This window comes from Podarcis melisellensis (genome assembly GCF_964234715.1).
Source record: "Podarcis melisellensis genome assembly, chromosome: 8".
Classification (NCBI taxonomy): Eukaryota; Metazoa; Chordata; class Lepidosauria; order Squamata; family Lacertidae; genus Podarcis; species Podarcis melisellensis.
The window spans coordinates 26698086-26768176 of record NC_138540.1 but is presented as its reverse complement, the minus strand read 5'-3'; the positions used below and the strand labels follow the sequence as shown (position 1 = coordinate 26768176).

The window sequence follows — 70091 nt, the reverse complement described above, 5'->3', positions numbered from 1 at the left end:
TTTGCTCCTGTGCCCCTTAGAGAGCCAGTGTGGTGTAGTGGTTAAGAGTGGTGGACTCATAATCTGGTGAACCGGGTTCGCTTCCCCGCTCCTCCACATGCAGCAGCTGGGTGACCTTAGGCCAGTCACACTTCTCTGTAGTTTCTCAGCCCCACTCACCTCACAGAGTGTTTGTTGTGGGGGAGGAAGGGAAAGGAGAATGTTAGCCGCTTTGAGACTCCTTTGGGTAGTGATAAAGCGGGATATCAAATCCAAACTCTTCTTCTTGGTTCAAACCAGCACTTTAAAATGGGCTCAGAAACAGACTGTGATCCCATCCGTTTTGCTGGTTATGCAGAAGAGCAGAGCAAGTTTTGCAAAGGTTCTTCTGACTCTTTCATCAAATTCAGTCTGCTTCTGTAGTGGGTGGTGAGACGGGGCAAGGAAGGAGCTATAAAGGCCCAGAGGGAAATCTGACAGCTGGAAAATTGACAACCCCCACCTCCCCACAACCTCCAGCTTCTGGGATCTCAGCAATCATTAGGCAATAGCCAGGCAGCTTCAGTCTTTATGGCATCCATGAAGGCTAGAATATTGATATGAGGGGGTGGGGACGGCTGCTGGTGTTTTGGAAAAAGAATCCTGTGCCCTTGGTGACCTCCAAGTGGGAAGCTTGAGAGGAGAGCAAGCGCTTGATACTTTTGACTGGCCTGATTCAAAGTTGAATTAATATGTGAAACACAAGTTTGGATATGACTCTGCTAAGCTATCATCAGAGAATCATGACTCCTCTAGCTATTGCGTTCCACAGCAATCCTCTGTTTCCCCTGCTCCTCCTCCCCAAGTTCGCTTTTTTATATTCTTTATTGAAAAATAAAAAAAATACAAAATTACAAGGGGACAGAGTAAGATAAGACACAAAAAGGAAGAAACAGGAAATAGTACCCATGCAGAAAACAAAACAAAGATATTTTGTACATTACAGTGGTACCTTGGGTACAAACACCTCAGGTTACAAGCACTTCGGGTTACATACTCCGCTAACCCAGAAGTAGTACCTCGGGTTAAGAACAGTTTCAGGTTAAGAACGGACCTCTGGAACAAATTAAGTACGTAACCAGAGGTACCACCGTACAAAAAAGGCGGCAGTGGGGGAATTGTTATTGTAAGTTAACCAGGCCTTAAACAAATATGGCATGTATATTTTTTTTAAAAAAATCTTTTTTGGCATGAGGTCCTGGGACCTTCTGCATGCTCTCCCCATGGGCTGAAGCCCTTTCTAGGATTTCGCTTCCAGCAAGGGATCTGAGAGGTTTTGCACTGTGGAAGCCTGAGAACAGCGCTAGACATGGAATATGCCAGGAAGGGCCTTGGAGGAATTGCTTTGAGGTCAGCAGATTTTAATCTGTTATTTGTTACAACACTGGAGCTTTAGCAAGCTTAGCCAGTGTGTCTTATTTATATTGGCAGCTCCAAAGATAACAGAAGGGTGAGGAAACTGTGAACAAGGCATCTGCAAAGAAACTCCACCCCGTACCATGAAATGGACATTTTATCAGTTCTCAGAAGTTCCCTGCTCAGGTAAGGGACAGGAACCTTGAATCACCCCCTCCAGCACTGTGTGTGTGTGTGTTTACTGCACATGAGTTTACTCTGTGTGTGGCCTATAAGCAGATAATGCACCTTCACCACTGCCGCCCCCCCCCCCGCCACCCCCAGGAAGCAATTATGCAAGAGCCTTCTGCAGGGTAAACTCTCAAATGAAATCCACTAATGTGCACCTGTCATTACATAAGCTCTCGCCCATTCAAGATGTGTGACTCATTATCCCCTAATTAAAAACAATCAGGTTCCTTCATTTTCATTCCCCCTCATAAGTAAATTTAAGTGAAGTACATGTCTTCTGTGGCTAACCCAAAAGAGAGAGGGAGAGAGCTGTAATTAGCAGGGCGCCATTGGAGGCACCTGAGCTCTTTGAATTGAGTTTGGTGCTGGAAGAGGTGATGAGCCAGCCTTGCTGCCACGGCTGCCGCCTCCACGCGGCGTGGACCTCTCTGAGCCTTGAAGTTGGCAGCAGCCTCTTTCCAAGGGCGGAAGCACACTTTGCTTTTTTAAATGCTGCCTTTGAAGGAACTCCAGTGCGGATTATTATCAGGCAATCCTCAAGGGCTGACGAATGCTGGCTCCTTCTAGAAGGTGGCTCCTTGCCCAGTGAGACACCATGGCATTTAGGGGAACGGCTGCTGTTGTGAATAAAGAGGGACTGGATACCATTTTAATTATATTTAGGCGTTCTATCTTGAGAGCCCAATGCAGGCAGAATGGTGAGACAATAATAATAATCTCAACTGATTTAAACTGGGCTGCAGGTCTGCGGGTCTCAAAGCAAAACGGGGTGCTGATCAAAGGGAGTCCCATGTAGAGTGCATTGCAGCAGTCCAAGTGGGAGATAACCAGAGCATGCACTACTCTGGCGAGACAGTCTGTGGGCAGGCAGGGTCTCAGCCAGTGTATCAGATGGAGCTGGTAGACAGCTGCCCTGGACACAGAATTGACCTGTGCTTTTAAGCCAGGCATGTCCAAAGTCCGGCCCGGGGCCTAATCCAGCCATCCCACTTTCTGATGTGATCCTGGAATGTCCCACTTTTCCTTAGGATTGTCCCTATTTTCACTGGGGAAATGTTGGAGGGAATGGAGTTATGCGACTCCCGAGTCGTCTGAAGGCAATGTGGTATTGGGAAGTGTTTTGTTTTTGTTCTTTTTAAAAAGTTTAATGTTTTATTATGTTTTTATATATGTTGGAAGCTGCCCAGAGTGGCTGGAGCAACCCAGTAAGATGTGTGGGGTATAAATAGTAAAAGTATCCTTATGGAATGGGACATTCCTATTTTCATTGGAGAATTGTTGGAGGGTATGTTGTTGGAAGCTGCAGTTCTACTGAACTGGCAAAAAACTAACAGCAAAAGTAAGAAACCAACATGACAGACTATTTATGAAAAAATGGAAGGACCTTTTGGAGTATCTGAAAAAAATATCATAACCAGATGAAATAGCAAGCAGGATTTTAAATATGAGCAGCGGAAGAAAAATGATAATATTTGAAATAAAAGAATATGTGTTAGGTGAAATGCAGTATGTAGACAGGATGGGATTAATAACAGCAGGGAAGGGAAGGCAGGAAGTCAAAGTTTAAAGAGAGATGTATGACAAATTTAAAAGCTGTGTGTGTGTATGTGTGGGGTTGTGCAAAAGGCAAAAATAACTTCGTAATCTCCGAAAAGAACACAGAAAACATCAATGCACAGCCAAGCTCAGACCCTGACTATTCAAATCCTTAAGCTTCAAAAGGCAACAGCACCCAGAAAACTGCATGCATGTAATTGCAAAATGCTCAGATGACTTTTTGCTTATTTCCAAAAATTGCTAGTCAACCTCTCTGCAGACATTTCCACAGCTGCTTTAATCTACTTGCAGAGGAAGAAACTGCAAAAGCACACTTTCCACAATGTCAAAGCCCTTCTCCCTTTCATGTGCCCTCGCCTCAAATAAATTCTAATATTGTGCTCTGAGTACTAGGAAAATGTCATTTTTGGTAACAGCTCTGCAGGTATGTTGTGCAAAGCATATTCATGTCAAAGTGAGAAATGGATCCTGCAGACAGCATCCTTCATTTTAAACTTGCACGTACAATATCCGTGCAAAGGAAGAAACGTTTAGAGCTCAGCAAAGAGTTAAGGCAAACTCCACCAACCCGTCTGTTTAGGTGTCTCATGCAATCTCTAGGCCAGGTGAGGCATGAATACAAGGAAAGGGGTGGGGGGAGAGGGGGAGGGAGCTCTGGGATCTGAAAACACTTTCAGCTCCCAGCCAGCGTAGGCCCGTGTGACAAGATGTTCAAGAAACAGAGACCACGTGATCAAACAGAGCACACAAACAGCATATCATTAGCGAACAAAAGGCAGGGTGTTCAGTACACAGCCCCACCCGTGATCAGTGACCTGTGCAATTGGCTGGGGGGGGGGGGAAGGATGGAGCAAATGGTTTTATATCCATCGACACAACAGATAAAACAATGTTGCTTTGACTGTGATCAAGATCCCAGACTGCTCCCTTGACCAGGGCTCCTAGGGAAGGAGGACGAGAAAATTACCACTGTCCAGGGCATGTCACTGATGGAAAACACAGGGGGAAAAAGAAAGAAACCTCCACACCAGTTTCCAGTGCATGTGGACCCTTCAGGGGGAAAAATTCATCTGATTCCCAGCCCTTGAAAGCCAGTGAAGGAAGTTGATGAAGCCAGGACTCTTCAAGAGCACTCCTTGCCCCCAAACTTGCCCTGAACCCACACTCCTTGACACTAGCATCCCAAACGCAGGGCAGTGTGGCGGATGCAGCAGCAGGAAGCAGGGCATCACTTGGTTAGGCATCTCTGGACCACAGCTCAGAATGGCCAGTTTGTGGGAGACATCAGGGAGAGTTAGTTAGGAATGTCTTTGAGGACACCCCTTTTACGCCAGCTCTTTAGAGGACACAAACATCTCCTAGGTTTAGCGACAGGTAGGAGGATTGACGGCGATAGTGTTGCATCCTTTTGCTCTAAGGCTTTTCCTGGTCCTCCCTCTCCCTCCCACCTACCAGACACCCTTCCCAAATCACGCCAACAACCTTTCTTCGGGCCCTGCCAGCGTAGGAAGCCAGTAGGGTCAGGGCTGTGGAAACAGCTTCAGTGACCAGGCAAGAGGCTCTGACCTTGGATCTCCAAGCTCTCTAAATCTGGGGAGAGAGATCTAGTATATTTCATGGCTCCTAGGATGCCCTCCCAGGTGGCCACAGGATTGGAGCCAAAGGTTGCTTCCAGACAACCTGTTAATTTAGCATGCATCCTGATTTGTTTGCACAAGTTTATGAGGAGCTGCTTATGGAACTTTCACCCTGTTTTGGTTGCAAAGACGTAACATGAGGTTGTGTCTGTTGTGAGAAAGAAACGGATGGGGAATGGCCTGATTTCTTTCTCTCCCTTTTGCTGAGCTGCAGAATGGCTGGCTGCCCCAAGCGGTTTTAAACCCGGGCAGTGGCAGTGAGGCCTGAATTGCATCCACCTTTTTAACATGTGTTCCCTCCACAAAAAGCTTATGCTTAAAAAATGAACTGCATAAAGAAGTAAAGGACGTTATACTCAAAACATCGGAAGTCCCAGAAATGAGGCTTTTTAAACATATCTCTCCATCCAGTCGGCAGAACAATTCAAAATGGAGGTTCCAAAAGAGAAAATAATTACCTTATTTTTTTGCTCCATAAGATGCACCTGACCATAAGACGCACCTAGTTTTTAGAAGGGAAATGCAAGGGGAAAAAAACTTTAAAGGGAGTGCTGAGCAGAGCCTGTATGCATCCCAGGCTCTGCTCAGCACTCCGTTTCACAAGCTGTGAGGAGTGTGTGTGCGGCGCTTGAAGGCTTTTCCCTAAAGAGGGAAAAGCCCCCAAGAGCCGCACACACGCTCTTGTGGGCTTTTCCGGGAGGTGGGGGAAGGAACAGAGGGCAGTCCCTTCCCCCACCTCCTGCAAAAGCCTGGGATAGCTGTGCGAAGCCTCCTCAGGGCAGTGGGATGAAGGCTCCCTGTGCCCTGAAGAGGCTTCACGCGGCTAAGCCAGAAGCTAAAACAGCAAGAGAGAGTGCTGTGCAGCAATCCCTCTTGCTGTTCTGGCTTCTGGGATAGCCGCACAGCCTGCATTCACTCCATAAGACACACACACATTTCCCCTTACTTTTTAGTAGGGAAAAAGTGTGTCTTATAGAGCGAAAAATACGGTAAATTTAAACTCAGGAACAAAAGGTGAAATATTCGTGCTAATGAAAGAAAAGCAGGCTGGGTGAGTCTTCCAGCTGGGAAGATTTGCCATGTGGAAAGCCCACAGCACCTGCTCCTAAATCTTAATTCTTCCACAAAGAAGCAGGCTAACCTGAAAGAAACAAAGAATGCAAAGTGCTTTAAGTCTCTCCCAGGGGAATGAGTTCATAACTAGGGGGCTTACTGGATCTGCTTGCTTAGCTTAACCCTTTAATGCATGCAAGAGGCAGAAACTATCTCACAGTGTCAAGCGCTTTCCACTGCATTTCCACCCCAAACCCCATCACTTTTCTTATTGCAAAAAGTCACACTTTGGGAGGGAAATGGGCTTGTTGCACAAGAGCTCCAAATCAACTTTCATTGCGCAATCTCAGTTTGCCTGTGTGTGTGGTGGAATCTTACCTGGAAGTAGCAATAGCTTGGAAGAAGAAGCCCTGGAGACAGATTTCCATGAAAGGAAATGACTTGAAGAGATTCAAACCACAAAAGCCTTGACATTACGTTACAAACTGACAGTGAGTTATTGTTGGTGCTTTGCAGATTGTTTGCATATATGTTAGAAATATATTATCAAGAAACGTTGGGTTCTGTCGAACAAATAACTTGTTGCAAAATCCCTGCTTCTCCTTTCTTAATTGCAGCTGAACTGTCCAGGAAAAGAGATGACTGACTCAGAAATGGTTCTAAGCCTGGCAACGGCTGCCAAAATGACTACTGGAAGACAAAGGCTTTGTCTTGATTGGCATCCTCACGCTTGGCCAGTGCCCACTTCGCACCCTCCCTTCTTCTTGTCCCGTTAAAATCCACATTTAGCTTTTATCTCATCCCTGGGATACTTTATAGAGGGCAAATCCAATATTTGCAACACTTGCCTTTTAAGTTAGATAATGAATGGTGGTGTTTGGATTTGTGGGTTGTGTGTACGGTGCATTTAAAAACTTTTGAAGTTTTCAGGAAAGAGTTCAGGGTTCTGTGGCTCACCAGGGTCTCGGGTCTGAGCTTTATGAGCCCCTCTCAAATTGCCTTGGGGGGCCCTTCGAGGAAAATGGGAACTGACCCCTCTCTCCAGTTCTGTGGCTCCCAGGGGCTGGTGGATAGCAAAGGCTTTCCTCCACCACAGACCAAGTTGGACAGCCACTTCCCAATGCCACCCAGGTGCTCCAGAAGCCTGGCTGACTATAAATGAGCCACCCTCCTGTGAAAAATGGACATCGTGTCCTCACATGAGCATGTCAACAGAAGAGGCCTGGCTGACTGTATGCAAACTCCAAGGCTGCCCTACCTGATGTAACAAGCATTCTGGGTTGCAGATGCTCCTTTTCCTTGGAAACCCTCGACCGGCTGAATAACTGCAACGCTTGGCTCCCAGCCACAGCAAATTGCCAGAGCGACTGGCTGCTGCTGGGGAGGAAGTGATTCAAAGGACACTCATACAGCTCTCCTGGTTTTGCAACCGGTGAGTCACTTGACTCCCTCACTTGCTCTCCCCTCCCAACCCTTTCTCCTTCCTTTTTCTCTTTCAGTTTTCCCTGTTCTGTTTGGGTAACTCCATGGTGCCTCATTCACTGGCAGACCCGCACTGTGAGCAGTGTTCTGGGAGAAGAGGTGCCCTCTCTGCCTGCCTGCCTGTGGTTTGCCCTGGCAAGGGTCTCCTAGGTAGGATGCTGGTTCTCTACCTGGTGGGGATAAGGTGCAAACACAACCTTATTTCTCTAGTTTTGAAACGGCTAGATTAAAAACCCATTTGGCCCACTCTGAAATATAGGTTGGCTTGGGTGTAAGTTCACTATTGTGTTAATCTATTATTATTATTATTATTATTATTATTATTATTATTATTAAAGTTGCATGTCCACAGGTGAACAAATACCATCTTATGTGCTCGCAATAAACCTCAGGTTTGCAGTTACACTTAAACTTGTAGGCCTTCTCAAGAGTAGACACACCAAAGTTAATGGACATGGCTAATTTGGGTGTGTTCATTTCAGTGGGTCTCACTGAATACTCTTGAGAGCGCTTGTGTAGATGAAAGCCTGCAGAGAAAAATGGAATCTGTGCAATGCTCCCACAGCCATACACAGCTCCAGTCCCAGGTGGATCGCCTCTACCTGTGACAACTCTCCCTGCCCTAGGAGAGCACCTTTGCTCAAGTGACAGCCAGAGTTGGATGTTGAGAATTATGTCATCTAATTTCACGAGTTGTTCATCAGCCAGGGAGGTGCTCACGCCCTCCTGGGTAAACAGCTTCTGCCCCATTCCTTGAGGTTGCATCATTCAGCCCATGCGGAAGGACCAGTGATGTCATGCTCTGGAGCAGGAGCCTTTGAGACACAGGCAAGAAATTGTGTCAGGCTCTGTTGTCGTTTCTCTTTGTCTCTCTCTCTTTTTTATATTTTCACTTGAACAAATATTCTGATATCTGTCATCAGTTCAAATCTAATCTCCCATCCTGGTTGGTAAACAGGTCACGCAGAGGTTGTGTTTGCAGGGTGTTGTGAAATGCCTCTGGATTTCTTGCGGTGCCTCAGCTGACTGCTGCCAACACCACCCCTCCAGGTCCTGTGCAGTCCTAGGACTCCTCCTATGGGTGGGTGAGCAGAGGGAAAGGGACAAAGAATCTCTGCAGAAAATCTCACACTGGACTAACCTTGAGAAACACAGAGTTGAGCTCCTGAAACGTGGCTGTGCTGTGGGGACCTCCCAGGCTGACCTGGAAGTTCTTTGCAGATTCCCCATATTTGTTCAGATTACAGCTATCTTCTGAATTTCAACTCTGCTCCTTCAGTCAGCAGGGACAAAGAGGAAGCCTGAGCTCTGGTACATAATCAAAACAAAAAAAAATTCCTTCCAGTAGCACCTTAAAGACCAACTAAGTTAGTTCTTGGTATGAGCTTTCGTGTGCATGCACACTTCTTCAGATACGTATGCTCACGAAAGCTCATACCAAGAACTAACTTAGTTGGTCTTTAAGGTGCTACTGGAAGGAATTTTTTTTGTTTTGACTATGGCAGACCAACACGGCTACCTATCTGTCTCTGGTACATAAATTATCCTTTTCTTCCCATCTCCACTTAGAATTTTTGGCACCAGCCATTTTTAAACTGTGCTTTGCGATGCCCACAAACCACAACCAGAGCAAAAGATGAGGAAAGGACAGGTGGGTTGATGTCCTCAAACGAGTAAGGCATCATCAGTGTAACTGCAGAAGAGGAGAGAGGCAGCTCCCCATTTTCCGGTTTTGCCCATTTATCTAAAAGAAAACATGCCCAAGGCAACCTACCCGGTCTAGGCATGACCAGAGTCTTCCTGCAAGCATGACATCTGCTGAATTGCAGCATAGGATGCTCAATGCATTGTGGCCAAAAGAATGAGGACCCTCCCACAGCATGTGCTAAGCACGTGCCAGCTTATCTCTTCATTTATATACATTATATACATTTATCAACTGTCCCAAACAGGGATCAAACCTGCAACCTTGATGTTATCAGCACCACGCTCTAACCAACTGAGCTATCCAGTTCTCCTGAGGATCATGATATAATAATTTATTTATTTTTATACCCTACCCATGTGACTGGGTTAACCCAGCCTCTCTGGGTGGCTTCCAACAAAATAACAAAGGAACAAAATGAAACATCAAACATTATGAGCAGTGGCGTAGTGTGGGGGGTGCAGGGGGGGCTGGCCGCACCGGGCGCAACATCTGGGGGTTAGGGTTAGGGGGTGCAAATCCATGGGTTAGGGGGCAGAAATCCACGGGTTACGGGGTGCAAATTACTTGCCTTGCCCCGGGTGCTGACAACCCACGCTACGCCACTGATTATGAGTGAAGGGAGTCATGTTGCCTCCGCTGCGCTATGTTCAGCTTTGGGGCATCCCAGAAAAGACATCTGCTTAGCCGCTGTGAGCCTGCTTTGGCACGATCACTTTAACCGAGAGAAAGATGATTCTTATTAGATGACAGAAGCAGTGACTTGCAGCGCAGATTCCGTTGCCCTTTTAAGACACAGCGAAGGGAATGGATGCTTGAGTCAGCAGCAGCAGCGGCAGCGGCAGCAGCGCAGCAGCAGTAGGAACTGGTGGCTCAACTTTCACGAGCTGCTACACCCCCACAGTGTGACGCTGCAGGTCAGACTGGGCAGCGAAAAGCATGAATCAGTGGAAATCCACGCAAGGAGCCTTTTCGACAGAAAGAGAGAGAGAGACTGAGCGGCACAGCATGTTCCTGGGCTCAGGTTTCCATCAGGACTCTCTGCCCGGTCTGTGTGTCAGATTTATTTTTACACATTCTCCCATATATTTGTTCAGGTCTGCACTTGTTCCTTCGACAAGGAGCGTTTTCATGAGTCCGCTGTGGTCTGGGGAGCACTTCTCCAGCTTACTTACGACCCCACAAGTATTTATAGCTTGCGCTCCTCCTGTAAAGTCATCTTGCCCCAGAAATAAAATAAAACTAGACTAAACGAATGGAGATTACAGCCTGACCCCAACCGCCTTTAGGGCAGCGGATGTGGCTTGCCCCCACCCTTGAATGCACTTTTGGAACTGCTGGATTGGGGGGGGGGCAGGGAGTGGCTCAGATTCTGCTGCACAGAGGGGTATCCCCCAGCACACATGGGGCATTGAGCACAGGATCAGTACCTAAGGGGAAAATGGGGCCCACTGCCTCCTCCATGGGGGGAAAAATTCTACCCAGTGCCTCTGTGTGCATGTGCTTGTGTGTCACACATCCCACACATGTTCATGGTGAGTTCCAGTACCTTCTTTTTCTGGAAAAAAATAGCACTGTAATCACATCCCTGTTTGAGGTGGTTGCCCAACTTCTCTATGAGAAGTGGCTGGGGAAACTCAGCCAGATGGGCGGGGTATAAATAATAAATTATTATTATTATTATTATTATTATTATTATTATTATTATTATTATTATTATTATTATCAAGGTCCCCAGCCCTCTCCACAGTCCACTGTGAGCATTTAAGGAGGTAAAGGGGATAACTTATAGGCAGTTTTTATGGTATTTGCTTGCCAAGAGCTCCTTCCGCGGTTCTGACAGGCTGGGCTCAGCGAGAGAGCAGCTCGCACGTCGCTTAGGCAACTGTAACCACAAGAGACCAGAAACAGGTTATAAAAAGAGTTTATTATAATAAAGAATCATCCCCGATACAAAAACAGAATGCCAAAGGTTAGAGGCAATAGGTCAAACAAGTGCGCTGTAGAGTAATAACAAACAAAGCAGAAAAACGACAAGTGCTCTCTGGATAATGGGCATTCAACCCTGGGAGAGGTCGTTCTGGAGTGGAGAAAACATTCTCTTGGCTCCTTTTATCCACTAAAAATTGTCAACGCCACCCCTTCAGAAATATGTAAGTTGTGATGCAAAGTCTCCAGCGTCTTTGAATAGATGGGCAGCAGGCTTCCCCACAAGGGGTGCTACCTATTTCTGATACAGTGGTACCTCGGGTTAAGTACTTAATTCGTTCCGGAGGTCCGTTCTTAACCTGAAACTGTTCTTAACCTGAAGCACCACTTTAGCTAATGGGGCCTCCCACTGCCGCCACGCCATGGGAGCACAATTTCTGTTCTCATTCTGAAGCAAAGTTCTTAACCAGAGGTACTATTTCTGGGTTAGCGGAGTCTGTAAGCTGAAGTGTATGTAACCCGAGGTACCACTGTATTTGCAAAGGCTACACAAAAGTGAGCAAGATTCTCTTTCCTCACATCCTGATATGTTAACTCATCTCCTGTCCTGTCCTGTTTTGTTTTGTTCACCCGAAACAGGTGCTTGTCCTGTCTAACGAAACCATGTCTGACCGCAACTCTTAGTAATCCGCCCCTCCCCCGCTGTACTGTGTTCCTTGTGTACTGGTTTCAGTTTCTCCCTTCTGCTGGACACCTGAGGTGTCATCCTGTTTTCCCAAAACAGTACTAGGCTGTACTGTACCTGCATCTTCATATCAACTCAGTAGTTTTCCAGCATCCCAGACTTGCCCTTTTGCCCGGATTCCTCTGTCCTGATAACCACTTCCTCTGTTCTAGCTAAGTCCATCAACTAGCTTGCATGTTGTTCCTTCTCTTCATGGTGAAATGAAGCCTGTCCTTGCAGAAAGCACCTTTAAAAGCAGAGTGTTGTTGTTGTTTAGTCGTTTAGTCGTGTCCGACTCTTCGTGACCCCATGGACCAGAGCACGCCAGGCCCTCCTGTCTTCCACTGCCTCCCGCAATTTGGTAAAGCTCATGCTGGTAGCTTTGAAGACACTGTCCAACCATCTCGTCCTCTGTCGTCCCCTTCTCCTTATGCCCTCAATCTTTCCCAACATCAGGGTCTTTTCCAGGGAGTCTTCTCTTCTCATGAGGTGGCCAAAGTATTGGAGCCTCAGCTTCATGATCTGACCATCCAATGAGCACTCAGGGCTGATTTCCTTCAGAATGGATACGTTTGATCTTCTTGCAGTCCATGGGACTCTCAAGAATCTCCTCCAGCACCATAATTCAAAAGCATCAATTCTTCGGCAATCAGCCTTCTTTATGGTCCAGCTCTGACTTCCATACATCACTACTGGGAAAATCGTAGCTTTAACTATACGGACCTTTGTTGGCAAGGTGATGCCTCTGCTTTTTAAGATGCTGTCTAGGTTTGTCTAAAAGCAGAGTATCACAATATAAACGTAGCTTATCTGAATGCATTGGGTTTTTTAGGGTCCTACACCACCACCCCATGGTCCATGGTTCTTGCCTACCCTTCAGCAGAAATCTACCTCATGCCAGGATGCTCAAAGCCAGTTTAAAGAATAATAGAAGGGACCGGGAGGATCATGTAGTCCAGCACCTGTATTGCAGGAATCTTTTGCCCAATATGGGTCTCGAACCCAGAATCCTGAGACTCTCATGCTCTACTGACTGAGGTTCCCCAGAACAAGTGACTTATTTGCAACATTGTGGTTTCCATTGATCGTGGATGCAGACAAGAAGTCATCACTGCATCTCCAGTTAAGTTCTGGAAAAATGCTTTTTTAAATAAAAAAGTAAAACCACCAACATATTCCAAACCACTTTAACACGCAGAAGTCTTCTGCCAGATTCAGGAAAACAGAAAGCTATTTTCCTTTTGTACATTTGTCTTATAATTTCAAAACTTCCAATAAAAATGATATGAATGAATGCATGAATGAATGAATGAATGCCCTGCCAGACTCAAACCGGTTAGGACCTTAACCCTTTCTGCGCTTGCAATGTGGTTATAATGCCCAGCACTCAAGCAGGGCTAATTGAGCAATTAAGTTCGAAATGGGATGGAAAGGAAGGAGGAAGGGAGACACCCAACTAAGTGGATGTTGCTGCTCATTATCTTTCATTTCATTATGTAACCTGCCAGGAGGATGGAGTTGGCAGAGCTCAGCAGAAAGTTGCTGTCAGCTTCTGGAATGACTGAGGAGCTACACGAGGAATGGGTAACCTCTCCGGTCCAGAGTGGCTGAATAAGCCCCTCCACCTGCTGCCCCCTCCACACGCTCTGCCCAGGCAAAGCTCTTCCCAAGGCCAGGCCCATTTTGCCATTGGAAAGAGTATTCAGGTAGCAGCTTCAGGAGCCAGTGTGATGTAGTGTTTAAGAGCGGTGGACCCATAATCTGGTGAACCGGGTTTGCTTCCCCGCTCCTCCACATGCAGCTGCTGGGTGACCTTGGGCCAGTCATACTTCTCTGAAATCTCTTAGCCCCACTCACATTACAGAGTGTTTGTTGTGGGGGAGGAAGGGAAAAGGAGATTGTTAGCTGCTTTGAGACTCCTTAAGGTAAAGGGACCCCTGACTATTAGGTCCAGTTGTGACCGACTCTGGGGTTGTGGCACTCATCTCGCTTTATTGGCCGAGGGAGCTGGCGTACAGCTTCTGGGTCATGTGGCCAGCATGACTAAGTCGCTTTTGGCGAACCAGAGCAGCTCATGGAAATGCCGTTTACCTTCCCGCCGGAGCAGTACCTATTTATCTACTTGCACTTTGACGTACTTTCGAACTGCTAGGTTGGCAGGAGCAGGGACTGAGCAACTGGAGCTCACCCCATCGCGGGGATTCGAACTGCCGAACTTCTGATCAGCAAGTCCTAGGCTTTATGGTTTAACCCACAGCACCACCCGCGTCCCTTTTGAGACTCCTTAGGGTAGTGATAAAGCGGGATATCAAATCCAAACTACTACTACTACTACTCCTCCTCCTCCTCCTCCTCCTCCACTTCTTCTTCTTCTTCTTCTTCTTCTTCTTCTTCTTCTTCTTCTTCTTCTTCTTCTTCTTCTTCTTCTTCTTCTTCTTCTTCTTCTTCTTCTTCTTCTTTTCTCTCTCTCTCTCTCTCTCTCTCTCTCTCTCTCTCTCTCTCTCTCTCTCTCTCTCTCTCAGCTGCTGTCAGCTGCCCAGTCACATGCACAGCACCTTCTTAGGCACCTCAGGGCTGGCAGCCCATCCTGGGACTCCTGCCAATCACAGCACCACCTAGGGCAGTGGTTCTCAAAAGGTGTGGCACACCACACTGGTGTGGCAGGAAAATTCAAGGACAAAGAAGCATTTAAGCATTTCAGTGTAGCAGAGTACCAAGATCAGAAAGGATAAAGGCTTCTTTGTGTTGATGAGACGAGAGTTTGTTTGCCTCATATTAGACCTAATGTAAATGAGATTACCTGGCAAAAGCAAACTCACACATCTCATTGAGTTAGTATGCATACTTAATGTAAGAGGATCCTTCATAAATATATTTTGGGAATGATACTTTCTGGATGCCCCGTGATCACATTATAAAGTAGTTGTGTTTTATGTTATAAAATCAAGCACTGCTAGGAGTCGTTCCTCTTTGTTTTCCAATGTATTTCTTATAAAAAATAATAATAATAATAATGATGTGGCACAAGTGAATTTTAATTCTGAAAGTGTGGCCCAAAGAAAAAAAGTTTGAGAATGGTTGACCTAGGGGCAGCCACATGGTCTCTAGTCCAACCGGGATCTGAGCACCAGTTTCATTGCAAAATTCAGAGACGTGCAGATTTTGAGGACTGATGAGTTTCAGTGTGCATATTGTTTCAGAAAGTTCAGGTCTGGAAGGTTCACCTTTAAATGCAAACTGAATTGAATTTCTCTCTACAGCTTGGTATGCCAATCAACTGATGGATTAGTTCCAGTTGCATCCTTGAGTTTGTGGTTCTCCGCTGGGTTGCTGCTTAAACAAATTGACTGAAGGACCCAGGGCTTGTCAGTGTGTTGGCTAGGATTTGGCATGGCCTTCTGTACTGGCCTTGATTGGATCTCCAGATTAACTTGATTTCTTGATTTAGAAAATGTGTTTAGTAATAGGTAATAGTAGTAAAGTGCATTTATGTATTTGTTTTCTCCTTTTAATAATATCCTGTTTTCCTCCTTAAAATACGCCATTAAAATAATTCAAGCAGAACGAACAATTAAAACATCAAAATAAAACAATAAACACACATGATCTCCACCTGCACTCATGCAGCAATGCAGGAAGAGAGGGCAAAGCCAAAATACCGCTTGAGAGTTATATTGACTGGACCAGAATTCCCCTGCTATCTGGTCTAATCCGTTTTGCATCTCCTTTGTATTCTGCTGGTTGTTGAGGAATTTGGAAAACGAAGTGAACAACTCCAATCATGGACGTAGCCAGGATTTATGTTGGTGGTGGTGGGGAAGAACCTCAGTTCGTTAAGTATTTTTATTGATTTGCTTGATGGGGGGAGGCAGCTGCCCCCTTGCCCCCCCCCATTGGCTACACCCATGATTCCAATCAGGTTCTTTGCAGTTCTACAATGAGTGCCTACCTCAGGGCAACAATACCTGTTGAGTTGCATTTCCATTGTATGAGAGACTTATGACGTCTTTGTAACATTTGCTTCATTTTTCTGTGGTGCTGCTTAGGGTGTTGGAGACCAGCACAAGGGAGACCAAATCCTCACTCTTTTTAAAATTTATTTATATTTTTCAAGTTTATACATTTCATTAGTTTTACAATCAATTTAACATTTCCAAATTTTGACTTCTTTCCCCCCTTTCTGCGGTTCCTTAAATTATTTTTAAGAATATTTTCTGCATATCCAACTTGCTCATTTATTCACCTACTGTAAATATATGCTCTTGTAAAACTGCAGGTTATTACATTAACCCTGCTAATGCTTTTATCTCTTTATAATTTGTAAATATTCAATAAACCATTTCCATTCTTTTATAAAAAGTTTGTTATCTTGATTTCTTATTCTTCTGGTATGTTTCCTCATTCAGCCAGTGTAAACTAACTCACTGGCTTGTTGTGTGGAGCAGGGAGAATCAAGTCTGGTCCCTTGAGCTCCTACTATGGGAGATAATACTAGGGCAACAGACCCCCTCCCCTGAAAACAACCGGGGCAGCCTCCCAAACCTCCCCTCCCCCCCGTTTTGCCTAACCCTACCTGGAAACACACTGCTAGCGACTGGTATTGCAACCTAAATTCTGGAGGTCACTTTCCCATTCATTTGCCACAGGCCTGGAACACTCATTCATTCACAGCTTTCAAAGAGCAAAAGCTACAGCTGCTTGAGGAGACCAACAGCAGCAAAACCAAGGCACCGTTAAATCAGAGAGTGGTGGGAAGCTGGAAAATGCTGTAAATCTCTGCAGCGGGAGGAAAATTAAGAGGTGAATATTGTGTTTCCCGATTCCCCATTTCTTGACATTTGCCTCTGAAACAGTCAGTCTTAATGACTAGCCCAGGGTGACAGCAGCTGTGGGCTGAAGTACTAGATCATAATCACTTCCTTGGGCTTCGACAACCAAGGTGGACAAGCCAGATTCACATCCTGAAGGAGGATGCAAGGAAATTGGGACTTCCTTCTGGAGGAGGAGGCGGTGGCGGTGAATGCTGTCTTGCCAAGGCAATGCTTCCATGCACTTCAGTGGTAATTAGGTTTCAACAACTTATACACACAGTGACCTCTGTCTCTGAGCAAAAGCCAGTTCTTCTCCACCAGCATTTGAGAGAGACAGATGGCCTCCATTCAGGTTACCTGTAGCTCTCCCAAGTAGGGAAGGATTGAGTCCTAAACTTCTCCTGGTGCACCCCTAACCCTGTGCCAACCTCTTTGCAATCTTGCCCCTCCCTTTCCCTGGTCAGTGGCAGTGATATTTCTGCTGGGAAGTCAGTGATGCAGTTCTGCTCCAGTTCAACATGCAGACCCTCCAAGTGCCCCTATTTTCTAGTGACAGTCCCTGATTTACAAAAGCCGTCCCAGTTTCGGATTTGATCCTGGAATGTCCCACTTTACCTTAAAAAGGTACCCCTGACCATTAGGTCCAGTTGTGGCCGATTCTGGGGTTGCGGTGCTCATCTCGCTTTATTGGCCGAGGGAGCCGGCGTACAGCTTCCGGGTCATGTGGTCAGCATGACTAAGCTGCTTCTGGCAAACCAGAGCAGCGCACGGAAACGCCGTTTACTTTCCCGCCGGAGCGGTACCTATTTATCTACTTGCACTCTGACGTGCTTTCGAACTGCTAGGTTGGCAGGAGCAGGGACCGAGCAACGGGAGCTCACCCCGTCGCGGGGCTTTGAACCGCTGACCTTCTGATTGGCAAGTCCTAGGCTCTGTGCTTTAACCCACAGCGCCACTCGCGTCCCCCACTTTACCTTATGATATGCTTATTTTCATGAGAGAAAAGTTGGAAGGTGTGGAGCTATGCAACTGTCAAGCCAAGGAGATAAGTAACTCTACAACCTTTCGAAGATATCTGAAGGCAGCCCTACAAAGGGAAGGTCTTTTTTAAATTGTTTAATGTTTTATTATGTTTTTACATATGTTGGAAGCCACCCAGAGTAGCTGGGGCAACCCAGTCAGATGGGCAAGGTATAAATAGACCACCACCACCAGCCGCTGCTGCTGCTGTTATTATTATTGAATAGGATGTCCCTATGTTCAGTGTTGGAGAGTATGTAACATGGAGGTCCACACTTCATAAGAAACTTTGCAGTATCTTTTCAAACCAGATGTTTGAGAAGATATTGAATTATTTGAGTAGGTTTGAACAATTTAAAATGTTAAAAGTTAAATGAACCTTGTGGAAGGAGGAGTGTTAAGGTATAGAGGTTTGTACATATGGTTGATTTGAATATGTTATTATTGAATATGTATATTACTGAATATGTATATTATTGAATATTGTATACCAATGTACCAGCTGCCTGGAGGGTTTCATTGTTTGTGTTGGTGGTTGATAAAAAATAAAATAAAATAAAAAGAAACTTTACAAGTCCTTTATAGAAACAGCTGTACAAAACCACGGCTACCATTAGGCAAAGTGAGGCAACATGATGCTGTGAGCTGAGGGCAGCAGTCACATTCTGGATTAGCTGTACTCATAGGGGAATCAGGCTTGTGGGGTGGGGGGAAGCCCACTGCCCAGCTTGGCTTTCTGCTGAGTCCCATTGCCCCCAATGTCCCCATCTCTCTCTGTCTCTGGCTTCTGCATTAACCATCTCAGCCCCTGCTGGTGACTATCCCCACCCCCACATGCAACGCTTCCCAGTGCCGTTTGCTCAGAAGCCTGCTGGGCTGCTAACTCTCACCAAACTTCCGGCTGTATCCTGCACGTCGGATGTCCAAAGGTCACAGCTTCTGCCAGGCAGATTATTAGCCAGCTGACCCTGGCATTTGTTCTGTGTCAAACGCTCTACAAACAGTTGTGTTGACTTTACCTGGAACTGGGAGGTCAGTTTGCCGCCACCCACCACACAGAGGCAGCCATTGGCTCAGGGATGTTGGCATATGCCTTCTGGACGGGACATCCCGTCCCTACTTCCCTTTTCTCTTTGTAAGAAGAACAGAGAAGTGGGAAAAACAATGCCAGATGCTGCTTTCTCTTGCTGTGTCCTGAAGAACTCATGAACGTGAACCATCAGGGCAAAGGGGGTCAAAAATGAGTGTGGAGCTCAGAAGCCCCGCCTAGGCTTTCTCTATGAAGGAAGATAGCTCCGTCAGGTAGAGAACAAGACCCTTAATCTCAGGGTTGTGGGTTTGAGCCCCACGTTGGGCAAAAGGTTCCTGCATTGCAGGGGGTTGACCCTCGTGGTCTCTTCCAACTATGATTCTATGACTCCACCGCAGAGTGAAGACATGGGCTGTGCCTGATTGCCTATTGGGTGCATATGAGCATTTAGGCTTCCAGCAGATTGTGTACCAGAGACTGAAAATAGGCTCCAAAGGGTCTGACTGGTGGATCTGAGTGTTAGGGGGGCGAGGAGAGACAGAGGTCTACCATACAATGCAGCCATCTTTGGCCTCAAGAGAAATCCAAGTGTCTTGTGTGAGTGGGAAAACTAATGTGTGTGAGAAGTGTGAGGGAGAGGGCAGATAGATGGGGCTGAAATTCTTGGAAGGGTTCCAGGCTAGCTGCCAAGCCGAGCTGCCCCCAACTGCCCCCTCTTGAATAGGGAGAGCCTGCCGCCCCTGCCTTCCATGTCTTTGCAGGCCTTCTGCGTGGATGCAGGGACCTCCCAATGAAACCTAAGTCTCTCTATGGCCTCACAGGTTTTTCTGGCTGTCTGGTGCAGGAGCAGCCTCAGCACTGCAATTAAGTCTGTCTGTCTCCGGTGTGTCGCATCCTGTTAAGAAGATCAAGATGGCAATCAGAGCTGGAATTGCACACCGTCGCCCTGACTCAGAGACCCGAGGAAAGAGCTGGGGCTGAGCGGCACGTAATTACGCCTGCAAACAAAGCAGTTATTTTGTCATTTCCCCTGCAATTGAGAAAGGGCCACCAACAGCAGGGACTATTAAGGACCTCAAAGGCTGGACTGCCATTTTCCAAGGTAATACGTGCTGCAGCTGCAGGATGGCATGTGCTGGCTAACCCCAGCACCCTGCCCAAATTTATAGCCCACTTTAAAAAAAATTAAAAATGTAAGTCCAGGTTACATAAAAGTGTAAGATATTAATTAAGGTAACACCCCTCGATAAACCGACGAACTTTCAGATGTGAGGGTGATCTGGCTGCGACATCTGTCACCCCATTGATCGCCAGGGTTGATTCGGCTGATCTGGCTGGCTAGGCGGATGTTCCCTTCCTCCCTCACCGCTCCATGTGCGTCCCTCCCGAAGCTGCGCGCTCGGTGGAAGAGGACGACCATCCCAGATAGGAGTGTACCGTTCTTCAGTCAAGGGTATACGATAGCTGCGCTCCCCTGCTAGAACCTCCAAACAAGCTCAAGGATAAACCGACGAACTTTCAAAACAAATAGACATAATAAATTGATGAAAAGTACTGTCACACAAGTTAGCATGTGCACATTTCCTGCAAATATGTATCAGATTTGGCCTCATTTCTGACAAAGCCAAAGAGGGGGTCCAGAAAGACATTCAAAGAGTCCATGGCATGGGAGAGTTTTATTGAGGGGGCGGGGTTAAGCAATCACAAAGCACCACTTCTCTCCATTTGCTCTCTGCTCTGAAACAGAGGCACAGGTGGCCATTAACTTAGCCCCCGTGTGGGAGCTTGGAATGAGAGCTAATGAAAGGTATTTTATGCCTTAGCCACTGTGGGCTTTGTAGATTATAACTGGCATATTGTAGGGAATGTATAGAGAACAGACGACGCCAGAGCCCTCTGCTTTGCCAACAGTTCAGGAAGCAAAAAGAAAGTATTCGATATTCTTTTGACACAGGGCCATGTGGGTTATCGGGATGCAAAACCATATCAAGAAATAGCTCAGCAAGTAGAATAAAGTTCTGTTCCAGGCATTGTAAGCATGACTAGCAGAGGCGGCGGCGGCAGCGACTGCTGCAGAGGTTTACAAAGATGAAGATCTATTTTCCTGTACATGCAGAACTCCATGGCAAAGGGCCCGTGGCTACAAATGGATCTGGCTTGCGAGCAAAGAGAGGGGGTGTTCCACACACATGTATAGTGCACAGCAGTGGTGATGATGCAAGGCAGGAACTCTGAAATCACCCAGGAGGCATTCTGCTTGCTGACTCCTTAGGTTTGCACAAGGATTCCCTGGAACTGATTGTTTTTTAGCCTGGCAGACGTGTCAAAACCAAATCCTGTTAATGAGAGTAATAACTAGGTACATTAAAAAAAAAAAGACTAAGCTAGATTAAAAAACAACAACTTCGTTTGTCTCCAGAACCAATTTAGAACATCAGAATGGAAAAAGAGTCTGCTGGATCAGGCCAATGGCCCATCTAGTCTGGTATCCTATTCTCACAGTGCCTCCAAGGGAAAGCATTAACCTAAAATAATGTGTCTTTGTGTCTTATTATACTCCTATACGGGTGGCAGGTCCTCGACTGAACTGGCATTCAGAAGCATTGGTGTCTCTGAATGTGGAGGCAGAGAACAGCCATCATGGCTTGTACCCACTGATATTCGTCTCCTCCACCAATCTGTTGATTTAAATAGACATGGCAGGGTTTGGGCACTTGAAAGGTTTTTTGAAACTGCAAACAGGATCTCTTTCCAAGGCTGTTGTACCTATTACCAGGGCATTCATATCACAGGTGGTTGAAGCTTGGAGGGTCTGATTTCATGCAGAGCAGAGGACCCGTCCGCCCCCCACTGCCTACTTTTGAAGAGTTGGGATTATTCTCTTCCTTCCAACCTGCTCTGAGCCATTGTCCAGGCTGCAGGCTTTTCTGGAGGCCTCAATGACCTCTTCCTCAATTGGTCTTCCAGAAGTGATATATATTGTTGCTTGGACAGTGGCGATATTTTCCTGGCTTCCTTGTGAGCAGATTGGAGCAGATGATTTGCTTGAGGTTTTAATCTTTTGCATTCCTATTTCTGGGTTTTTTTGTGTGGGGTGGGAGTTGTTCTTGTCATAAGCAGCTTTCAGGAATTGCTTGGAAAAGTGGCCTGAAAGTATTTTTTTTAATAAAATAAATCCTGTCTGTCACATAGCTGGATAGATTGGAGCAGGAGCTCCTTCAGATGAGGAGAATGCTTATTGAGCCTTCCCATAAATCAAACATTTATGTCATGTTTTTAGAATCCTTTTCCCTGTCACTTTCCTAACAACAAAAAGTGTGGGTATTTTGAAAGTGGATTTGTTGCACCAGAGTGCTTTAATCCACTTTAACTGTGCAAACTTAAATTTTGGCATGCAATTGAATTCCTCCAGCAAAATATTGACAGTCTGGAGGTAATCCAATCCAGATCTGTCACAAGGCTGCCCTGTTTCCTGAAAGTGAGCAATCAGGGCAAGCAAATAGGAAGGTTTTGCAACGGGATAGGTGCAAAAGACAAACAGAGGCTGGATTCCTTGGGTCTGAGGAGGAGATTATGGCCTGCTCATCTTTTTGTGTTTGGTGCTTCCATCCCCTCTTTATGGCGATAACAGGAAACAATAAGCCTACTCAAGTATTCAAAGAACCTGCTGGGAGGGGCTCCAGGGGACACATTCCAGCCTTGCCCCTAACACCCCACCCTTCCTGCGTCAAATGGGATGACTTGAAAGGAGATCCTTTACATGTTCCTCTGAACCCATTTAGAATCCGCCCTGCCATAGGAAACCTCATAGGATGCACAGATTTCTCAGCTGCTAAAAGACCACTTTAGCACATTCATTTGAATGCACAATAAACACATCCTTGGCTTAAAAGCTTCAGCATACAAACGTCAGGGATGGAGAGGGTCACTGAGGAGGAGGGTCACATATGCCCCCCTCCAAGTCCTCCTCACTTTATTCCTCCACCTGGATATCAGGTCACATCTAATGTGACCAGTTCTGGGCACCTTATTTTAAGGCAAAACCAGAGCATTTGCAAAGGAGGGCGATCGGCCTGGAGCCTGGAACCTACATTTGGTAAGGAACAGTTGAAAGAACCGAGTATGTATAGGATGGCGAGGGGTCAGATTTTTTTGTGTGGAACACAAGCTGGATAATGAGATCATGTCAGAAAATCCCAAATCCCCAGAAATAATTAATAATAATACCCCACCCATCTGGCTGTGTTACCCCAGCCACTCTGGGCGGCTTACAGCACATATAAAAACATAGTAAACCGTCAAATGTTAAACACTTCCCAAAACAGGGCTGCCTTTAGATGTCTTCTAAAAGTTGTACAGTACTGGGAACAGCCACTGCTCCCTCCGTGACCTCCTTTGGAAGGCCCGGAAGTTTGCTGGCTGAGAAAGGGAACGCTAGACTAGAGGACGATCAGTGTGATCACAATGTTTATGTTCTTTTAAGCCTGCAAGCCCCTATAAACTTTGCCTGAAAATATAATGGACGCTCCTGGTTAACTCTGAAACAAAATACAACACAGCACGATGAGATATTTTCTCTCCCCCACCCAACAAAAAAACCCCCAACAACCCCAGCATTCATTTTCTCGTATAAAAACACCCCCCAAGTACACTTGTGTCAGAGCTGTAAAAGGGAACTAACTCAGCTGGAGCTAATGCTTCCTTCGGAGAAAGGATTATGGACTGCTTGAAAGGGAGGTTTCCAAGAAACAGTGCAATAAGCCCCAATCCGAGAGAGAAGGATATAATGAATGAAGGGTTTGTCTTTTGCTAAGCCAGGTTGCCAAGGCTAAAATGAAGCTGTAAACGAAGGGGAAAGATGAATACCTTGTCACAAACCATTTCATAGGGCAGCTGCACAAAGGACTGGGGCTGAATGAATACGGAACGTCTCATCTGGATGGAGGAGGCATCCTGAGCGGAGAAAGCATCAGGTATGCAAAGCCATGAGCTGACATTCATCCCAAAATGCCCCCTTTGTGAGAGAGGAACAAAGTTGGGTGTCACTTCCAAGAACAATTTATGTGTAAATCCACATGCACGGCAGCCTGGGGACAGAGCGAGAGATTTGTAGCGTCTCTTCTGTCTCAGCTTCCCCCAAAAGAATGAAAAAAGGTTGGGAACATTTTCGGTTCCCATCCTTTTTGGTAACTCTGGGAAGGCAGAACCTCCTCACCTCCCCCTCCTTCCACACATAAAGCAACACCACAAAAAGGCCATCTGGCCATAGCCCAGTGGAGTTTCTGCTGGGTTGCAGGAAAAATCTAAGACAATGTTCTGGATTTCCCCGCAACCCGGGATATGTCTCTGACAAAAGCCAATGGATCCTCTGACTGGCTGGTTTTGCAAGCAACATAAAATGTCCTTCTTAGCAATTCAGCAGCTTGCTCTGTATTCATCCAGGGGCTTGAAGGCCCTCTGGTGTGATCAGATTGCTTATTAATAGGGTTGTCCACTGATTTGCTCATTTTTGATTAGTGAAATTATTAAATGGAATACACTTGCACATCACCACAATCCCAAAATCAGGAAGGTCACTTTAGTCACTTTCCTTTTGGATGCTTAACATGGGCTGCTTTCGTAGCTGCAGCTCTCTCCTTCCCAGCTCTGTTTCTCTAAAGCAGTCTTCCCCAACCAGGTTCCCCTCCTGATCTTCTGAGCTACAGCTTCCACCAGCCCCAGCTAGCGTGATGTTTGGGACTGACGGGACGTTGTTGCCCAAAAGATCTGGAGAGTGCCTGGTTGTCAAAAGCTCTGCTCTCAGTGCCTCTTTCTGTCTTTCCTGTCAAGCGCCACTTGCAGATTACTGGGCTGTTATAAATAATAAAGTAAACTTAAAACGATACCCCAATTTTCTGTGAAGATCCAAGCTGCTTACAAATAAAGATATTGAAAATACTTCAATATATTATCAAGAATGAATTTCATGGAGGTTCACTACAGTTCTAGTGTTGATCACAACCAACCAACCCCCCCCCCCCGATAAGATTTTGAGTGATAGTTATTTGGATTTGCTTAAGTCCTCAGAGTATGGTATTGTTTTAAATACTGCGGGTTGTACCCAACTAAGTCCTATCCAGAGCAGGCACAATGAAATGGATTGATAAGGGTCTACTGAACAGGACCAGCGCTGCAATTAACCCTGTAAACCTGAGTGCTTCCTATAGCATGTGTAGCCAATGTGCTGCTTTCCAGATTATGTTGGGTTACAACTCCTATTGTCTCTTACCAGTGGTAATGCTGGCTGCGACTGATGGGAGTTGTAGTCCAACATCTGCAGGCCATCACTTTGGATACCCCTGCCATATAGGAATGGAAAGAATACTCCAAGAATGAATGATTAAACAGTTGTTAAAGAGCAGCATCAGCCCACTCTCAAGAAAAATGACCCTGTAAAAGTAGGCTGCACCTGGTGATTGCCACCACATAGTGACTGTGGTATGCCGACATACCACTCAATAGCTGCTTTTACCACAAACTGTTCCATTCATATCCTCTACCCCAAAGTGGGCAAATTCCCCCCTTTCCTCCCTTGAGCAAATTCATCACCACCTCATGAGTGCCAATGAAAAAGCCTTGTGATGGGAGGTCACGTGACAGATCTGCGACTGCCCCTTCACACATCATGTGAAAGACCTCTATTAACCAGACCTGCATGAGGAAGTTTGATGCAAAGTCTTCCTCCATGCTTATGAATGTCATTATGTGGTCGCCAAACCCGGCTGAAGTTGTCATCAGATTTAAGAGGCTCTATGAGAACAGGCTCCCATGTGGCTTGGAGTAAAATACCGTGCTTGTATCTGAGGAATAATTCCCAAGACTCAAAATATTACAGGTCAGTTAGCCTACCTGCCCTTTCAGTTAAGAAGCTGGTTTCTTACTTCTTAGGGAAAATGTCACTCTTGGGCCTTACAGTAAAACAGGATGGTTTTTACGAAAGGCTTTTGCAATAGGTAGCTCTTTCAGCCGTCAGAATTAAAGTCACAGATAAGCTGTAGGTGGCAGAAAAAACCCCTGTACACAACCTTTGTTGATCTAGGCTTGGCTTTTGATACCCTAACTGATTAACTAATAGAACAGGAATGTCCTTAACACAACGGATCCATTAAACAACCAATTCTTGACCTCTGGATAGAGATAAAGGCAAGTTAATGGTCCAGGTTTCTAACCGGTTCTTCAGTACTGCTGGCAAAACACATTAGAACATTATCAAGTCATCTTTACCATATGCCTAGGCGAGATTACTAATCATGAAACAAAGCTCCAGGTATTTTAAAGCTCAGCTGTCCTCACAGTGACAAAGATCTAATAGCTTTTTAATTTTATGTCAACTTTAGAGACAGCAGTCAGGGCCCTCCATTTCTTAAGAGCACACTGGTATATGGCTGCTCCCCTAATACTACCAGCATAAAGGCAGATGACAACAACACAGAGAAGACTGTGCTCCACAGATGGAGTACTGATCTTATGTCACAAGGTGGCAGCAACACAATTTAAGAGACTGCAGGCTCAAGGATAGGACTTCAGTGGTCTGGATTTCACCCCTCTATATGCAGTGGCTGGCTCTGTGTGTCTAATCTGTGCTAACCTTATATGTGAGAAGTCAATTTAGGAGCCAATCAAAGTAATTTTGTAGGTGCTACTGTTGTTCCCAACCGGCAGATGGAAGGCACAGCCCAGAGGGGTGGGTTCTGCCCTCCCCCACCCCTCTTTTCATTCGTTCATTCACTTCATTCAGAAGTTTTTAACGTACATCCATAGCTCATCAATATCAACATTGGAAGAGTAGTAATGGCCTCCACTGAAAGGGTGGCTGGGCTGGCTTTCTGACTGCCCAACACTGCACTATACGATGGTTAAAGAGCTTGGGTCAAACATGGATTCATTCAGTGCTATCTTTCTAGAAAAAGAAGTCCTGGAACACCCCCCTCCTTCTCTTAGAATGGCAATGGTGCCCACCTGAGAGGTATTGGAACTAAGTTCTGTCAAGTTCCAGCTGAAAAAAGCCCTGGAGTCATTCATTCACTGTGCAGAAGCATCAACACTGTCCAAGTCCCCCCCACCACCATTCCACACGCCACTTTATGAAGGGATTTGGTGCCACATAAAAAAGTAATGGAGTCCAAGGGATAAGACAAACTGAGCACAGAATGCCTCTTCGTCCTGTGTTGTCATTTGCATAGTGTGTATTTAAAACACAAAATGTACTCCAGAGCTGTTCCTGGGTTCCCTGTTCTTTCTCTTTATTGAAAAGAAATAAAATACACTTCCAAATAAAAAATGAAACAGTAAGCCAAGCCAGGCTGAAGATGCTCACCCATGTTCAATATTTGGTAAACCCAGGCTGACTCTGAGAGGTTTTTAACAGGAACAAACGGATTCAGGATTATCACTAAATAACACTTGTAGCACAGACTCATACAAAACAGGAGCTCAGTTTATTCAGCCAGTTTGTTAACATCATTGTTAATGTTTGCTACCTTCATATAAGTAGTTTCAATACCAGTTTGTCCTTGCACACTTGAGTACATCAAAGCTACTGATGCATATTACAAGGTCTTGCTTGCAAGCTTTTTCTAGAAAGCTCAAAGCCACATTTGCCAAAGGACTCCCTCATGAAGAATATGTTGCAGTGCAAGGGCCAGTACAGCTGCCGGGGCCCATTTGTGACAACTGCCTTGGACCCCACCCCAATCCGTTAAAAAAAAAAGTTCTGGTCCAAGCAGAGCAAGGTGGCTGGGACAAGCTTCACACAATCCCAAGAGTGAAACAACAGGTGGAGGGAAATTTAAAGGACACTTTGATCCAGCTTCTTAGTGTCACAGCTGCCACCATTGCCAGGTATGTCAACCAGGACCCACCAATGAATGGCCTACCAGAGGGAAGTTTATTCAGAGACCCCTCAAGCCTCAAGATGGTCCTAGATGGAGCTCATGGACTGCAGGATGGGCAGCTGTTTTCTTAGGAGTAGGTTGGGTAGGGGTTCTTGTCCTCAACCACCTGCCCACATGGCAAGGCTGCCATGCTTCTGCCATCTGCTTTGCCACTCTCTATTTGGATCACCATGTTCCCCTGCGCCTGATTCCAGGAGCAGAAAAATGTGGCACCCAGGCCCTTGGGCAGCCCTCAGGCAGCTCCCCTATTCATCTCATAAATGACCTAGCGCACCCAAACAGAAGGGAAGGAAGCCTAAAAAAGGGCACAGCCAGGTGGAGAACAGAATCACGCAGCCTCCTACGATGCCCAGAAGGGAGAGTCTGCCTTTCAATGGGCACATCTGATCCAAACCTTTCCATCCTGGAAACCCTGTTTTTCTAGGATTGCTTTCATCCCTGCTGTGCCTTGCTCCACGGCAAATGTTCAAGCAGGTTCCAGCCCAACAAAAACACAGGCTGGCACAGGCTATCCCTCTCCCCATCTCACATCGTCATGACTTTTTCATCCAGGAAGTCTTCCGAATTCACCATCACCAGCTGTGCTCCACTTTGGTGCCCTGTACTTCTGGCAATGTCAGAAACACCTGAGCGTCAGCAAATTCCGGCTCTGCCACAGTGACCACAGGCTCAGGTGTCTGAAGCACCTGACAAGGAAAGGACATGGATGTCACTGCTTCAGCTGGGCAGAAGAGTATGCTGGATGTTCACTTTGCGGGCAGGTAGCCACTCACACTCAACCTCGCTTTCCTCCTCACAGTATAACGGGGAGTGGGTGAGGTTGAGGCAACTTCAAGTTGGCATCAGAAGAAAAGGGGCAACACTGTTTATATCCAGACTGGGGAACTGGATCTGACTGGTTGGCAGTCAACTGGGCCCATGGACTGGAGGTTCCCCACATCTGGCCTATATCGTAACACACCAGGAAAAACTTTGTCCTTCCTGATGGGATGACACAGAACAGGGGCCCAGACGAAGGACCGGGAAGGGGTCAGCGTAACATCCCTGAAGGGAAAGGTATCACTGACCTGCACTACCTGGGCCATCGGAACTTGTGAACTGGCAACCACCACCTTTGGGTGCTCAGCACCACAGTGCTGCTCCAGCTGCTCTTGTCCAGGGAAGACCTCCTCGCAGAGTGTGCAGACCAAGGAAGGCTCCGAAGGGCTGGTGTGTTTGGTGGCCAGGTGCTGCTGCAGTGCCCCCTGGAGGTGGAAAGAGGCTGAGCAGTGTGGGCAGTGGAGGGGCTGAGACCCTAAAAGGGAGAGAGAGAGAGAGAGAGAGACAATGCAGTCATGAGTAGGCAGGGAAGTGGCAACTTCCTGGGAGAGGGGCAACAAGGGGCAAATTAGGGGGACACTCACCCGAGTGCTGGCTTTTCTCATGGGCCTGCAGCAAAGCGACCGAAGGGAAGAGTCTCTTGCACTTCTCACACTCATGGAATGTCACTTCTAAAGGAAAGCCATGAAACCCCCGGTGGGTAGTTTATCAAAATGAGGGTTCAGCTACAGACCAGATATCCACTGACCTTCACCCAGCCCCCTGCTCAGGAGAAGGGCTTGCAAAGCCTTTTTGGGTGGCTCCTCTAATGCATTCTCCAACCAACACCGCCTCACAAAGAGCCTATGGTAAGCCACCCACCTCAGTAGAGTGGATCCCTCTCCCCCAAAACCTGGCTGTTGTGGGATGTGCCAGGCTCCTGACACTTGTCCCCTCAATCCAAAACCACTGCTTAAAAGGTGAAGTGTGAAGACTGCATGCACCCAAACCCCACCAAACCATAACATGCAATGGAGGTTTTGTGGAGGTACAACAGTTCTTAGGAAGAAAGTGGTGGATTCCATATATCTCCACACCCCCAGAGGAAGTCTACCTCTGAACACAATGCCGGGGGAGGGCAGGGACCACCATGCTTTTGACTTTGCCAGGAACAATGGTAGAGAAAGACAGGCTGCCGAATGAACTGGACCTTGGTCGGATTCCACAAAGTTCACCTAACAGCCAGTGCTGAGCTGGAGGCCCCGTGCCAAATGTCAAGACCTGTGGGGCACCAAAAGCAGAAGGCACCAAGGTGGCACCTTTGCCCTCCGAGTCCTTTACCTGCATGCTCTTCCTTGGTGTGTCTCCTGTGGGCTGCAGTGCTGGAAAAGGTCTTATCGCAGGAGCTGCACTGCAGTGAAGAGAACTTGGAGGACCGGTGGTTCTGAGCAGCAAAGATGTCCGGATGATGAGTCCGATTGTGGTACCACAGCCCTGACAATTGCTGGAGGGGGCAAATCCATTCTGGTTATCACAACCCACACACAGAGGGGCTTGGGCTGCAGGTTCAAAGCCTTGACTCTGGGATTCACATTGACTATAGGGATTCCACCCCACCCGCCACCCCCAAGGTAGACAATGGCTTCTGTCTCCAAAGGAAACACTGCCACATCATTCCCTTGGCTGTTGCTACCCCACATGCCCTCAATTGCATTTTCTATCTATCCACAAAGGGAGGTCAATGGATGCCCAAAGCAGAGCCTGATCTTCAGTGGAGGCAAGTCTTTGGAAGAACTCCAAGTAAGACTTCCCTGGTCTCCTTCTCTGACATCCCTGGGTGCAAAGGAGTGACCAAGTCAGAATCTGATTGCCTGTTGTAAACACAGTCTTTGGAAGCAATGGGCTGGTTTTATTTGGTATTTTATTGTTACGAAGTCACCTTTGACTGATTTTTATTGTAAAACGCCTTGTGCGAAATATAGCTTTTTATCGTGTACAAAAAGACAAAATGCCCATTTTAGAATTCAGCACTTTTGGATTTCCAGAGACTCGGGGGAAGCAATGGAAGACGTGTCTGTGTGTGCGAGGGAGAGGTGAGACCTAAGAATGGCAAAGGGGAGGGATGGTTGTCCCGTAGGTCACTGCTTCTGCCAAAGCAGACCCACCTGATAAGCTTTGTTGCAGATCTGGCAGCTGAAAGGTTTCCCCCCGACGTGGGTGACCACGTGGCGCTCCAGCAGGGACGGTGCACTGAAAACCTTCCCACAGGTTGGGCATGGGTGGTACTCCCTGGAGTGGGCTGCATGGATGTGCTTCTGGTGCTCCTGCAGGGTGGGGAAGCTCATCTGGCACTTCTGGCAGTCATAGGGGTCGTCAATGTCTGAGTCCCCATGTGGAGGGGAGGGCAGGAAGGTGGGGTGAGGAAACAATGAGTTCACATGCAGAGGGTTCAGCAGGAGCAGAAGGACAAAACAGGATCTGGTTACAATTACACAACTGTTTCCCCTCAGATTATGACTGCCCTACCCTCAGGAGAGACTTTGCTCCCAACCAGGACCACATTCAGTCTTATCTAGGCATCATGTTGGTGCTCCTCATGATTCCAGCCTTTCTGGCAGAGCCCAAGCCCTTGACTATACCCTGCTGTGTGGGACTTTTAGGCACATAGAAGAACAGCTGCCACCAATAGCAGACTTCCAGTTCCTGGAAGGACAGTTGGGGTCACCCTACCTCAAGGGCTCAGCACTGCCTCTTTCTCCAAAGCAGAACCACATGCAAGAGTCTAAACTTGAGAGCAAGAACTCTCAGATTACTCAGCATTATAAAAAAAATCTCTAAATAATAATAATGATGATGAGCAACTCCTCTAGATCTCTGGCACTGGTCCAGGAAGGGGATGCCCTCACAATAAGAGGCAGAGCAGGGGGCATCCTGCAACTGCTTCCTTCCAGGGTGTGTTTGCAGCACTTTTAAGTGCATGAGCAGTAAATGGCAAAACTTACAACGCTAGGGAGGGCGGGAAGCTGTTGCTGTCATTATTTGTTGTCATTTATTATTATGAAGCTCAAGGCACTCACTGTGAAAGGTGTGCAGGTGTATGGAGAGACCATTGGCTTGGCGGAAGCCTTTCCCACATTCCCGGCAGACGTAGGGTTTGTCACCTGTGTGGGTGCGCACGTGGCGGGACAGCTCAATGGACTGCGCGAAGACGGCGGCACAGTACTGGCAAGCGTACATCTTCCCTGCCAAGAGAGCCAATGCAGTGTGTTGGTATGAGGGCTAATATTATGGCACTGAGCCTAAGCATGGAAGGACTGGCATGCTAGAAGGACCACCATCAGATTTCCAGAATACCCAAGCAGTGCCTGGTCTCGCAGCAGTGTTAGAAAATCAGATATATAAGCTAGGCGCCAAATGGCTCCTTAAACCAAGGTTGCAGTTGCCAAAATGAAATGTCTAGTTGCCACTAATTGATTCTCAGTTAAACATCCAGCTAGTTCAGATGACAATCTTGAGGCAGGTTAAGAGCTTGGTGACCTTAAAGATGAAAAGTCACTTGACCCAGAGACAGGCCTATTCTGACCTGTTTTTCTTAATGGTGACTGCTCCTGCTCAGGCTGTGCAGAAAAAGTATTTGGGTTCCTGAAATTCTTTCCAATTGTGCTGATAAAATATTACCAACAGAATTCTACAGGATGGGTGAGGTATGAGTGTGTGAAAACAGTCCAGATCCAATGACCCCCAGGCATGCACCTCCGGACAGTGGAGGTGTCAGATGCCATCCTGGCAACCAGGCATCTTCACCTGGTCGAAAGTGTTCAAAAGCCAGATGCAAAATGCGCCTGGCTAATCTCAAACACTGTCTCAGAGTGACAGGGATCAGCTGGAAAAGACAGCAAGAGGAGCCAAAAAAGGTGGCTGAGCGACAGAGGGCAGCAACCCACTTTGGGGTCTTCAAAGCTGTGATGAGGTCAGTCTCTTCCCTGTGGCTGGGTAGCCCCACAAGGGAAGCACGCATACGCCCCAACTTTCAGTACCCAGCAACCTGTGAAGTTTTGGCTCCTCCACACAGTGGGGCTCAGTGCTGCTTGCCAAGGTGCCTTTCCCTGACCCCCAGCCCTGCTGTGCAGCAGCACATCATAGCCCAACCCCTGCTCTACTGGGGGGCCTTGGCACATTTCGGCAGTGTGGCACATTTCAGCAGTGGGCTGCGTGAGATGCAGCCTCTGGGTGTGCAGGGGGAAATGACGTGTGTCAGCAGGGCCCCCGGTTCTTTGCTAGCTTCCCTGACTCCTGTCAAGTTACTGAGGTCGGAGGCTGACCTGGAGGGGTGCCTGGCCTCACCTTTGGCGTGCTTCTTCTTGGTATGGTAGGCGAGAGCCGAAGCCTGGGCAAAGCTCATCAGGCAGTGCTTGCAGGCGAAGGGCTGGTCACCCGTGTGCAGGCGCTGGTGGTTCTTGAGCGTGGAGTTGGCAGCAAACTTAGCGCCGCACTCTTCGCAGGAAAAGGGCTTCTCGTCAAAGTGCTCCGTCAGTTTGTGGTACTGCATCCCTGAGGGGAGGTGGGGAGGGAGAAGGAAACAGCAGCAGGTGAGGCTCCCCAGCACACCACGTGCAGCCTTTTCAGATCAGCTTCTCGAGGGACACAGAGCTGCTCACCACCGCCTGCTCAAACTGGGCCTGGGCTGCAGCGGAGGGGATTCAGGCTGGGGAAAGTCCCTGCTGTGGGAAGGGCCCTCTCTCAAGCTTTTCTTGGGCATGGTAAGGAAGTGGCATTCACTCGCACAGCCCTCACAATGTGCCCAGAGAAAGTCATCTAGACTGGGCTAAGCAGAGTGGGAAAAGCAAGGCTTCTTCTCCAGCCTCAAGGCTTTGAATTGGGCTGCCAAGCCTGCTCCCTCTGCCTCAGCCAGGCTCAGCAGGAATCTGGATCTAGAAATCCCAGAGGTCCAGTCATCCTCTAGATTGGGGTTTCTCAAACTTGGGTCACCAGCTGCTTTTGGACTACAATTCCCATCATTCCTGGCCACTGGTCCAGATAGCTAGCGATGATGGGAGTCCAAAAACAGCTGGAGACCCAAGTTTGAGAAACCCCAATCTAGAGGATGACTGGACCTCTGGGGTTTCACTTCGGAATGCAGAGAGGGCCTGACTGTAAATGGAGAGATAAAAGGGAAGCCGGCAGCTCACAGCAGCCCTGCGGCTGGCCATACCTGATGTGTGTGCAAACTCCCGCCCACAAATGTCGCAGGCCACGGGGAGGCGGGGCTTCTTGGGCTTCTTCTTCCGGAGGGAGGAGCCTAGCTTGCCGTGAGCCTCCGCCTGGTGCTTCTCCAGTTCTGCCTTGGAGGCCTTCGCCTCGCCACACTCTGGGCACTGCGCCGGCTTCTGGTGGGCCACCCGGCAGCGCTTCTCGTGCACCTTCAGGCGGCAGTAGAAGCGAAAGCTCTTCCCGCAGGCCTTGCAGGCAAAGCTCTTTGGGGAGGCGGCTCCCTTGAGGGCCTCTGGGCTTCGGCCCCCCTTTGGCTCCGCTTTGCCCACCGCTTCAACCTGAGACATGCTGTTCACCTTCCATTTCCAGACACTGGCCTTCCCTCCATCGACAGCTGTCAAGAGTCCTGTGGAAGAACAAAAGGAAACAGTTGCTCTAAGGCATGTGGACCATGGCTTCAGGACCATCAGCAGGAGCCATCAATATCTGTAGGAACGTTAAAAAAAGAAGCAATTCCTTGCCCTTGTCCATCTTTTCAGAGTTTTCTCAGATGATATCTGCCCAGGTTGTGTGGGGTGCGTATCATCATAGTAGAGTGGTGCTTAGAGCATCAAGATGGAAGGCAAGTTACAGAATAGTAGCGTTATGGTTTCTGGAAAAAATAGGTACTTTTAAATGCATCATAAAACAGCTACTGAAATCTTTGGCAGCACAGAACAGTTGCAGTACAGTATTCTGGCTCACTCTGAAATGATAGGATCATTCTCCATTCCCTACAGTCTTTTTCTGCAATGAAAAGGGTATTTCATGATAGCTGTCACATTAGCGTTAACTAGTACTTTGACTTTATAGAGTTCAAATCATATATGTTAGAACTGTTGTACATATCAAAGAAAGAGGCTTATGCTGAACAATATGTATATATTGTAGAACAATATGCTGAGCACAGCTTCCAGAGAACCTTTGTAAGGGTGAAGTTTCTAGCTTCTAGCGTACTAGTTTCTAGTAAGTGCTTCCAAGCATCAGGACAGTTCCAGAGGAATTCCCAGGAGTGGTCAGCAGTAGCAACTGCTTCAGCTTCTTATCTACCCCCTTGACAAGCAAAACTTACACCAACTGTGTAAGACAATAGGAATTCTGAAGCGCACTTGAACAGGTGCAACATATGCAGGTCACATAGCTTTAATCTTTGTAGCACCTGAGGCAAAAACCTTGCACCACTTCCCTAAAGCTACTTGTAAAGTGCAAGATAGGCTGGGCAGCGAGGATCAACTACCTCAAGGTCAGGCAGCTTGAAAGGAAGGAGAAATCCTGCAAGGACATGCCTGCACCTGAGGGGGACACCACTCTTCCCATGCACTGCACAGCTCAGCAACAGCAGAAATAGGTTTCTGCTACAAGGGTCTATATTTTGCATTGTCTTACTTTTGTTTTCGGTGTACCTGCTGTTTTTTTTTAAAAAAACCTTTTCCTGTTTTTCCTGTACACTGTCTTCAGATGGTTGTGTAGAAGTTGATTGATAATAATACTTAAAAACCTGAAAATCTATTCTACCTTTGATTAAGCAGGTTTCTAGGCCTTAAGTGTGCAAGGTGGGGGTTGTGTCTGGTGGAATCTCTCATTAATAATAATAATAATAATAATAATAATAATAATAATAATAATTTATTATTTATACCCTACCCATGTGACTGTGTTTCCCCAGCCACTCTGGGCGGCTCCCAACAGAATATTAAAAACACGATAAAACACCAGACATTAAAAACTTCCCTAAACAGGGCCGCCTTCAGGGGACTGAGCAGGGTTTTCAGGGTTAGAGAATGCTTCCATGGACTGCACCACTCTCTCCTCCTCACCACGGCAGTAAAAGAAAGTAGAAGAAACCAGGCAAAATCAGCTGCCATGTGAAAGTGTCTTCCACACTTTCCTCTGGCTGCTCCCCACTACTGGACTCTTGGACAACAACCAGGCCCCTCATGCAACAACCCAAGACCGTAGGCCTTTGAGTGCTACCTCTACTCTGCAATGAAAGGCTTCTTCTGCTTCCATTTTCTCCAGCATCTCAGCAGCCCCCTGAAAGAAGCTGGGAGTGACTTTGGGCAGCATTCAGCCTCCTGGCTGTGGATTCCTGAACTGACGCACAGCGGGAGCCACTTTGCAGTGAGCTGCTCCCCCCACTCTCCCTTTGCCTCAAGTTCTGCCAAATTGACTGCAAAACAATGCACCTCTCAAGCATGCACACAGATGTGTATGTTGCCAATTGCAGGCTGGGGCTGGGCATGTCCCCCATCACATGCCTAGAGAGTGGCATATACAAGGCAGAAAGATTCTCACCAGCTTGCTGTAGTTCCTGCATCACTGTCTGCAGGCCTGGGAATGACTCCTGAATGCTGCAGAGGAGCTGGCAGATCTGGGTGGCAGGAAGTGGCTTGTTGTTCCAGGCACTGCTCAGAGCTGCCCTCCAGGAGGTCGCAGGGGCCATCTCCTGCAGGCAAGTGCTCACCAGCTGGGAAAAGCCACAGAAGAAACACACAATGAAGAGAGTCCCCCTACCCTGCTGTATGGCAGGATTATTTGACCTCTCCACTGGGTGCCTGAGCAGGTGCAGATGCTCCCCATGTGTGGCACGGGGGACTAGACCAACCCAGAGGGTCCAGCGAGTTCAGCCACATGCCTCTGGGAGCTGCCAAGCAGGGGCATAAAAGATAGCACTCCTACCCTGTCGAACTGCAGTCTTTTATTGACTCCTAAACATGCCCTGAGAGCCTATAGGGCAAGGGATGGTTTTCATGTGTAGATAATAAATAAATAACCAAAATGAAATGCAACATAGAAGCTCTGTTGAGCTACAGTGGTGGAGGGCTGTTGATGATCAACTTCCTCCCTGAATGTGTCCATTTGTATCTTGTGGCAATGAATCACATAAGCAAATAATGCATTTGATAAAGAAGCACCACCTCCTTCCCAGTCATTGGGGCTGATGTTGCAATGGGGTTACAACCAAGCGGTGAAGCACACATTCACCTGGCCATTGGTTGTCTGAATCCACCCAGCAGACATCCTGCTACAGACTTAGCACACCTGAGATATACACACCTGGCATCCAGGGACAGCATCCTGAACCTCCTTGGCTGGTTTGGCCAGGTCTGCTTCTACTGGTGGCAACTCCTCTTCTAGGCCAGCTCCCTGCTGGAGGGCCTCGGAAATCAGCTTGCGATGCCTCAGTAATATTTCTGTGGCAATGCTGTCACTAGAGCCAACTATGGAAACAGGGTAGGGTGGGGTGTCAAATTACCAACTAGAGGGCTACTGCAGAGCCTCAGCTTCCCAACAGTCATGCCATTTCCCTGCCCCATTAGGTGCTCCCTATTGTGAGAAATCTTCAAACTGTCTCTTGGAGCCTGGATAACCCAGATGGGATGCTTTCAAGTCTAGACTAGAGGACATGTAAGAACAGGCCATCCTGAGCATGCAAGGAGACCAGTTGTATGCAGAAAGAGTCTATGTTGTGGGTGAAGACTCTCCTGCATGTCACAAAGACCATCTGAGGTCTCGTTGGATGAGGTGGGGGGTGAGCGAGAGCTCAGTTGGGGCCATAGCCTGCAAAGCCTTTTCTGAACACTCACCGCCGCCAAATTGTCACCCCAAGGGTACCTGTGCTGTCAGAACCAACTGCTGCAGCCACCCAACGGTCCAGTAGGAGACCCAGGCCAGGGAAAGGAGCTTTCAGGGCCCCGAGAAACTTTGACAGGGCCTCTGGGCTCAGGATCTTCTCCTCCTTGAACAGATTCTCTGCAGAGTCCCTGGGTGAGCTGCCCTCAGAGCAGTCCATGGCAGCCTGCAAGGAAAATTACACAGCTAAGCAGGAGATGCTGAGAAACGTAGTAAACGCACATGCAATACTCCTCTGCCCCCATACACACTTTGATGCAGTTTGTGGAAGCTGAAATTTTGAAACACATACACTATTTCAAGTATGTTTTGAAAATCTAACCAGGCATGTTTGGCAGTGACAGGATCTAGGCATTCCAGGAAATATTTCAGTTGGGCACCAATTCTGTGCAAAGGCACCACCGATGCTTAATAGCTATCAAGAGCAATGCAAACTGGGAAAACCTGGCCCTAACTTATCTATTTAATTTATTTATATACCACCTATTAGGGTACAAACTCTTTCAAGGTATCTTACAAAAGATATATAAATGTAATATATGATAAACATTTTAAAAATACAAACTGATTTAAAATAACTGACAGAAGCAGCAGCTAATGCATGAATCCAGCTTAAGACCTTGAGATCATGTAGTCCCAACTCCCTTCCAATGCAGGAATATGCAGCTGTCCCATATGGGGATCGAAGCTGCAACCTTGGTTTATCAGCACCATGCTCTAACTAACTGAGCTATCCATCATGAAGTGAACTGGGCAACTCTGCCTACCTCCTTGACATAGAATTAAGTACTAGGCCAAATTCCTCGGCAGAAAGGAAGGAGGCATTAGTGGGAGAGGGAAGGGTGATGTGGGTAAGAAGGGAGTGGCAAAAAGACAGGGGCATGCTCCTGCCTTCCCCCTTTTCCAGTTTACCTGCTTTTCTACCCCAGAGAGGAAAGCATCATCCTCTGATGTGTCCAAGAGCCCTTGGATAGGCCTCAGCTGTGTCAAATCCTTTAGAAGCTCTTCCTTACTTTCCTGGGGCACAGCAGCTGTAGGCTTCACCTCTTCTGGGCTTCCTATGAAAAGAGGAAGCCCATAAAGTCAAAGGGAGAAAGGCCAGTGGAAGCAGGATGATAGCGGGGGCTACTGTCTTCCTCTTCTGAGAATTACTCACCAAGCATACTGTGCACACCAAGCATACGTAATGGATATATGTGCCCAATTGATCACTGCACTCTGCAGCGGATTTCATCTGGGAGTGCATTCCATGTTGGCATCTACTGAAGACCTCCTTTCAAAATGCCTTGTAAGTGCAGATTTTTATCCCAGCCTTTATTCATCTGGAAATTGTATTCATTTTTTCTTTGTTACTGTTGATGCCTTGTTGCTAAATTGCTTTGGGATGTTTCATGGGAAGTGAGTCACAAATGAAACCGTCACAAATGAGTGCAAGGAAGCATTCTAGTGGGAATGTTTATGCTAAAAAACCAAAATGTCTTAATTACCTATTAGGTTCTGCTGGAGGAATTTCTTGGGAAGAGCTTTGCTTTTCCCACCTGGGGCTCCCGATTAAGATGGTGCATCTCCCTCCTCTTGCAGACAAGGGGAAAAGCATGCATGGACACAGGCAGAAGCTCTTGGCTTTTGGCTTGCAACAGGAGCAGCAGCTCACAGCATCAAGTGATGACTTCCATGTGTGAAACAGCCATCACAGGAAAAGCACAACAAACAAGGCTGTCTCTGCACAGAGTCAAATGCAAACTTTTCAACTGAGGCAGTTCACTAATTGACCTCACAGTTGTCAGACAAGGTAGATTCATGTATGAATCAGTCCACTGGGTAGAATTACAACAGGCAAAATTACTCTATAGTTTATTAGGAGCAGGCAATGTCAAGGTGACGCTCTCACCTGTACCTCCAACCAGGTCTTTCGCCTCTGGCAGTTTGGTGCTCTCCCATTCCTTGCAAATGCTCTGGCCACCTGGACACAGAGGGAGGAGAACTTTGGGATCCTGGCAATGAGAATCAGGAAGCTGAGTTTCCTTGTCTGAAGCTTCCTGACATGAGCTCTGTCCTTGCACTCTGGTAGTGTTCACAGAATCTGCAGAGCCAGTAGAAACCTGCTCAGGATGCAACATCACTTTGACACTGAGTTTTGCAGCATGAGAACTGTCCAACGTGGCAACACCTTTACTAGATGCACCTCCTGCCTGAACAGAAATGTCCCTCAGCACTTCTTCTTGACTTGGAAAGCTCAGAAGGTCCCCAAGAAGGGTTTTGCAACTGACAGCCACATCAAACATCTGCAGACTGTCTGCTACAGATATGATGTTGGTGAAATTGTGCTTCCCAGGAGGCAGCTTGCCTGTATATATCATTTCTAGCAGGAGAGCAAATTCATCTGGGGCCACCACAGAAGCATCAATGGAGACTGTGTCTGTGCCATCCAGCACAGACCTGAACAACACACTGGCTGCTGCCAGCACAAGCTTGTGCGCTCGGAAATGCATCGTCCCAACCAAGATGCTACAGTCGCAGAACTGCTGTTCCCTGCAGAGTGTATGGAGCTGTTGAAGTAGTTGCTGGCTGTAGTTTGGAAGATCCATAGCTCCCTGGAAGTCTCTGCTCGTTCTGTATAGTTTTGCTCCCAATCAGCTGTACGCAGATGAGAAGAGCAGCAAATTAGTTGTGTTGACTGCACTTGTTCCCTTCCCCAAACTATCATTGTGATCAAACCTGTGGCGTTGCCACAAACAAAGGTGAACAGCCTTGGGACACTACTGCTTTCCACCTGTAATACCCAACTAGACTTTGAGTAAGAAGGTATTTCCCCAAACAGGGTATTACTATTTACAGACCTCTGCTCTGCTCTCTAGTTCTGTCCGCTGTGTCACACTTGCCAATCCTTCCTCAAAATCTACATTTTCTGGCTCAACCTCCTGGCTCTCATTCCTTACTGCAAACCTCAACATGTAAGGAAGCCTAGGGGGGCCATCTTAAGTGAATACAAATTGGTTTTGTTCCTCTGTCCCTGGCCTCTGCTGCTTCCCATGTGTTAAACTTCAGACTGTAAGCTCCTTGGGGCAGGGACCTGCCCTCTTGCACTCTGTAGAGCCTGGTTTTCGGAGGTTCAAAGAGCAGTGCAATGGCATTTGAAAGCAACCTTTGCAAGAAGCCCAGTACTGCTCCAGTTTGAAAGCACGTCAGTGCAAGTAGATAAACGGTACCACTGTGGTGGAAAGGTAAATGCCGTTTCTGTGTGCTCTGGTTTCCGTCACGGTGTCCCATTGCACCAGAAGTGGTTTTAGTCATGTTGGCCACTTGGCCCGGAAAGCTGTCTGTGGACAAACGGCAGCGAGATGAGAGCCACAAACCCACAGTCACCTTTGACTGGACTTAACCATCCAGGGTTTCTTTACCTTTTACTTTTACCTACTGCTTCTTAAATATCTGAAATGGTATGAGTTAAAGAGAAGGGTGGGCCTGTTGGGGACAGGAACTTTCAAACAGCCCAGTGCTGTTCTGTGGACCTTTGGTTTCCCACTCAAGGGAAGCTTCTTGAGGAAGGCAAAGTCCCACAAACGATGCCAGGTTACACCATGCCGGTGCCGCCCAAGCTTCACCCAAAGAACCCTGGAAGCTCCAGTTTGGAGAACTGCAGGTCTTTTTGAGAGGCGAACTACAGCTCCCAGGATTCTTGAAGAGAAGTCATGCGCTGGAAACATGTGATAGGCCTGAGTTTGTGGTGTGTCCCCCCCCTCCCCAGTCCCTTTATTGAGCTGTTTCTTATCACAAGCCGCTCTGGGAGCCTTTTTGTAGGGGGAGGGGGACAATAATGAAAGCGATGCTCCAACCTCGAGGCATCTTTCCTCCCTCATTCCCTGCCATGTCTCACAGCCTAACAGAGCCCAACTTGGGCCGAGTGCCCTTTCAAGGGAGATGCGTGGCCGGTGGCCAGCTGCGAGGGGGCGGACGCAGAGGCCCCCCCGAGCGACACCAGCCTCCCGAGGGGCTTGTCCCGGACGAGGCCTCCCACCCGGGCGCGCTCTCTCCCTCGCCCGCTCGAGCCAGGCGGCGGCCTCCCGAAGGGGCCCCAGGCCCACGCAGAAGCCAAACGCAGGGGCCTGCCTAGAGCCAGAGCAATCGTCTTCTTCGTGGCCCCCACCCTCCCCGGTCGGGTGAAGGAGAGACGAATTGGGATACGGCGAAGAGGGCCTAAATCGAGCGCCTAGGCCGGCTGCCGTTGCCATGGTTACCTTTATTGGGAGCCGCGCGGCGGCGGACACGGGCGAAGGTGGGCGCGAGGGAGGAGGAACAATAAAGCTTCAACAAGGACGGCGTCCCTCAGCCGCTTCTCTGGCCCCGCCTCCTCCCGGGCACAGAGACGGAAACAAGGGAAAAGTCGCGCTTCACAGGCGGGTCCCGAGGCGGGACTTCCTCTCTCGTCGCTTGTCTGTCAACGGAGGTCCTCCACCCGCCTCGCGTCAAATGGTTAACTTCTGAAGACCGGATTGGCCGCTGCGGGAGCAACGAGGTCACGTGAACAGCCACGGCCTGCTTTGGAAGGGCGCTCGGGGCTAGGAAGGGAAAGGCCGGTCGACTACCATTCTGAATTCCCCCAATGGCTTCATTTATTAGCACCACCCTCCCGTCTCGAAAGTAAAAAGTGGCAATAGGAGCCGGGACATTATGCGTCCAAAGACAGGAGTGATAAGTCTACCAATTTTTTTTAAGTCTATGGTTCAGGGGTTGTTTGCTTCCCGCCTCTTCGCATTAGCCGGATGTTAGATGTTCGCGTCGCTCTATTCAACGCCCTGAAACTCTATGAAAAATATCCTTTTTGGCTCTTTGACGTCATCAGACGTCGACAGGAAGAAAATTTTCTTCCCGGAAGTAGGGCGGAGGAAGACACAAAATAGGGGTAGGAATGCTGTCTGGAGAGCATCCCTTTTTCTGGAGCCGGATATGGTGGAGGCTTCCTGTGTTACCCTGGGGATAGGGTGTTAGGGGTGGAGTTTCTTTTAGGGGTGGCTTGCTTGCCCTGGGGAATCCTGAGATTGGTATTGGCAGCTTGGGGGTGCGGCCGTTGTAGCTTTACTGATACACAGTATTACAGGAAAGGAACACTGGCATGAACTGACTAGCAGAAGAGACTGTTCCTTCACTTGTGGAACTGCCTGTCACATGATTTGACTCCTGCCTCAAGCAGCTTTAAAGCGAGATGAGCCAAATTTCATGAAGGAGAATATAAACTGTGGAACCATCTGGAAGAGGGCTGTGGCGCACAGCCCCTGTTAGTGATCTCCCCATTGTGAGAAGCACAATGCTGGTCTAGATGGGCCTCTGGCCTGGTACGGTAGAGCTCTGCTTGTTGCATTATTACATTTATATCCCTTTACTCCGTGTTGCTCAGAGGGTATGCAAAGGTTCTCTCCTGCCTCCACCCTATAATTTTGTCCTCCCATCAACCCTGTGAGGTAGGGTAACCTGAGAGATTGTGGCTGACCTGAAGTCACCAGCTGAGCTTGATGGCTGAGTAGGGGAGGGATTTGAACTTGATTAATCTGATTAGCCTTGACTACTTTTATAAGTTAGTGACTGGAAGGTGGTTTGGAGAGCTGGATACTGGAGGTTTTTTTCTGAGGCAGCAGTTGTATTTGAGATGGCATTGTTTTATTGTGCCACCTTGATGGGTTTATTGCAGTATCTGCTTCCGTGGTCTACAACTCCTTCATCAAGTGTATAAAATGTCCTTCATGAGTATCTAACTGACAAAACAGATTATAGTTTGCGAAAACTGGTGCCACAATAAATCTTCTAGTCTGCAGTATTCATTGCTTTAAGAATAGTCGATAGCCAATGAAATTCCCGAGGTGGGTAATAAAAAGAAATAAACAGTAGTGTACATTCACCTTGGTATGCCAGGTTAAAATTACTATCTTAACCAAACTTTTAATGGCAGATTTGTGACCTGCTGGGACTGCTAATTTTTGATTTTATGAAAGAGTGAATATTTCTTCCTGTTTTATGATTGTAGGATGATTTGATTGATTTTAGGCTACATTGGGGTCTAATGAATCTATGTGAGCTGCTTTGTAGAGTTTCAAGAGGAAAAGCTGAACACAAATACTTATAATAAATGAGAAAAATCACATTCTTTCTGAATATGGTGTTGTATTTGAAGTTTGTATATATATTTGAAAATCAATTAAAATGTATTACAAAGAAAAAGATAAACACATTCAAATCAAGAATCCACATCTAGAGAATAGTAAATCTGGTCAATAAAAAAGGCAAATTTTCCACTTGAGCAGGACCTACAAATGAACAAGGCATGTTCTAGAAACTAGCAGCCATCGATATTGCTTTAAATATTAGTGTTATAAAAGGTTGCCATAATGAATGAGGAGACAGCTTGCAGAGAGAATTCTCCAAGTCATAAGAATCATTTATAAGCACCCATTGGGGTGCTTTCACAGTAGCTGTATCTAGGCTGAATAGTGGCATTCTTTTTTAAATTCAGCTTACAGTAGCTGAAAGCAACCTTGATACTAGCACAGGTAGGCTATTATGTGCTATTTGTTTCCAGAATTTTTACATATCTGAAGAAATCTCTCTTTCAAAATATCACTATGCTGAGAGAAATTTCCCTCGGTCTGTTCCTGCTTTGTGTGGACTCTTGAAGGTTGTTGCCAGATATACTCCAAATGAGTCCGAGGTGTATAATATGATTTGTGAGCAAGATAAGGCACGTATAGACATAGGAGTAAAGTATTGAAATAGGATTGGGCAGTCTTTGGGGATATAGTGTTGCAGAGAGGAGAGGCTAGGTTATTTCTAACCCTTTGTGCTTTCTGACTAAAGAGCCCCAAACCATTTCATTTTTCTCTTTCTAGGCATATATACCAGAGTTAGATCATCGCAATGGATGCTGCTGGGCGCCCTTCGACGGGACAGGTGATCCTCCTGGCGACCAGTTCAGCTGTCACCGCAATTCTGTATGCCATTTACAGGCAAAAGTCAAAAATAGTTCACAGCCTGAAGGTCAGTTGTTGCTTAGAACAGGGCCACAGATAACCATTATTTTTAATTTTATGTATTCAGTATTTTTTCAATGTCTGTTCTGCTTCTCAACTGAAAAGTATGTGGAGCAGCTGCATCATCCTTTAAATGTTGAATTTATAAAAGGTAAAGCCTGTTATGAACATCATAAGCTAAAAGTATATTGGATTCAAAAACTGCAAATGCCAAACGAAGGGAGGAAATCCCAAAAGGCGAGAAAGGAGTGGGGGGTGTGTGTTACACAATTATTGTGTTATGGGTTGTAGTCAATTAATTCCTATTCAAAGTAGACCCATGCAAAGATGTTGAGTGAAGGACAGGCTCTTACCAATGTTTAATTCCCTCCTCAATCCAGGGAGCAAAAAAAGTCAGCCTAGACCAGGATTTGAAGACTATCCTTATGGAAGCGCCTGGGAAGTGTGTCCCTTATGCAGTAATAGAAGGTAGGGTTTGTGAGTCTTGTGGGTTGCTGGTAATGAGGGTGGGAAGCATGCATGAGTATTTGCCATTAGGTGTCTAGTTTGCTCCATCTGTCAGGGAGGATTATGGTATAACGTGCACACTAAAATGCAACTCCCATCAGCCTCAACCAGTGATCATGGCTGTCCCTGCACTGCATAGTCCTTAGACCTGTGGGCAATTTAATGGGTTCCTATTGCTCTTGCTGTTCTGTTACACTGCGGTGAGTCTTCAGGTGTGCAATGAAGCTCTTTTCAGCTGTTCTTTTCTCCCTCCACCATCCAATAGGTGTAGTGCGGTCTATTAAGGAAACCCTCAACAGTCAGTTTGTGGAAAACTGCAAGGGAGTGGTTCAGAGGCTAACACTGCAGGAGCACAAGATAGTGTGGAACCGAACCACGCACCTCTGGTAGGTACATTTCACTCCCAGACTTGAAAATGGAGCAAGAGGGTTGTTGCTTCCACTGATGTATTGGTGTGAGGCAAGAGCCTTTATTGGAGTATGTGGCTTAATCAGTAGGGTAGGCCAGGTGCCATTCAGATTATTATAATCCACCTTTCAGTTTCTATCAGGGTGGAGACTGCATGCAGTCCTATATACTCCTCTGGCCCCCAGGGCTCTCCCCAGGCTATATCCCCTCACCGGGCTTGCTCTGTCCCCCCATGAGTGCTTTTGCCTGGCTGGAATGTGTTCCTGTGAAAATGCCTCTAGCTTGCCAAGGTGGAGAGTTGTGTATAAAAAAAATCTGGCTTCTGTCCCTGAAAAGTAGCCCCCATGCTAAAAAAAAGATCCTCCAGGTTTTTTCAAAGTCTGCATCTAGCACCTAGGAAGTTTAATCAAAGTGTGTTGTGGCACCTTAAAGACTAATACATTTGTTACAGCATAAGATTTTGTGGACAAAATCCATTTCGGTATAGCATAAAGGATCATTTTCAAGGAGCAGATATGGGATGGGGAGAGAGAGATGTAAAGAGTGAGGCGAAGTGTCAATGAAAAGCAAACAAAACAGTTTGTGACAATTGCATTGCAGTTGGAAACAGGGGCACAAAACCGTTTGGACCAGTGGTGGGCAGAGGCAAAGGTGGCAATAAAGAAAATCAAGTTTTACTGTGTATAGCAGGCTTGATTGTACGCACACTCTGTCCTCCATTGAGAGAAGGAAGTAGCATGATCAGAGTTCAAGAATGCATTCCAACCAGGCAAGAATGCTGAGGGGAGGGTGCAACTTTGGAAGATGTATGGCTTGATGAGAGGCCTGAGGGCCATAGACCTGCCCTGTCCCTGATCTGAATAGTCATGATACAGAAGGGGAAGCAAGAGAAGTGCAAGCAAATCCCGGCAAACTCAATCAAATTCTTCATTAAGTTTCTGTAGACCGAAATGTTAGGACCTGTTCCCGGGCAAACCTTTATGTGTGCAGCAGGTGGGCCCAGCTAAGTGGGCAACCCGTTCTGTGTTATAAACCTTTTTGCTGGGTCCTCGTTCCCTAGGAGCGACTACGAAAAGATCATTCACCAGAGGACCAACACGACAGCCTTTGATATGGTGCCCCAGGAAGGAGGAGCCGACGTCGCCGTGAGGGTGTTGAAACCGCTGGACGCTGCCGAGCTCAGCTTGGAGACAGTGTACGAGAAGTTCCACCCGTCCGTCCAGTCCTTCACGGACGTGATTGGCCACTACATCAGCGGGGAGCGCCCCAAAGGCATCAAGGAGACCGAAGAGATGCTGAAGGTGGGGGCGGTGCTTACCGGGGTGGGGGAGCTGGTCCTGGACAACAACACCATCAGGCTGCAGCCCCCCAAGCAGGGGATGCGCTATTACCTAAGCAGCCTAGATTTCGAGGCCTTGCTCCAGAAGGAAGAATCGAGCGTCCGTCTCTGGAAGGTCCTGACTCTACTTTTCGGTTTTGCCACGTGCGCCATGCTCGTCTTCGTCCTCCACAAGCAGTATCGCCATCACCGGGAGAAGCAGCGCTTGCGTCAGGTGCAGGAGATGATAGCGGCGGGCGGGGACACGCTGAACGCATGCGCCGTCTGCTTGAGCAATGCCCGCTCGTGTGTGTTCCTCGAGTGCGGGCACGTCTGCTCGTGCGACAAGTGCTACCAGGCGCTGCCGCAGCCTCCCCGTTGCCCCATTTGTAGGCAGGAGATCGCAAGAGTCGTGCCTTTGTACAACAGCTGAATTGGCGGCGCTGCCTCTTTTGGCGACCTCCCCGTCGGTCTTTCTCATTGAGGAACGTTCTTCCGGCTTTCGCTGCAGCATTAGAGGCGTGCGGGGCTTGGGTTTGGTGGTTGTGACCCTTTGCACAGACAGTTGGAGAACCAAACCATGTTGCATAGAGCTGCAAACAAAGATTCAGAGCTTTTAACGATTGCTGTGATTTGGGAAGTAGACTGTTCAGCACTGCTTGGGTAGATTTTCTTTGCCAAAATGAAGATTCTCAACTGATAATTCACATGTAAACCATGGAAAATTCAGTTTTCTCCAACCTGTTGCCCGCTGATATTTTTGACCACAGCTACCATCAGCCCTGGAGTTGTAGCCTAAACCACTTGGAGGGCACCAGGTTGGATAAGCTGCTTGAACTAATCCTTGTGTTTTCTTTCTCCTGTGTGAGAATTAACAGGATCATGTTTCTAGACTGGTATGTTTTTTTTTTTTTTGAGTTCTTTTTCACCAGTGCTGTGTGTGTGTGTACTTCCTCCGAAACATTTACCAATCCCAATTCTCTCCTGAGAAGCTCCAAATCCAGTGCTCAGAATAAATAAAGTTTGCACTGCTTTGGTTTTAATTTTGCTTTCAGTATTTCAGAGCTCAAATCTTTTTTTTTTTAGTAAGGAGGTGGTTAGAGAGAAGAGGGAAGACTCTTGAGCTTATGGCAAGGGGGCAGACAGGGCAGCAGCCCTAGGGGGGAAATGGAAAGCTGCACTTGCCAGTGAAGTTCAACCTCTCCCCCACCTGGCACAGCTCTCTGGTAGTTGCTGACTGTTCATTAAACAGAATCAGGCCACTTCACAGGGTGAATGATGATGAAAAGGGCAACCAAAGTGATCAAGAGGATGGAGCAACTCCCCTATGAGGAATGGTTGCAGCATGGCAATTAAAGGATTTAAAGTGGTTTGATTGTAATTATCCCTTCCTATAATTTTGAAGGAAAACATAAAGTGCTTTGTATGTCAGCACTTCACAATTTCCTTAATTTGGTGCAGGTGTTCATTTTAAGTATAAACAGGACTCCATTTTCGTAGCTGATTGTATCCAGCAATGCCCTCTTTATGCACCAATGTGGTCTAAACGTGCATATTGTCCTCTAGATCCAAGTTTGGGGCACCTGTATTCATGCAAACACAAACCTATACATATTCACACACAGAACGGGTATTATAAACTGTTCAGTCACGGCAAAGGCTCTTGTTTCTGAAAAGGACAGGACGGTGTTTGGGTGACAGGGACTGATCTCTCCACCACTTTTAATTGTTCTCTGAAACGTGGAAGGGAGGAAAAAAGGGGGAAAAGATGAATTATCTCTGCAAGCCCCTTCCCAATAACGACCCATTTCAATGGATGGAAGGGAGAGGTCTCCTTCATTTACAGTACCAGTAAGCAGTGTGCGTATCCAATGTAAACAAGATGCTACAGCTCTGTTTATAAAAGGCTAGACTATTGGGCTAAAAGTTCGCAGAGGAGGCGGCTGATGGGTTGAACGCCCTTTCTGTCAGTTCGAAAGGTGGAGAACTTCGAAGCTGTTCTTGCACAGGGGTTTCCCAGCCCAGAAACAGCTTTCAATCTCTCAGACTTGCTTACCTGCTCTTAGGGGCTCTGGCGGGAACTTGGGCAACCTTGCGAAAGCTCACGAGAGCCTCCAAGGGTTGGGTAAGCAAGTCTGAGCTTAGAAGCTCTCTGCTTGGGGGGCAAGGCCTGCTCAGAGCCCAGTTCTGGAAAGGGTAAGGATGTTTGCGACAGTTCCAAGGCGGTGGTTTGAGTATGCGCATACCTACATATATGCGACATCCCCGGAATATGACTCTCGCAAGGCACAATCACACTGTCCTCGCTGCTTTGGCACTTGCCTAAGAATGTGAGCTGAGCTGTACCGGATCAGGCCAGCGGCCCACCTAGTGCAGCATCCTGTTCTCACAGCAGCCTACCAGATGCCTGTGGGAAACAGCAAGCAGGACCCGAGAATGAGAACTTTCTCTCGCCCAGCCCCACCGTCCACGGTTTCTAGCAACTCTTCCCAGACAGCCTTGCAATGATATTTTGACCCTTTTCTTTGTCCAGGGTATGATTGCCCAACCTCAAGGCAAGAGAACAGGGAAGGTGCCTTTACATCTCTGCATGAGTCCATGCACAAAGCTGGCTTCCTTCCAAGTGAGTGCATACCCAGAACAATGACTCACACGAAAATGTCGGCTGCTCCTGATGGTGGCTGGTTCTGTTGGGGCTGAAACAGAACTGACGACGAACACAGAGTTAGTAACTCTGTGTGATTGGTTAAAGGACCTTCCTGTGGTCCAGATCTTCCCACTCTGCTGCTGCTATTTACTTAAAAATGTACCATGCAGTTGCATGATTCCTTGTTTTGAATCCTGTTATCAGAATCCCGTGAAGCAGGTTAGGCTGAGTGACTGTGCACTTCATGCCTGAGTTAGGTCACCCGCATCCTATTTCAGCAATCTTAATGCTCTACAGCAGGGGCGTGGGTGGCGCTGTGGGTTAAACCACAGAGCCTAGGGCTTGCCGATCAGAAGGTCGGCGGTTTGAATCCCCGCGACAGGGTGAGCTCCCGTTGCTTGGTCCCGGCTCCTGCCAACCTAGCAGTTCAAAGCACGTCAAAGTGCAAGTAGATAAATAGGTACCGCTCTGGCAGGAAGGTAAACGGCGTTTCTGTGCGCTGCTCTGGTTCGCCAGAAGCGGCTTAGTCATGCTGGCTACATGACCCGGAAGCTGTACGCCGGCTCCCTCGGCCAATAAAGCGAGATGAGCACTGCAACCCCAGAGTCGACCACAACTGGACCTAATGGTCAGGGGTCCCTTTACCTTTACCTTAATGCGCTACAGCACGCTGGCTCTCGATGTGACAATTTGACAGGCATAACAATGGGAAGCAGGAATCCAGTTTGCTCTCTGGAGAAGACCGGCGCAATCACCTGAGATAGCTACTTCATTTCCTTATTCATTGCATTTGAATCTCACGTTTTCCTCCAAGGAGCTTGAAGTAGCATACATGATTCTTCCTCCTCCTCCATCTCCACAGCAACCTTGTGAGGCAGGTTAGGCCGAGAGGCCATGACTGGCACCCGGGTTTAGTGAGCATCATGGCCAAGTGGGGATTTGAACCTTGGTCTCCCAGGTCCAGTTCTGGCACTCAAACCACTACACCACATCAGATGTGTACAACTGCCATGCCTTAACCAGTTGTAGAGCTTAAAACGATCTGCGTGAATCCTGAACCCTGTATTGCTTGGGAACCTATGCCTTGTGGTTCCTGAGATGCTGTGTTGGGACTCTAGGTGGCGACGCATCACCGTGATGGTTGCGCTCAGGTGGCCAAGCTCAGCAACCTTCTGCTGCAAGCCCACAGCTCCATCTGCTGGCAGGCTTTCCTTCGCCAAGCGAAGATGCAGAGGTGTGATGGTAAACAGGGACAGCAAAGCAGAGAGAGCTGCCACTCTGGTCTATTTCTGTTTCTGCCGCTCCCTTTCACTCCTACAGTGATGATACTATTCGACCTATGAATCTGTTTTCCAAGTAAGAGGGTGTCTTCGGCAGCCACCTGTTTCCATCCCAGAGTGAAGCAACAACACAAAAAATATTTCAACAATGTTAATAAGCACAATATCCCATGCAAATGGTCCATATGTGTGTGTGTGTGTCATTTTCACACGTCCATCTTCGCTGGACTTGGAGATGGGTGCGAGGGAAGGCAAGATGGGTGAGAATCCATCTTGCATGTGCTGCAGTCTGCACATGCCCAGGGACAGTCTTTTCTTCATGACATTGTAAGGCATTAGAGGGAGGGCGGTGGCTCAGTTGCAGAGCACCAGCACTGCATTAAGAAAATTCCAGGTCCAATCCTTGGCATTTTCGGGTGGGTTTGGGAATGTCCCCTGCCTAAAATCGTGCAAAGCTACAGCCGGTCGATGTGAACAATAGTGAGCTAGCGGGATCAATGTTCTGACTCTGTCTGTGCACAGTTTGCTCCTACAAGGTAATATGGCCACCAGTTTTAAAAGGGATAAGACAAATTCATGGCAGTGGCGAAGAGTTTTTAGCATGCACCAAAAACAGTACTGCAAAGACATCTGTCTAATACCAATGGGCAGGGAGTTTCAAAGTGTAGGTGCTGCCACAACGAAGGATTCCTTACAAGTGTGAAATCAAAGTGATATGGCACTTGTAAAAGGGCTGATTCTGCAGATTGTTTAGGTGAATGTATACTGCAAGAAGCTTGTCATAGAAACCTAGAGTTGGAAGGGATCCTGGGGATCATCTAGTCCAGGTGTCAGCAAACTTTTCCAGCAGGGGGCCGGTCCACTGTCCCTCAGACCTTGTGGGGGGCTGGACTATATTTTTTTTGGGAAAAATAATGAACGAATTCCTATGCCCCACAAACAACCCAGAGATGCATTTTAAATAAAAGCATACTTTCTACTCGTGTAAAAACACGCCGATTCCCGGACAGTCTGTGGGCCGGATTTAGAAGGCAATTGGGCTGGATCCAGCCCCTGGGCCTTAGTTTGCCTACCCATGATCTAGTCCAACCCCCTGCAATGCAAAACCTGCAGCTGTCCCATACAGGGATCAAACCTGCAACCTTGGCGTTACCAGCACCATGGTCTAACCCACTGAGCTATTCACTCTGTCCTGATCATCCCCATGTGGAATTAGGTCAGAAATGGGAACCTGCAGCTTTTCAGAGGTATCTGGACACCACTGCCCATCACCCACCACCTTTGGCCATGATACTGTATGCATTTTGCCCCACTCCTTTCAAAAGGCTAATGCACACCCTTCCTTCCTGCCCTCACCAAAAAACCTCTCTGCAGGCACTTTGTGGAAGGCAAACACAGTTGCCCCAATAATCTCTTATTTGGAGTCTTGATGCTTCATGTGCTGCTACCTGTTGTGAAAAGTGGGATCCATCGAGCCTATAGCCTCACGCTTAAAAATGGCACACGCTTCTCTGGAATGAGAGAGGCAGAGCCTTTGCAATCTTGATGATGTTGCTTGCTCTTGTTTAACCAGAATATATATGTGTGTATATATAATATTAAAGTGCTAGATCAACCCAGGCCGATCCATCTGCTAGCTTAGGTGGTGAGATGGAAAATATTTGTTTTACTCTCTTCGAAGTGAAGTTTGGGGGTGCGTGTGAGGTCTTTGTGTGTGTGGCGGTGAGGAGGCAGCTAAATGCACACAGTGCTTCAAGGCATGATAGAGCAGCAAATTAAATTAAGAAGTAAGCAGGCGGCTCTTCTTGCACCTCCTGCCCACCCACGCTGGTTGTTTTTTGAGTAAAGGCAACAAATCCCTCTTAATGTTTGCACCTGAAATGTGCCGGTCAAGAAACCGATCTCATGGTTCTCTATTCCACCCTCCCACCCACTCCCCACTCATAGGTAGGGCTGGCAAATTCAAAAGCCTTGGTTTCTGATTTTTCTCCCTTGGTGGGGAGTGATCTGGAGACTGTGACCTGCAGCTGAGGCAGAGAGGCAGGGAGAGAACAGAGCTGTGTTTGGTAAACTGAAGGCTGCTCCCTGGCATTTCCAGGTAGGGCTGGGAAAACATCCTTGCCTGTGCAGAACCATTGCTTGTCAGTGTAGATGAGGGGTGGGGAAATCATCTATGCACAGTTTCTTATTCCCCTGCTCTTATTCTCCCATCCCGGCCAACAATTAGGCTTGGAAAAAAGTCTTTTCACTTTTTTTTCAAGCATAAGGGGAAGGCATGTGATCCTTGGAGAGTCTGACTGGGGAGGCAAGAGTTAATCATCCCCCCCCCCCGCCAGCTGCAACCCTCAGGAAACTCACAACAACCCTGCAACAGTTAGGCTTGGAGGGAGCTGTACTCCCCAGGTCCCAATCACAATCCCTCCAAATCCTGCTCCCTCAATGCCGTTGAAAACCTCTTCTGTTGTAGCATTCTAATTTTCAAATCTAATTTCAGTAAGGGATGGGAGAATAGGGTCCTGTGGGCGCCATCTAGTTGCATGTAAGACCAGAAGTGCATATTGACAACCCATGTTTTAAGCTTCCTTGATGTCCCTTTTGTTGCTTTTGCCGCAAGAGACGGCTTCTTTGTGCGTGAGCATCTTTTCATGAGGACTAGTGACGTGCCCAGCCGGGGATATATTTTTTTAAATGGAGTCACCCTCGAAAAGCATACAGTCATACCTCGGGTTACAGACGCTTCAGGTTGCGCATTTTCGGGTTCTGCACTGCGCCGAACCTGGAAGTACCGGAACAGGCTACTTCTGGGTTTTGGTGCTCGTGCATGTGCAGAAACACTAGATCGCATCATGCACGTGCGCAGACACAGCACTGCGGGTTGCGAACGTGCCTTCCGCACGGATCATGTTCGCAACCTGAGAGTCCACTGTACATCTTTCTCCAACTCCGAAGATCATCTTTCCATTTAGACTTCATAAAAGTGTTCCTTTTCTAGCATTTTCTAATCTACATCAAGCTGCTTTTGGAAGCTGGGTTCCTTGAAACACATTTCTGCGTGTGCGAGACCTGAAACGGGGAAACTGGGACAGTCATTTTTATTCCTTACAGGACCCTCAGCGGGAGACACTGAGGGGAGCTGGCAGCCAGAACTTTCTCCTGAAACACTTGAGAAAAACTGAGTCAGATTTCCCTGTGGGAAGCAGGGATAGGATAGCTCCTGGGGAAAATACCTTGAAGATGCTCTTGAATTACATTTCACCCAGTTGTCCTACTTTCCAAAGTACCCTACTTTATAGAGGACAGTCCTCTATCTCAAGGGATCTCAAGAGAGAACAGCCCTTTATTTAGAGATGTCTTCTGGGACTTCCCAGTCCAAATCTGGTTTAAAGATATGGAGGATATGCAGGAGAGGCCTCAAAAATGTCCATCAACATCTGGATGGCAGATTGTGGCAGGCACACAGGCCACGGTCTTCCCCACCAGGATGAGATTTGATTTCTATTAAAATGAGAAGAGCATAAAAGGGCCTGCTGGATCAAGCCAAAGGCCCTTCTAGTCCAGAGTGGCCAACCAGACGCCTGTGGGAAATGCAAGTAGCAACATGTGTGCAAGAGCACTTTCCCCTCCTGTGGCTTCCAGCAACTAGTGTACAGAAGCATTTATGGCTTCCAGCACTGGAGACAGAACAATAGCCGTCATAGTTTGTAGCCAGATCCACCAGGGCCGGATTTAGGTTTGATGAGGCCCTAAGCTACTGAAGGTAATGGGGTCCCTTTATAGGTCCAGCTGTCCTTTGTCAACAACAAATTGTCGCTGTTTTTTGTGTTGAATATATGCTATATGGTAATTTATGGACCGAATAGGTATCTAAAGCCATTTGCACATGTTGCCATGCACCCAGTCCGTGCAGAATGTAGGCACCCTATATATAGAAATGCTCAAACCAGTGATATTTAAGGGAGCAGACTAGCAGGCGGGGCCCATTACTTACATCATAGGAGCCTGCACAAAACAAAACACTGTTGCTGTATGCAGGTTTTATTTTATTATTGTTTTTATCTTATATTTTGGAAATGTACATCCAGTTTTTTTTCCCTTTGAATTTTTTTGGGGCCCCTAAGAGAGTGGAGCCCTAAGCTATAGCTTGTTTAGCTTATACGTAAATCCAGCACTGCTAACCACCCATGGATTTGTGCAATCCTCTTTTTAAAGCCATCTGATTTGTTGGCCATTGCTGCCTCCTGTGGGCGGGAGTTCCATAGTTTGTGAAACTGTGTGAAGAAGGACTTTATTTTACCTGTCTTGAATCTTACAGCATTCAGCTTCATTGGCTGTTCACGAGTTCTAGTGTTATGGGGGGGAAACAAGTCTCTCTCCACTCTCTCCATGCCATATATTATTGGTGTTATGTACTGAGTTGAGTAGGATCCAAAATGCAGCAGTCTGATTGGTCCTAGAACAATAGGATCCAAAATGCAGCAGTCTGATCGGTCCTAGAACAATAGGATTCAGAATGCAGCAGTCTGACTGGTCCTGCAGCAGTATGATTGGTTTGCAGGAGCCGCCCAATCCAACTCCAGATGGAAGTGAATCCACAACCTGATTGGCCTACAGGAGAATTCCAGAATTAGCCAATCACGTGCAGCCCATTGTGTAAATAATGTATATAAGGCAGATACTTTGGGGAAACTATTACTCCTCCTCATCACTATGAGCTGAATAAAGAGCATGAAATCCACTCTCGACTCTGAGTATATTTCAAAACTTCACCTCTTATTTGCTTTTGCTTTTGCTTTTTTTAAGAGTCCCAGTTGCTGCAGCATGTTTTTCATAGGGGAGTCGATTCATCCCCTTGATCATTTTGACTGCACTTTTCTGAACTTTTCCCAACCCTAGAATATCCTTTCTGAAGTGAGGCGACCAGAATCGAACACAGTATTCCAAATGCGGCCGCACCAAAGATTTGCATAATGGCATTGTGATATTGGCAGTTTTATTCTCAATTTGCTGCCTAATGATGGAATCCTTCCCTAGCTTGGAGTCTTGATAATTATCATTCCTATGCATCCTACACACCCTCTATTTTGAAGGCATGTCCCTTTTATTTATTTTAGTTCGTTTCATAAAAGTGATACACCCCTTGATTGTTTACAAAGAGAATAAAGCAATAACATTATTGGTAAAAACTAAAAACAAGAACAAAGAACACCTATTTAAAACATTTTTTTAAAAAATAAAATCAGCAATAAACTTTTTTAAAAAAGCTCGAAATGTTCTGCATATCTGGGTAGGCTTGTCTACACAAAAATATTTTTAGCAGGTGCTGAAAAAAGTACAGTGAAGGCGCTTGTCTGGTGTCAATAGGCAGGGAGTTCCCAAGTGTAGGTGCTGCCACAATCAAAGTTCACTTTAAACAGCAAGAACCTTACGAAGGGAGGCCTATGCTGGGATAGTTCAGCTGGTAGAGACTCTTAATCTCAGGGTCATGGGTTTGAGCCCCACGTTGGGCAAAAATATTCCTGCATTGCAGGGGGTTGGACTAGATGGCCCTTGTGGTCCCTTCCAACTCTACAATTCTAAGATGCCCACCCACACCTGGACAGCAGACTAAACAGGCACAGGGCTCATCTGGCCACTGTGGGGAGACGAGTTGTATGTCTATTTAATTTGTGGTCCTAATTTCTAAATTTGAACCGACACATACTGTATAAATGCGAATTGTGTCATGAACGATGGGAGTGGAAGTTCAACAAAAACTAGAGGGCATCATGTGGGCTACCTCTGTTGTAGCCTTTTCTCCTAGGCCTGGGAAATTGTTCCGCATCTTTTCCATCTCTAACTCCGCCATTTATTGAGATGAGGATGGGGTGGGAAAACACTGCTCTGCGGGTGGTTTTCCTCCCCAGCCCGTCTCGCATGAAGTTCTTGCTTTAATTTAAATCACGTGAATCTGTTGTGGTGATGGGTAGATGCAACTTGCGAATTTTAGCGTTGGCCAAAGGTGCCAGACTTTGCAAGCTGACATCTTTGCAGTGCCTGTGCAAAAATGAAAGGGCTGCAGAGGTGATAGCAGCCTGTAAATATGAGGTGTGCTGCCACCAGTGTGCATTTAAAATACTTATCGACAGTCCTGCAGTTGGGTCAGGGATCAGAGCCTGTACAGTGGTACCTCAGGTTAAGTACTTAATTCGTTCTGGAGGTCTGTTCTTAACCTGAAGCACCACTTTAGCTAATGGGGCCTCCTGCTGCCGCCGCACCGCTGGAGCCCGATTTCTGTTCTTATCCTGAAGCAAAGTTCTTAACCTGAAGCACTATTTCTGGGTTAGCGGAGTGTATAAGATGAAGCATATGTAACCTGAAGCGTATGTAACCCGAGGTACCACTGTAGTTACATTTCCAGGGGAAAGGAATATCTGCAGGTTTGAAGGGATGTGTCAAACCTATCCATTCTGAAGGAAATCAGCCCTGAGTGCTCACTAGAAGGACAGATCCTGAAGCTGAGGCTCCAATACTTTGGCCACCTCATGAGAAGATAAGACTCCCTGGAAAAGACCCTGATGTTGGGAAAGATGGAGGGCACAAGGAGAAGGGGACAACAGAGGATGAGATGGTTGGACAGTGTTCTCGAAGCTACCAGCATGAGTTTGACCAAACTGCGGGAGGCAGTGGAAGACAGGAGTGCCTGGCGTGCTCTGGTCCATGGGGTCACGAAGAGTCGGGCATGACTAAACAACAACAACAACAAGGTGGGGAAGCTTCCCTTCCCTTGAGAGGGATCTGTGCTGTGGAAATGAAATCTGGTTCACCTAGCCTTTATTTGCTTGCTCCTCTTCCCAGATCTTGGTTGTACTTTGCCCACCGGCAGCGGAAAATGGTTATGCCTTTGGAAAACAGCCAGCAGAGAACAGCTTTTAGAATTTGCCCAGAGTGAACTCAATGCCCCCGAGGTGGTTAAAGGCATATCAACTATTGCTTTATACAGCTTTAAACCTGCACTTTGAATGTTTGTGGAAGAGAAGGAAGGAGGAAGCGCATTGATGCAAGTATCTGACCCAGGGGTGAATCGCCTTGTGTGTGAGTGTGTGTGCATATCCGTGGTGGGTGGGGCCGAAAGGGTGGGTGGCTGCCACTCCCCCCCCCCCACAAAAAAACACCAAGCAGTGCTTTCTTCTTAGTTGATATGCACAGATCAGCTGATGGGGGTGGGTATAATTTCCTCCCTACTGGTCAAATGATTGACTTGATAACCAGGAAGGGAGGCAATTTTTATCTGGGCTCTTTCTCCTTGCACCTCAGTGCCTTTTTTTGGTCTCCAATTATGTCTCTGTGAGGCAGTTCGTGTGGTCAGCCATTAACCAAAAGGTTGGTAGCTTGAGCCCACCTAGCGAACATTTCTGTTTAATTCTTCTACTTATAACAATGAATAGTAACAACATACCCTCTAACATTTCTCTGATTAAGATAGGGACATTCTAAAGGTAAAGGGACCCCTGACCATTAGGTCCAGTCGTGGCCGACTCTGGGGTTGCGGCGCTCATCCCGCTTTATTGGCCGAGGGAGCCGGCGTACAGCTTCCGGGTCAGGTGGCCAGCATGACTAAGCCGCTTCTGGCGAAGCAGAGCAGCGCCCGGAAACGCCGTTTAGCTTCCCACTGGAGCGGTACCTATTTATCTACTTGCACTTTGATGTGCTTTCAAACTGCTAAGTTGGCAGGAGCTGGGACCGAGCAACGGGAGCTCACCCTGTCACGGGGATTCGAACCGCCGACCTTCTGATCGGCAAGCCCTAGGCTCTGTGGTTTAACCCACAGTGCCAACCGCGTCCCTCAGGGACATTCTATTCCATAATAATAATGTTACTATTTATATAACTCTGACAGGGTTGCCCCAGCCACTCTGAGAGACTTCCAACATATATAAAAACATAATAAAACATTAAACATTAAAAAAAAAATCCTTCCCTATACAGGACTGCCTTCAGATGGCTTGGGGGTTGGATAACTCCATACCCTCCAGCATTTCTCTGATGGAAATAGGGACATCCTAACAGAAACTGGGACATTATTGGATCACATCAGAAACTGGGACAGTTTCTGTAAATCCAGGACTATCCCTGGAAAACAGGGACACTTGGAGGGTCTGTAATAATAATCCTTTTGTTATTTATACCCCACCCACCTGACTAGGTTTCTTCAGCTACTCTGGGCGGCTTCCAGCTTATATAAAAACATAAGAAAGCATCAAACATTAAAAACTTCCCTGTTCAGGGCTGCCTTCAGATGTCTTCTAAAAGTTGTGTAGTTCTTTATCGCCTTGACATCTGGTGGGAGGGCGTTCCACAGGGAGGCTGTCATTGCCGAGGAGGCTTTCTGCCTGGTTCCCTGTAACTACAGTGAAGGAACCACCAGAAGTCCCTCGGAGCTGGGCACAGTGAACAATGAGGTTGGAGATGCTCCATCAGGCAAATTGGGGGTTGCTTAGGCAGGCAACCCCCAATTTGAGGGAAGTTGTATTCTGGTTGTTATAATAATTTAAAGGTCATATATATATACGAAAGCATATATATATATATATATATATATATATATATATATATTCATAACTGTATGTATAAACCACATGTCTGAAACCCCACAGATTAGGTCCTGAACAAATTGACCTCAAATATTTCTCTGCAAGGTACAAGTGGGAAACCTCCCCATTGTCTTTTTCCTCACAAATCCTATCTTAAGGGCACATTCCAGATATGAACAGGGTGTGAGCCTGTGACCTAGATTCAGGAATTAAGTAGTTATAATAACAAAAGAGTGGCCAAAACCCAGATAATGCAATCAGGTAACTTGTCAGACAGGAGATAAACAATGCACTCCGATTTCTGTTGTAGACCGCCTTTTCTGTGTTGTATGTATGATGTTTCTGGGGGGTGGACTCCAGGGCGGGCAATTTAAAATGTCTATATACGTCAGGGTGGGCACACCTTTGTTCTGGGTCTTCATCCTCTCTCCTGCGTATGGGGGAACACCCTATTGCAACAGTTAATAAAGATCAGACTTATTAGCGGCTTTGCTTCTCAATAGTTTCTGGTTGGTCTCTGTTATTTGGAGTGAGGGCAGGAGAAAAAAAATTGCTTGAGGGATCAGGAGGTCTTTCCCTGCATCTGAATAAGGTGACATCTCCCACACATGGAGGCAGGGCAGGGCAACCCAGGCTGGGCCAAGAACAGAACTCCTGGCTTCCTTTACGTTCTGGCTGTAGGAAACTGACAACTGAAACTGATGTCTCAGGTAGACATGGGGTTTCATCACCTTGCTGTAACACAGTTAGCGATGCCTTGCAGTCACCTAAGAGGATTCCATCCTGAGACTGGATCTCTCAAGTTACACAGCCAACCAGGAGCCAAAGGAGAAACTGTATGGGGGTGTTTCAGTTCACTGTAGCAAGTAACAATGGATCAATGCATCAATTTTTGTCTCCCCACCTCTCTTTCAAATCTTAAATTCATTTCCATAACCATTTCCAGATACCTCATGAAAACTCCTTGGCAAATTTCTCTTAATATGCAACTTTTTGTATGTAGCGTTGACTAATATAGATTTTTTTGGGGGGGGCGCAAGCTGTTTCCACTAGGACCATAGAATTGTACAGTTGGAAGGGATCCTAAGAGTAATCTAGTCCAACACCCTGCAATGCAGGAATAGAGCCAGTGCGGTGTGGTGGTTAAGAGCTGTGGACTTGTAATCTGGTGAACCGGGTTCGCTTCCCCGCTCCTCCACATGCAGCTGCTGGGTGACCTTGGGCTACTCACACTTCTCTGAAGTCTCTCAGCCCCACTCACCTTATAGAGAAGGGAAAGGAGAATGTTAGCCGCTTTGAGACTCCTCCGGGTAGTGATAAAGCGGGATATCAAATCCAAACTCTTCTTCTTCTTCTCAACCAAAGTGCTAACATGATTCATTTCTGTATGTTCTTTTCATTCAGAACATGCACACCCTGAGGATGGTCTGGAGGCTGCAGCGAATGCAGAACATGGCTGGCATGTGGGGTAGCCCAGTGAGATCGTGCATCTTGAAAGCATGACTGCCAGTGAGCTACCAGGCCAAATCCAAGGAGTTAAAACTAGCATACAAAGCCCTAAATGCTTAGGACCCAAGTACCTTCAAGAACTCATTCCCTAATATCAATCATCTGAATACCCTACGATTGGCAGGTGAGGCCTTGTTGTTGGTTCAGGGCCTTTTTGGTGGTGGTTCCCCATTTGAGGAATGCCCTCCCCAACGAAGTGCACCTTTCTCCCTCAATATTGACTTTCAGGAAGAATTTCAAAGTATTCCTATTTACCCCGGCATTTAATGGCTGAAAGACACTGTTCCCCAAGATCACTGGTTGCAAATGCTTTAATATGTTTTGGTTTTTTTAGAATAGTTCCAAACGGTTTCCACTGTTTGTTAGTTTTTAAGTGTTTTATCATTTCCTTTTTATTTTCTTGAAACCACCTGGTGACTAAGAAGTGGAGTATATCTTTGGGCTTGTAAACCTACAAATAAATAAACAAACAAGTGACTTTCTTTGCTCCTTTCAGTTGTGCTTAATAAATTGCCCCCTCCCCGGCCACAACATGCATGCAGCGGGGAAGGCAGCCTGGGATGAGAGTCCAGCTCACATAGCACTGCACTCTGAACATGCCCTGGAACAACCTCTTCTTTATGACATTACCAGGCATTAGAGGGAGAACTGTGGCTCAGGGACAGAGCACCTGCTTTGCATGCAGAAGGTCTCATGTTTGATCCTTGGCATCTCCAGGTCAGGCTGGGAAAGACTCCCTGAGAAGCTGCTGCCAGCCAGTGTAGAAAACACTGAGGTCAATGGAACAGTGGCCTAACTCTGGTCAGTGTCTTAAGGATGAACTTCGAGTTTAAATTTAGCCCTGCTGCATGGGAAAGGCAAGCAGATTGGCCAATTCAAAGTACTGCAGACATGCAAAGATGCTTTGGGAAATGACATTATCCTGTCCCCCCCCCCCCTCCGAAATGCTGACGATCATTTTCATGTGCTTGTAGCTTGTAGCCAATGTTGGTACCTCTCCAAGTTACCCAACAGAAATGAAAGGACTTGGCTAACTTGGGTCCATAATTTCCATGTAGAACTGAGCTGGATACAACCTACAGCTTCTCATCCACTTTACCCTCATAACAACCCTGTGAGGTAGGTTAGTCTGAACGAGGCGGAGCGAGAGCTGGGAGCTGATCCTGGCTGCTTGCTTCTCCTGATGACACCAACCACCGCCATTGGGGATGCTGGTTCTGTGCAAGCTGTCACGTATTTCCTGTTTCCTGCTATTTAACTTTAATTGTTGTGATTGTTTTATGCTTTGTGTACTGAGTTGCACTTAATTTCTTTTTAACGTTTGTTTCATGTCATATTAGCTGCTATTTCCTTGTGGGGGGAAACAACAAGCTGCTAAAAGTGCAATAGATACGTTGGGCAAAGGAACACAACACACACAGGGATTAGGAGAGCTATAATTTTTTAAAAAATAATAATAATATAATTTTGTATTTAAATTCATTTATTGCCGGCCACTCTGGGATTGTGGGACTGAAGGGTGGCAATGGAAAGTTTTAATAGAAATAAATGCAATTATTTTCTTGCCAAACCAGCCACTGAAAACACCATAGATACATTTGGCAAAATTATTCATGCAAGCATTCACACAAACAGAATGAGGAGTGCATAAATATGTGCGTGTGCGCACGCTCACACGTACACAAGTTGTTTTACTCGTTTTTAAAATATCGGTTACCATAATCTGCCCTGAAGATGCTGTGCTGACAGGGCGGCAAAGGCAGGTTGTAAAACAAATACCATTATTTTCTTGCCAGCTGGTGAAAATTTGGCCAACAAATACAACAAGGCAGGACAAGGGGTGTCCTGAGTTGTTGTTGTCGCTGCTGTTTCTTAAAGGGTAATCTACTGTTGTTTTATTTCTTTCCCCACCCCCACCCCTCTCCTTTTGGAAAAAAAAATGACGAAAAAGAGATGCATTTTGGCTGCTACTCGCAAGAACCGTAACGTGAGCATGCTAGTCTCCGGGAGTCACAGAGGAAGGCCTGCAGGCTGGGCTGCAACATTTCAAAACAAGCAAGCATGGGCTGTAAGATCAACGCCGTTGCAAAAGACGTGCCAGCAGCTGGTCCGAGATGAACACGCGAGATAAGGAGAGTGCAGGAATTTTCCGACGCTCTTTCTTCCTTAGAGACACGGATGAGCGCAAGGAGACACGGCTGAGAGAAGAGTGAGACACTTTTCAATCTGCATGCATCTCTCTCTCTCTCCATTCCTCCTCCTTCTCTGACGCTGTAGCTTTTCCAGGGATCTCTGCCTTTTTCCTCCTCCCCTCCCTCCCTCCCTCCCTCCCTCCCCTCCCTCTCCTGTCTCTTCCTCGCTGGGCTTTGCCTGCCAGTCTGCTGAGCACCTTCCCTGCGCACCTTCCCGAGCCGCGAGCGCGCAAGCCCCAGGCAAAAACAGGCTAGGCAAGGAGCCACAGCCTAGCCGGGCAGCCCCCCAGGAGCCTCCCGGGCCTCCCTTGCGCCTGATCCTACTTCTGCCACCAGCCGCACCCCGGAGACGACCCCTGCGGACCTGCCTGAGGGACTTCGCCCTCCCGGAGCTGCTACTTGCCGCCGCTGCAGTCTCGCCCGCCCGCCTGCCTCGCTCTCCCGGGAGCTGCCTCGGTGGAAGCGACGATGTCGGAGGTGCTGCCTTACAGCGAGGAGAAGATCGGGCCCTACGGGGACGGCGGCGAAGTGGGGCAGATCTCCTTCACCTGCCGCCTGCAGGACACCAACAACTTCTACGCGGGGGGGCAGACCAAGCGGCCCCCCAAGCTGGGGCAGATCGGCAGGAGCAAATGCGGTGAGCGCAGCGGGGCACATGCGGGGTAGACGCGGAGTAAAGGGGGAGCAGCAGGCGAGGGGAAGCTGTCGTTGGGCGCGCTTGGAAACAGCACCCCATCGCTTTGAGGCAAATTGCTGGGCCCCTTCCCCCGCCCCCAATGTTGTGGAAGTTATTAACTTTTCCGAGAGTGGGGTGGCGTGTGAGAGCTTGCATCCCCTTAGTTACAAACCCTTATTTGCAATTTCTCTGGGTTCTCCCACCACCAGGCGCTCCCATGGCGGAGTCCTAGGTGTGCTTACTCGAGAGTAAGCCTCATCATGTTCCATAGGAGTACATACACCCCTACTCGATGTGCTGGGAGTGCAGCAGTGAGGAAAGACAGAGCAGCTGCTTTGCATGCAGAAGATCCGGGGTTCATCCCCCCCCCCAAATATCGGTAGGTAGGGCTGGGAATGTACCCTGTCCGAAAGCCTGAAGGGCCTCTGCCAGTCAGTGTAGGTAACACTAAGCTAGATAGACCAACGACCTGACTTTCAGTGCTTCTGTTAAAACCGGCCCCTTGATTAGAACCATGAGGACAGGCCACAGCTCAGAGATGGAGCACCTGCTTTCAATGTAGAAGTTCCTGGTTCAGTTCTTGGCATCTCCAGGTAGGGATAGGGAGCTCCCTTATCTGAAACCTGGAGAGCTACTGCCAGTCAGTGTAGGTAATAGAGCCAGATCAAACAACGGCCTGACATGATATAAGGAAGCTTCCAGTGTTTCTATGTTCCCAACAGTTCCTGTGTCCCTATCTGATTCTGCATTCGATAGGACCCCGGCTTAAAGCACCCCCCAATAGATAAATACACCCTTAAACATGATGCATCTTTTCCTCCAAAACCTTTTTGCACAACAGCTGGGGTGAAACTTGTTTGTGCCGTAGTTCTTAATATGTTTTAACTCAGAGACGACCCATTGAATCGAATCGACTTAAGTGGTCCGTTCATTTCAGTGGGTCCACCCTGCGTTTGACTGACGTTGTACGCAATCTGCAACTGCTAATTCTTCCTAACCCTGCACCCGTTCACCCCCTCGCCTTTTCTCTGCGCTAAGCCCATGCAAACCTTTCTGCTCTCCTTCTCCCTCCTCCCTCCGCAGACTTTTACCTGTTCACCCCATCCACATATCCTGGGTCCAGAAGCACCCGCAGCAGGGGGGTCCTTCACCTGGCAATTTAATCTTAAGAAACATGCCCAAAGCAGGCTGGATGTGTGCTTGTGTGTGTCAAAAGGATAGAAGCTTAAAAAATAAATAAAAGGAGTGCCCATTCCCAAAGATGGTTGTGAGGTGAGGGTCAGGTGAGGAGGCGGGATTTAAAGCCCAATGCATGCAACTCCTGTCCAGGAAGAGTTTCTGCACTCTCTGCAGCAGTGCTGGGAAAGGGCCTTTGATCGGGGCTTCGATGGGGCCAAAGTGCTGAGTGAAAAATCACCCCTCCTCTCTCTGTGCAAGAAAAGGGCATGCACACACATATCTGTGTGTGGTTTTCCACAAGCTCCTACCGCAGTGTCAATAATATGGAGCATAAGTCTGCGAGTCTCCCATTCCCATGTGCTCCCATCTCTCAAAGCCCCTATGAGACCCAGTGAAGCAAAAATATCTGGAGTCAAATGAATTTGCCGAAATTGGAAGTTGTTCTTCTCCTGCTGGTGTCCTCAGTGTATGTTAGCATATGAGAGAGAGAGAGAGAGAGAGAGAGAGAGAAAGAAAGAGAGAGAGAGATCGGTCACTGTCCTCTAGGCGCTTACAATCTAAAATGTGGGAAATTAGCCAGTGAGAGAAGGAAGGCTGTGGTGGTACTTACAACTTTGGCTGCTGATTGTCAAGAACAATGTTTAAAACAACCAAGAGACTTGTGGCACTTCAGTTTGTTTTGGTGCGCAGTGCTTATGCCAAAATAAATAGGTAAGCCTTTCGGGTGCCACAAGTCTATTCCGTTGTTTTTGCTGGAACAGCATGACTGTCTGGAAATACAATAATATAGAGGTGTGAGGTTATAGACTGGGCCATTCTTCTTTTGTGTGTGTGTGTGTGGGGGGGTGGTGGACCCCACCCCAACGAGGTGGGCCCGCTGCACAGAAGCCATGACACTCCTTTCACCCATGTGCAGGTCCCCAGTGGGTTCCACTTGAGATTCTTATTGACGTAACAGTAGTAAGACTTGGAGTTGCACAGCACTCTGCTCCAGGTGGTGAGTTGGGAAATGTATTATTGAAAGCTAGGACCCCTGTCTCCTCTTGAATCCTTAGATCCAGTTCACTTCTGTCAAATTATTTGGCGGAGAGAGGAAATGGGTTGAAGGTACCAACGTTCAAATTTACAAGATTTTAAAGAGGTGGGGGCGGAGGAAGGAAAATAGGACCCCAGTAGGGGACAGAGGTCATCAATGGACCCTTTCCACTTACAGCTTTCTGTTTCGACTCGCTTACATTTTCCCTTGAGACTGGAGGGTCTCACCTAACATAATTAGGGCTTAATTATAACGAGTTGAAGGGTGTGTGTGTGTGGTCTCTTTGTGCTTCTGATCCTGAAATTAATTTTACAATAGTAATGGTACTAGCCAACCTGGGACTTCATTTGCGTGCTTTTTGGTGGGGTTGGTGCTTTTTTGTTTTGCTTACCAAAAAGAATCATAATTTGATACTCTATATATCACCTCTGAGGTAGATTTTGTGACCTTCGAAAGAGCAGATTCTCAGTGATAAACTTTGCAGGCACCCCTCTGGAAAGAACAGCACATATTTGGACTGAAATTATCTTTTCAGAAAGGAGTGTGTGTGTGTGTGTGTGTGTGTGTGTGTGAGAGAGAGAGAGAGAGAGAGAGAGAGAGAGAGAGAGAGAGAGAGAGTACACCCTACAGTCATGGGGAGGGTGACAGCAGGTTTTCTGAGTCACAAATAAAAAACGTTTTGTGACTACAACTCTAATTTCACTCACTAGGTAATGATCCCCTATTGGACATAATGCGACTGGAGATTAATTTTTATTTTATTTTTGCGTGGAAGAGGGATTAAAAATAATTGCAAATGATAAATGATGGTTTTCAAGGTGAGTAAATGGATGCAAATTCAACCCACACACTTTCACTCCCACTAATTCGCTCTGAGACAAATCCACCAGGTAATTCTCCTTTACAAGACCTGGGATAAATTGTTAATCTGATGCAGGGCTCATTACTTTGGACTGTCAGCTACAGAACTTCAGTTCTCTGGTTCGCATTTGTCCCTTTCTCATTTTATCACCCATTTTAAAGCCCCGCCCCACCCTGTGGCTTCTTACTATAGGGCGATGTCAGCAATTAAAATCCAAATAACGGAAGCTTCACAGAATCTTAAATGCTCTGCTTTCTTTTCTTTTTATCTGCTTACAGTTGTCATTGAAGACGACAGAATTGATGATGTCCTCAAAAACATTTCAGAGAAACCACCTCCGGGAGTTTAAATCTTTCCACAGAGACACTGAGTGAAAAGGAGGGGGAAGAAAATGATTGACCTTTTATTATTGGGTTAAAACAAAAACAAAAAAAGGCAAGAAAACTAATAGCACTTTGAAGTTATTCCTTGCTATCCTGTGACCCATCTTGCGAAATCCTTAGGAGCAGGCTCAGAAGCAGACGGTGTGAGATGAGGAAAGCAGTTTTAATCATGTGTGAAAAGATATAAAAAATCAAAAATCCAAGCCCAACTAGATTCCAGGAACTGCAAAATGCAAACCGTACAAATTGAAATGTATGAAGAAGAGCTCAGTTGTCTAAATTAAGACTGGTGCTCCCCTTTTTTCCCCTCTGGATGATGGGTAATTGGGAATCTGGATTTTAAAAAATCCCTTAAACATACAGAACAGAAAAAAGGCAGGGAATCTAGCAGTGTTTTCTTGAAAATCTTGGGAAGTGTCACTGTTTATACTTGTTCTGAACAAGCACTTGTTTACATGGTAAAATCTTGCAAAAACAATTCCATACATTTCCATACAATATGCTCCCCATCTCCATTTTTTTAACAGAAAATGTCTGTATTTATGAATGTGGGTGGGGAAAGGGAGGGAAAAATAATGATATATAATTATAAACATATATCTATATATCTATATCTATATTTAATTCTAGCTACCTTTTAAAGTTTCAGTGGAATGTACGGAACCAAAACTTTTCTAAGGAAGGGATTCTACAGGGATGAAATTCTCTCAGTATTATTATTTTCTGAAAACAGATTGCAAATCTGGTATTTCACTGTTGCAGGAGGCAGTTGTTCTTAAGGAAATAGAGAAATTTAATTTTATATGTGAAAACAAAAGATGTGCATCGCTTTTTCTAATGACCACAAGCAAGCAACGTGGGCTAACTGCTTTCTTTCTTTCTTTTTTTAAAAAACTGTGACTTTATTCTCTGTCACACAAAAAACACCCCACCCTGCAAAAAAAAAAAAAAAAAACAACCCACCCAAACCACAATACAGTGACAAGTGTGCCAAATATTTTGACATGCCAAAAGGCATTATTTTTTTTCCCTTTTCCCATTTTTGTGATTTTGAGTCCACGTAAAGTTGCATTTTTGTACCTGAATAATCCTCTTCTTTATAAAGGCTCTTTACTGACTCTTTTCGTGAAACACACATATACCTATGGGAAGATGACTTTCGGAGTCTCCTCCATTTTCTCCTTTCTTGTTCTCCTGACTGTACTTCAGTTTTACTTACTTTTTGCATGACCTGCAAAACAAGAGGGGAAATGCCTCTACAAGTGAGGAAATATTTTTTTGCCGTTCTCTTCGCATAAACTCTGGAATGACCTTTCAATGGGTAGTCTTGTTTCCTTTACTTATAAATATCGTGTATGTTGCACTCCTTTGCACAGGGCTATTTCTGAAATGTATAATAAAAAAGGAAAGAAAAAAAAGAGAAAGAAAACAATGCTCTTGTGTTCTCATTTTATTTTATCCTTATAACAGCCCTGCAAGGTAAAACAAGCTGAAAGATAGTGGTTAGATCAGCCTTAGTAAGCAAATTTAATGGTTGGGCAAGGATTTGAATTCCATAGTCCAAATCTCCCCATTTAAACACTGCATTAGTGCTGGTTGGTCCCCCCCTTTACATTTTCTGACTTCCATGACAAAAGTCCATATTGAGTGATCTGCCAAGAAACTGAATAACTCCTTTCTTGATTGAAAGCCAATACCGTCTTATCTTCTGCATGTGAAAACAGGAACATGCTTGTAAGAGTCCTGGCCTCATTCCAAAAATTACTTCTGCCATTAAACATTACTTAAGGCAGGGATGGGCAGAAAGTAGAGTGGGGTCTACTGGTAGAAGATCAGCAAAGATATTTGACTCAGAACTGTTTTAAAAACATCAACATCAGAAAGACCCCCATGGCCAAAAATATATATATTAGGCTGCTGAAATCAAGAAAACAGGAGTAGATTTGCCCGTGAAACAATTTGTGTGGAAGTGCCAGTTGTTACTGCAAACAAACTGAGCTTGTTCTCAGAGCCCTCTTAGGGTCTCCCAGATGTGCTTTTTTATTGCATATCATGATAATTTGCGCTCACAGTGCTATCAGGCTGTTCATAAGCAACCTCCATTTCAATACTAATTTGTGCCTGCAAAAGCTTTGGGGCAACCACCTGGCTGAATTTCCATTCAGTGCATATGCTGTAATTTCCCACCCTACAAATATTCTGTTCCATTTTGTTTTGGTCCCGCCTTTGCTGCACTACAGCCCCTCTGGACAGCAATAATGTGGCATCGCTCAGGAAGCAAACGTCGAACAAAGCAGGATTTCTCCACCCACCAATGCACTATTGCTGCATCAAGAATGTGTTGCAGAAGACACCAATTTGGGAGGGGCCCATATTCTGCAATTATACACCTGTGTTTTTGAGCCATTCTTTTGCATCAGACCCTGGTTGGCGCACCAAGATCCCATGAACTTAAAGTCAGTCCACTAGGAGCAGAGAACCTGTGGCCCTTCAGATATCATTGTAATGTCCAGCTCCCTTGAGGCTCAGGTTACCGAAGGGATGATGGAATTGTAGTCTATCAACATCTAGACAGCAACAGATGTTCCCCGTTCCTGACTCAAGGTCTACCCTGTCTGCTATATTCATGCAACAGGCTCCTCTCTGCTGATTTCAGAACAAAGACTTGTTTATCTTTTTGGTTAAACGCATGCTTAAAGTGGGGAATTCCCCTGCCTTGCTATTAACCATTAGGCACCATTCAATATCCTTCCATCAAGTATAATGTGAGATGTGGTGCCTTAGGGGACAACCCAAACCCAAAATCCGCCAGGCAAAGGGAGTTAGGATCTGGTGCATTCCCTGCTCACTCCACCAGTCCCAGCATGGCTGGGCTATGACAGCATAAGCCCCTCATCTCAACTCAGTCAGAGTTATACCAGCATAAATCCCTCACCCTGGCTCATCTGGCTAAGCTGGGACTGCTGAATCTTATTCCAGTGTATAGTCAAACTCTTATTTAAATGTTTGTTTTCCCCTCTGCCAGGCCCAGATGGGCTCAGGCCAAGAGGCAGAAGCTTGGAACAGGGGTAATTTATGCCAGTTTAATTTAAACCGGTGTGAATCCCTCTGTCTTCCTATATTTAGGATTGCTCTGCTTGTAGACAATGCATGCGCTCTAGATGGCAGGAAACAGAACATCTAGGAAACCCCGAGGCAGTAAAGTTTAGCTGTTGAACCCTGAAGGATAACACAACAACTGTTCAGACTTTAGCAAGACATCTTAAAGAGGAAAAAAATAAACAGGAAACTGGGACTTGTCCTTGAGAGTCTGGGACTAGGGCCTTTCCACTTAGCCA

The 70091-nt window shown here is 46.9% G+C and overlaps 3 protein-coding genes across 9 annotated transcripts; 2 read left to right on the top strand and 1 right to left on the bottom strand.

Moving 5' to 3' along the window:
• Positions 1 to 27008: 27008 nt before the first annotated feature.
• On the bottom strand, positions 27009 to 41531 carry LOC309376649 (zinc finger and BTB domain-containing protein 40-like). Of its 4 annotated transcripts, none has more exons than XM_081923186.1 (14): positions 41406 to 41531; positions 39059 to 39804; positions 38080 to 38225; positions 37150 to 37333; positions 36592 to 36755; positions 35830 to 36001; positions 33497 to 33901; positions 32629 to 32835; positions 31362 to 31526; positions 30450 to 30664; positions 29626 to 29788; positions 28890 to 28976; positions 28563 to 28780; positions 27009 to 28172 (listed from the first exon to the last, which is right to left on the bottom strand). In XM_081923186.1, the coding sequence occupies exons 2-14, from the start codon at positions 39753 to 39755 to the stop codon at positions 28059 to 28061; spliced, it is 2937 nt and encodes a 978-aa protein (XP_081779312.1). In that variant the 5' UTR covers positions 39756 to 39804; positions 41406 to 41531; the 3' UTR covers positions 27009 to 28058. The 4 variants fall into 4 exon arrangements, with proteins under 4 accessions (XP_081779312.1, XP_081779309.1, XP_081779310.1 ...); XM_081923183.1 differs by having other exon boundaries at positions 28554 to 28780; positions 41406 to 41529; XM_081923184.1 differs by lacking the exon at positions 41406 to 41531 and adding an exon at positions 41278 to 41390 and having other exon boundaries at positions 28554 to 28780.
• Positions 41532 to 41878: 347 nt separating this feature from the next.
• MUL1 (mitochondrial E3 ubiquitin protein ligase 1) lies at positions 41879 to 47451 on the top strand. Of its 4 annotated transcripts, none has more exons than XM_081923188.1 (5): positions 41927 to 42070; positions 44046 to 44193; positions 44567 to 44654; positions 44959 to 45079; positions 46162 to 47451. In XM_081923188.1, exons 2-5 carry the CDS (start codon positions 44074 to 44076, stop codon positions 46850 to 46852), a joined length of 1020 nt encoding a protein of 339 aa, XP_081779314.1. In that variant the 5' UTR covers positions 41927 to 42070; positions 44046 to 44073; the 3' UTR covers positions 46853 to 47451. The 4 variants fall into 4 exon arrangements, with proteins under 4 accessions (XP_081779313.1, XP_081779314.1, XP_081779316.1 ...); XM_081923190.1 differs by lacking the exon at positions 41927 to 42070 and adding an exon at positions 42659 to 43022; XM_081923189.1 differs by lacking the exon at positions 41927 to 42070 and adding an exon at positions 43042 to 43709.
• A 15307-nt stretch (positions 47452 to 62758) lies between these two features.
• On the top strand, positions 62759 to 68185 carry CAMK2N1 (calcium/calmodulin dependent protein kinase II inhibitor 1). The gene is made up of 2 exons (XM_081923948.1): positions 62759 to 63254; positions 66649 to 68185. The coding sequence occupies exons 1-2, from the start codon at positions 63086 to 63088 to the stop codon at positions 66717 to 66719; spliced, it is 240 nt and encodes a 79-aa protein (XP_081780074.1). The 5' UTR covers positions 62759 to 63085; the 3' UTR covers positions 66720 to 68185.
• Positions 68186 to 70091: the final 1906 nt, after the last annotated feature.

Bases quoted from the DNA above. Each gene is read 5' to 3' on its own strand.
- LOC309376649 (XM_081923183.1), bottom strand. From the start codon at position 39,755: ATGGATCTTCCAAACTACAGCCAGCAACTACTTCAACAGCTCCATACA. The intron at 32,836-33,496 runs GTATGGCCAGCC...ACCTCCCCTCAG, and splicing joins GGAGTTTGCACACACATCAG to GGATGCAGTACCACAAACTG. The intron at 28,173-28,553 runs GTCAGTGATACC...TTTCCTTGTCAG, and splicing joins CGATGGCCCAGGTAGTGCAG to GTGCTTCAGACACCTGAGCC.
- CAMK2N1 (XM_081923948.1), top strand. From the start codon at position 63,086: ATGTCGGAGGTGCTGCCTTACAGCGAGGAGAAGATCGGGCCCTACGGG. The intron at 63,255-66,648 runs GTGAGCGCAGCG...ATCTGCTTACAG, and splicing joins GATCGGCAGGAGCAAATGCG to TTGTCATTGAAGACGACAGA.
- MUL1 (XM_081923187.1), top strand. From the start codon at position 41,974: ATGAAAAATATCCTTTTTGGCTCTTTGACGTCATCAGACGTCGACAGG. The intron at 44,194-44,958 runs GTCAGTTGTTGC...ACCATCCAATAG, and splicing joins AAATAGTTCACAGCCTGAAG to GTGTAGTGCGGTCTATTAAG. The intron at 45,080-46,161 runs GTAGGTACATTT...CTCGTTCCCTAG, and splicing joins AACCGAACCACGCACCTCTG to GAGCGACTACGAAAAGATCA.